This window comes from Homo sapiens, chromosome X, assembly GCF_000001405.40.
Source record: "Homo sapiens chromosome X, GRCh38.p14 Primary Assembly".
Lineage (NCBI taxonomy): Eukaryota > Metazoa > Chordata > Mammalia > Primates > Hominidae > Homo > Homo sapiens.
Window position 1 is genome coordinate 109521589 of NC_000023.11, and position 72089 is coordinate 109593677.

Here is a 72089-nt window from a genome sequence, read left to right on the forward strand (position 1 = left end):
TGAAGGAAGCACTAAACATGGAAAGGAATAACCGGTACCAGCCACTGCAAAATCATGCCAAATTGTAAAGACCATTGAGGCTAGGAAGAAACTGCATCAACTAACGAGCAAAATAACCAGCTAACATCATAATGACAGGATCAAATTCACACATAACAATACTAACTTTAAATGTAAATGGACTAAATGCTCAAATTAAAAGACACAGACTGGCAAATTGGATAAAGAGTCAAGACCCATCAGTGTGCTGTATTCAGGAAATCCATCTCACATGCAGAGACACACATAGGCTCAAAATAAAAGGATGGAGGAAGATCTACCAAGCAAATGGAAAACAAAAAAGGCAGGGGTTGCAATCCTGGTCTCTGATAAAACAGACTTTAAACCAACAAAGATCAAAAGAGACAAAGAAGGCCATTACATAATGGTAAAGGGATCAATTCAACAAGAAGAGCTAACTATCCTAAATATATATGCACTCAATACAGGAGCACCCAGATTCATAAAGCAAGTCCTGAGTGACCTACAAAGAGACTTAGACTCCCACACAATAATAATGGGAGACTTTAACACCCAACTGTCAACATTAGACAGATCAACGAGACAGGAAGTTAACAAGGATATCCAGGAATTGAACTCAGCTCTGCACCAAGCGGACCTAATAGACATCTACAGAACTCTCCACCCCAAATCAACAGAATATACATTTTTTTCAGCACCACATCACACCTATTCCAAAATTGACCACATATTTGGAAGTAAAGCTCTCCTCAGCAAATGTAAAAGATCAGAAATTATAACAAACTGTCTCTCAGACCACAGTGCAATCAAACTAGAACTCAGGATTAAGAAACTCACTCAAAACTGCACAACTACATGGAAACTGAACAACCTGCTCCTGAATGACTACTGGGTACATAAAGAAATGAAGGCAGAAATAAAGATGTTCTTTGAAACCAACAAGAACAAAGACACAACATACCAGAATCTCTGGGACACATTCAAAGCAGTGTGTAGAGGGAAATTTATAGCACTAAATGCCCACAAGAGAAAGCAGGAAAGATCCAAAATTGACACCCTAACATCAGAATTAAAAGAACTAGAAAAGCAAGAGCAAACACATTCAAAAGCTAGCAGAAGGCAGGAAATAACTAAAATCAGAGCAGAACTGAAGGAAATAGAGACACAAAAAACCCTTCAAAAAATTAATGAATCCAGGAGCTGGTTTTTTGAAAGGATCAACAAAATTGATAGACCTCTAGCAAGACTAATAAAGAAGAAAAGAGAGAAGAATCAAATAGACACAATAAAAAATGATAAAGGGGATATCACCACCAATCCCACAGAAATACAAAGTACCATCAGAGAATACTACAAACACCTGTACACAAATAAACTAGAAAATCTAGAAGAAATGGATAAATTCCTCGACACATACACCCTCCCAAGACTAAACCAGGAAGAAGTTGACTCTCTGAATAGACGAATAACAGGCTCTGAAATTGTGGCAATAATCAATAGCTTATCAACCAAAAAGAGTCCAGGACCAGATGGATTCACAACTGAATTCTACCAGAGGTACAAGGAGGAACTGGCACCATTCCTTCTGAAACTATTCCAATCAATAGAAAAAGAGGGAATCCTTCCTAACTCATTTTATGAGGCCAGCATCATCCTGATACAAAAGCCAGGCAGAGACACAACCAAAACAGAGAATTTTAGACCAATATCCTTGATGAATATTGATGCAAAAATCCTCAATAAAATACTGGCAAACCAAATCCAGCAGCACATCAAAAAGCTTATCCACCATGATCAAGTGGGCTTCATCCCTGGGATGCAAGGCTGGTTCAATATATGCAAATCAATAAATGTAATCCAGCATATAAACAGAACCAATGAGAAAAACCACATGATTATCTCAATAGATGCAGAAAAGGTCTTTGACAAAATTCAACAGCCCTTCATGCTAAAAACTCTCAATAAATTAGGTATTGATGGGACATATCTCAAAATAATAAGAGCTATCTATGACAAACCCGCAGCCAATATCATACTGAATGGGCAAAAACTGGAAGCATTCCCTTTGAAAACTGGCACAAGACACGGATGCCCTCTCTCACCACTCCTATTCAACATAGTGTTGGAAGTTCTGGCCAGGGCAATTAGGCAGGAGAAGGAAATAAAGGGTATTCAATTAGGAAAAGAGGAAGTCAAATTGTCCCTGTTTGCAGATGACATAATTGTATATCTAGAAAACCCCATTGTCTCAGCCCAAAATCTTCTTAAGCTGGTAAGCAACTTCATCAAAGTCTCAGGATACAAAATCAATGTGCAAAAATCACAAGCATTCTTATACACCAATAACAGACAAACAGAGAGCCAAATCATGAGTGAACTCCCATTCACAAATGCTTCAAAGAGAATAAAATACCTAGGAATCCAACTTACAAGGGATGTGAAGGACCTCTTCAAGGAGAACTACAAACCACTGCTCAATGAAATAAAAGAGGATACAAACAAATGGAAGAACATTCCATGCTCATGGGTAGGAAGAATCAATATCATGAAAATGGCCGTACTGCCCAAGGTAATTTACGGATTCAATGCCATCCCCATCAAGCTACCAATGACTTTCTTCACAGAATTGGAAAAAACTACTTTAAAGTTCATATGGAACCAAAAAAGAGCCCGCATCGCCAAGTCAACCCTAAGCCAAAAGAACAAAGCTGGAGGCATCACGCTACCTGACTTCAAACTATCCTACAAGGCTACAGTAACCAAAACAGCATGGTACTGGTACCAAAACAGAGTTATAGATCAATGGAACAAAACAAAGCCCTCAGAAATAAGACCGCATATCTACAACTATCTGATCTTTGACAAACCTGACAAAAACAAGCAATGCGGAAAGGATTCCCTATTTAATAAATGGTGCTGGGAAAACTGGCTAGCCATATGTAGAAAGCTGAAACTGGATCCCTTCCTTACACCTTATACAAAAATTAATTCAAGATGGATTAAAGACTTAAATGTTAGACCTAAAACCATAAAACCCCTAGAAGAAAACCTAGGCAATAGCATTCAGGACATAGGCATGGGCAAGGACTTCATGTCTAAAACACCAAAAGCAATGGCAACAAAAGCCAAAATTGACAAATGGGATCTAATTAAACTAAAGAGCTTCTGCACAGCAAAAGAAACTACCATCAGAGTGAACAGGCAACATACAAAATGGGAGAAAATTTTCGCAACCTACTCATCTGACAAAGGGCTAATATCCAGAATCTACAATGAACTCAAACAAATTTACAAGAAAAATCAAACAACCCCATCAAAAAGTGGGCGAAGGACATGAACAGACACTTCTCAAAAGAAGACATTTATGCAGCCAAAAAACACATGAAAAAATGCTCACCATCACTGGCCATCAGAAAAATGCAAATCAAAACCACAATGAGATACCATCTCACACCAGTTAGAATGGCAATCATTAAAAAGTCAGGAAACAACAGGTGCTGGAGAGGATGTGGAGAAATAGGAACGCTTTTACACTGTTGGTGGGACTGTAAACTAGTTCAACCATTGTGGAAGTCAGTGTGGTGATTCCTCAGGGATCTAGAACTAGAAATACCATTTGACCCAGCCATCCCATTACTGGGTATATACCCAAAGGACTATAAATCATGCTGCTATAAAGACACATGCACACGTATGTTTATTGCAGCACTATTCACAATAGCAACGACTTGGAACTAACCCAAATGTCCAACAATGATAGACTGGATTAAGAAAATGTGGCACATATACACCATGGAATACTATGCAGCCATAAAAAATGATGAGTTCATGTCCTTTGTAGGGACATGGATGAATTTGGAAATCATCATTCTCAGTAAACTATTGCAAGAACAAAAAACCAAACACCGCATATTCTCACTCATAGGTGGGAATTGAACAATGAGAACACATGGACACAGGAAAGGGAACATCACACTCTGGGGACTGTTGTGGGGTGAGGGGAGGGGGTATAGCTTTAGGAGATATACCTAATGCTAAATGACGAGTTAATGGGTGCAGCACACCAGCATGGCACATGTATACATATGTAACTAACCTGCGCATTGTGCACGTGTACCCTAAAACTTAAAGTATAATAATAATAAAATAAAATAAAATAAAATAACAATATATTTTCAGAAAAACAAAAGTTAGTTTTTGTTACTAGCAGATGCACACTACAAGAAATATGAAAGAAGAGACTTTGTGCTCAGGGAAGATTATTACACATAGAAGCCTGAAACTGCAGGAAGGAACAAAGAGCACTAACTGTTTAAAACAATGATAATAATAATTTCCTATGTTTTTATTGTAGTAAAATATACATAACATAAAATTTACCTCCTATAGGGTTTTAAACATAAATAAAATAAAAGACATAACAACAATTGTACAAAAGTTGAGTGGTCAGTAAGGAGTGAAACTGTTATATACTACATGTTCAGGAAACGGTAAAAATACTAATTTAAGATAGACTGGAATAAGTCATGGATGCCTTTCATAATCCCTAAGATAACCAAGAAAAAGAATTACAAAATAACGTATAATTAAAAAGCAATAGAGAAGAAAATAGTGGAATAGAAATACTTGAATAATAAAGCAGAAGTCAAGAAAGGAAAAATAAAGGACAGGACAAATAGAGAACATATAGCAAAATGATAGCTATAAAACCAAGTATATTTACAAATTACATGCAAATGGACTAAACACTCCAGTTAAAATACTACAATCGTCAGACTGCTTCTTTTATAAAAAAAAAAAAAATACAACTACATGCTGCTTAAAAGAGACTCCAAGTAAACAAAAGGATACAGAAAAGTCAAAAGTAAAAAGGGTGGGAATATATGTTATGCAAACACTAGAAAAGAAAGCTGACCCAGCTATATTTGATGAGACCAACGGAACCCTGAAACCAAAATCTAATGAGAATATAGCAAGAAAGGAAAATGTCAGGCCAATATCTATTATGAACATAGATGCAAAAATCTTGAACAAAATATTAGCTACATTAATCCAGTAATATATAAAACAAATGATGACTAACTGAGATTTAGACCAGTAATGGAACCTTGGTTTAACATTTGTAAATCAACCAATGTATTTTATTATATTCGATGAATAAAGGGGAAAGCCACCAATAGATGCAGAAATGGCACATGATAAAATTCAACATCTGTTTTTGATTTTTTTAAAAAAAGCATACCAAAGTAGGAATAGAAAGGAAATGTTCTAATCTAATAAGGGTTGTTTTTAAAAATCAGACATCATACTTTATGGTGAAATATTGAACTCTTCCCCTGAGAAGAGAATCAAAACAAAAGTGACCACTATTTCCATTTCTCAAAATTGTACTGGAAACCTTAATCAGTTTGATACATCAAGAAAGTTAATTTTAAGATATAAAGATTGTAAAGAAAGAAGTAAACTCTATTTTGGATAACATGATTTTGTATATAAAATATCCAAAAGAATATACAAATTGTTATAAATGTTTAAATAGGTTGGGCACTTTGGCTAATACCTGTAATCCCAATACTTTGAAAGGCCAAGGCAGGAGGAGCACTTGAGGTCAGGAACTTGAGATCAGTCTGGGAAATATATTGAGACATTCATCTCTACAACAAAATTTAAAAATAAAAAATTAGCCAGGCATTGTGGTGCACATTTGCAGTGCTAGCTACTCAAGAGGCTGAGGTGGAAGGATCACTTGAGCCCAGGGATTCAAGGCTGCAGTGAGCTATGATCATGCCACTGCACTTCAGCCTGGGTGACAGAACAATACCCTGTCTCAAGAAAAAAAAATATTTAAGTAAATTTAACAAAGTCTCTAGATAAAGTTTAACACATAAGAATGAGTCATATGTCTAGCAGGTAAGATGCCATTGCTAATGCCTGAAATCCCAACACTATAGGAATCCAAGGGGGAGGATTGCTTAAGCCCAGGAGTTCGAGATCAGCCTGGGCAACATAGAGAGACCCCCGTCTCTACAAATAATTTTTTTAAATTCAGCCGGGCTTGGTGGTTCATGCCTGGTCCCAGCTACTCAGGAGGCTGAAGTGGGAGGATTACTTGAGCCCAAAAGGTTGAGGCTGCAGTGAGCCATGATCGCACCACTGAACTCCTGCCTGGATGACAAAACGAGACCCCCGCTAAAATAAACAAATAATGGCAAACAATGGGAAAATGTTTTAAAAGACAATATCATTTGCAATAGTATAAAAAATGAGCTATCCAGGAATTAATCTAGTGAACGATGTTGAAGACCTCTCCTATGAAGCATTGCTGAAAGAAATCAAAGAAGACCTAGATAAATGGAGAGATATATCATGTGCATGGATTTGGAAAGTGAATATTGTTAAGATCTCAATTCTCTGCAAATTGGTCTAAGATTCAATGCACTCCAAATCAAAAGCACAGAAGGATATCTTTGTGTAGAAATTGAAAAGTTACATATAAAAGTTATATGGAAATGCAAAAGATCTAAAATAGGTACAGACAAATTTTGGGGAAAAGAGGAACAAAGTTGGCAGACTACACATCCTCAAGTTTTCAAGGCCTATTTTAAAACTCCAATATTTGAATGTGATAGGGATGCAAACACTGACAAAGAAATCCATGGAACAGATTAGGAAGTCAAGTAATTTATAAACCATTACCTGAATTACAGCAAAGCATCCATTGCAATTTAGTGAGTGAAAGAATGGCCTTTTCAGTAAATTGTTCTGGATCACCAGATCTATGCTTCATACTACACACAAAAATTTATTTAAGAAGGATTAGATATTATGTGAAATATAAATTAATAAAACATGGGATAATATCTTAAGGACCTTCAGGCAAGCAAAAATCCTTCATTAGGACACAGAAAACATAAACTTAAAAGGAGAAATTGACAGATTGTACTTCATAAAAATTAAAAGCTTCTGTTCATCAAAAGGCATCCAGACAGTAAAAAGGCAAGCCACAGATTTAGAGAAGACATTCACTATATATATAGTATATATATATATATATATATACTTAATGAATATATATATACATACACTATATATATGTATATATATTCACTATATATATACACATATATATGACAAAAGACTTGTATCTAGAACGAAGAAAAACCCTACAAATTAATTTTTTTAAAAGACAGGCTACCTATCTTTTAAAAAAACGGGTAAAAACAGACTACCTATCTTTTCAAAAAATGGGTAAAACACTCAGACCTTTCACTATAGAGGACAAACAAATGGCCAGTAGGCCTATTACAAGGAGTTCAACTTATTACCTATCAGGACATGCACATCAAAATCATGCTGAGATACCAGTACACATCCATCAAAATAGTTAAAAATAAAAGGACTGACAATACCAAGTGTTGGCGAAAATATGAAGTAACTGAGATTTTCATAGGTTGCTGGTGAAGGTGTCAATTGGAAATCCATGTGCCAGAATCTACTAAAGCAGATCATATGTGTACCGTATAATGTAGCAGTGCCACTCCTATGTATATGCCCAAAAGAAATGAGTGCTCTTGTCCAATTTTAAGGCACATGCAAGAATATTCACAGCCTTGGGGATATTTAAGATATACCCAAGAGGCAAGAGGATTGCTCGAGTCCAGGAGTTTGAGACCATCCTGGGAAATATATCAAGATTCTGTCTGTTAAAAAAAAATATTTAGCCAAGAATTGTGGCATGCACCTGTATTCCCTAGTGACCTGGGAGGATGACGGTGAAGAATTGCTTGAGCCCAGGAGTCTGAGGTTGTAGTGAACCATGATTGCCCTGCTGCACTGGAGTGAGATCCTGTCTCAAAAAAGAAAAAAAAAGCCCCAAACCAAAAATAACACAAAGGTCAGTCAATGGGAGAATAGACAAACTGTGATATATTCATACAAATACTTCACAGCAATGAAAAAGAATGAACTACAAGGAAAAAACATGGATAAATCTCACATTAATGTTGAGTTTAAAAAGCCAGATATTTTTCAAAGTCTATTGCACGACAAGGTGACCACAGTTAATAATGTATATTTCAAAATTGCTAAAAGAATAGATTTCTTTTTTGAGATGGAGTCTTACTCTGTCACCCAGGCTGGAGTGTAGCAGCGTGATCTCGGCTCACTGCAACCTCCGTCTCCTGGGTTCAAGCAATTCTCCTGCCTCAGCCTCCCTAGTAGCTGGAATTACAGGCGTGCGCCACCACACGTAGCTAATTTTTTTTTTTTGTATTTTTTGTATTTTTAGTAGAGACAGGGTTTCACCATGTTGGCCAGGCTGGTCTCAAACTCCTTACCTCAAATGATCCGCCTGCCTCAGCCTCCCAAAATGCTGGGATTACAGGCATGAGCCACCACACCCAGCCCCAAGAATAGATTTTTAAATATTCTCTACAAAAAAGTAAGTATGTGAGGTGATGCATATGTTAATTAGCTTCATATAATCATTCCACAATGTATACATATTTCAAAACAACACATTATATCTCATAAACATACATAATTATTATTTGTCTAGTAAAAATTAAAATTTAAATTAAAAAAGAAGCCAGATGCTAAAGAATATGTATTATATGATACCATTTATATGAAGTTCAATAACTGACAAAAGCTATTTATAATCATAATGGTCACTATAGTGGTTACCTTTGGGGAGTGTTGACTGGGAGTGGACAGGAAGGAGCTTTCTGGGACAATGGAAATATTCTGTTTTAATGGAGTTAGTAGTTATGTGAGGGTATACTTCTGTAAAATCAATCCAGTAGTACACTTAAACTTTATGAACATTACTTCATGCAAATTATACATCATGTTCTTAAAAAAATGGATCGTCAGGCCAAAAAAATAAAATCCAGCTATATGCAATGTACAAAAGACACATCAACATAAGGATTCAAAAAGGTTGAAAGTAAAATGATGAGAAAATGTTGTATCAGGCAAATACTAAAATAATTTAGTAGATCTATTTTAATATCAGAAGAAAATATACTTAAAGGTAATAGAGAAGAACTGAGTTACTACATTAAGCCTCTAACATTTTATGTCTTTTTTGCGGGGAAGAGTCACTTTTTGTTTTCTCTATTTGTTGTTTCATTTTTACTGAGTTCAAGGGAGGGGGAAGAAGTTTGGGGCTAAATGGTAGGGAGAAAGTAAGAAAGAAACAGGTGATTAGTATGAAGAATACTTCTCAGGTAGAGCCAAATAAGATAAGGAAACAGATTTTAGTTCATCTTGTTAATTAAATGTATGTCTCTGCCTGAACCTTTCATTATGATATCCTGACAATTATAAATTACATTTTTCTAAGAAATTTGCAGACTGGGTAAGCCAGAGTCTTAGAGGGACTTCCCAAAACCTGAGAGCTCAACCAATACGAAAGCCTTATTATTCGTTTTGCTTCTGCAAATAATTACTTGAAGAAAAATAAGTTTCCAGCAGGGAGTTGAAAGAATTGTTCTCCTTTGAAGATAAGACTTGTGAATATCCCATAGAGGAAGCAATTGGAAAGTAATGAGGCGAAAATGGATTATACTCTCACTTCTATGCCACAGGAGGAAAACGTTTCCTTTATAGGAAATTAATTCACACCTTCACTTCCTTCAGAATGGATTCAGAATGGGGATAGAGACAAGCTAAAAGGAGAAGGAAATTTTATTTGGTCACTCAATTTTAACCACCTACTTTGTGTAAGAGTTTTTCTCAGTGCCAGTGGTTTGGGTAAGTGTTTAATATATGAAAAATATATAGTTATCACCGGGAACTTAAAATATAGTAGGAATTTAAAATACAAATAATAAAAGACAGACTATAATGTCTTTTTAGAATGCATTTTATGGTATGTATCTAAGGTATACAAAATTATGTTATGAGATACATATATAATCAAATGGTTATCATAGTGAATCAAATGATCATATCTATCATTTCGCATAGTTACCCATTTTTCCCATGTGGCAAGAGCAGCTATAAACTACTTGTTTAGAAAAATTCCTGAACATAATACTCTACTATTAATTACAGTCCTGTTACATATTAGATGTTTAGATTTGTTCATCCTACATATCTGCTACTTTGTATCCTTTGACCTACATCTACTCATTTCCTCTCCCTACCTGCCCCAACACCCCTGTGACCACTATTTTATTCTCTATCTCCATATATTTGACTTTTTTGTCAGATTTCACATATGTGACATCATGCAATATTTTTTTGTGTGTCTAGCTTACTTTATTTAGTATAATGTCCTCCAATTCATCCATGTTGTGGCAAATGACAGGATTTCTTCCTTTTATAGGGCTCAATGATATTCAATTGTGTGTGTGTATATATATGTACACACACACACACACACACACACAATCACAGATTCTTTATCCATTCATCCATTGATGGACACTTGGGTTGTTTCCATATCTTGGATATTGTGAATAATACTGCTATGTACCCAAAGGAAATGAAATTATCACCTCATAAAGATATCTTCACTCTCATGTTCATTGCAGCATTATTTATAACAATTTATTTTGAAGGATGTGCAAAAGTACCATCTAGGCAGGACTACTGGAATGGCAGAGTGCACATCTCTATAAAACCACCACTCCATAAAAACAATGGAAACAGTGACAAAAATGGTCAAAATCATCTTTTGCAGAACTCTAGAAGTTAGGTAAATATCTGTGAGAATCTGAGGAGTATTTATTCAGAAACTGCTAAATATTTCTAAGGACACCAGGATTTGTAGAATTATAACTTGATACGCTCAACTACTCCCAGACCTCTCTCAACAACTCCACAATAGCAAAAATTAACCCACAAAATGAGACAAAATATTTGTACATCATATATCTGATCAGGGACTTGTAACTATATATATAACACAAAACTCAATAATAAAAAGCCAAATAACCCAATTTTAAAAGTAAACAAAAAAAATCTAAATAGACATTTCTTCAAAGAAGATATACAAATGGACAATAAGTTCATGAAAAGATGCTCAATATCATTAGGTATCAGGGAAATGCAAATCAAAACCACAATGCCCACTAAGATGGCTGTAATAAAAAATACAGACAATAACAAGTGTTGGTAAAGATGTCAAGAAATTGGAACCCTCATGCATTGCTGGCAGAAATGTAAAATGTTGTAACCACTGTGGAAAGCAGGTTGACAGTTCCTTAAAACATTAAACATAAATTACAATATGAATTAGCAATTCCACCCCTAGGTATCTAGGATACGTCAATACAAAAACTTGTACACGAATGTTCCTAGAAACGTTGTTTATAACAGCCAAAAAGTAGAAACCATCCAAATGTCCATCAATGGATGGATGAATAAATAAAATGTGTTATACTCATACCATGGAATATTATTCTGCAATTAAAAAGAATGAAATGTTCATACATGCTACAACACAGATGAATCTTGAAAATATTCTGCTAAGTGAAAGAAGCCAGACACAGAGGACCACATAATGTAGGATTACATTTATATGAAATGTCCAGAATAGGCAAATACATAGAGACAGGAAGTAGATTGGTGGTTGCTAGGAGCTGGGGTAAAAAGGGAAGTGGGAAAGAGGTTTCTCTTCGAGGTGTTAAAAATGTTTTAAAGTTGTGCAGTGATGCTTGAATAACTGTAAATATACTAAAAACCACTGAATTGGTTTTTAAATTAGTGAATTGTATATGTGAATTATATCTCAATTAAACTTTTTTTTAAAAGCACTATTTGATGTGAACACTATGGTTACCAATTAAGGAGCTCAGAGGAAGGAGTTGACTGCTCAGATCACTTCCCTGGTTGTTCTAGATTAGTTCTTCTCAAGTCTTGAGCAAGGCAAAGATTCAGATGGGGATGTTGGTAATTCCCAACAACATTAATTCCATTAGGTTTACACTTGATCAGAAGATCTGGCTGCACAGCACAGCCTCATTTAATCCTACCTGACACAATTTATTGCTCCTTACAGTCTGTTATCCCAGGGTCACCAGCCATCTCCTAAACTGTGCAGATAGATGCCTCTCAATACCTCATATGTTATCTAATCTGGACCCGCCTCATACTCTCAAATAAGTGGCTGCCTAATTTCCTCTGCCATGGGTAGGAAAATAATGCTCCTCAAGCAGGAACTATATGACAGGCACTGACTCATTTAATTCCTAAAGCAATGCTGTGAAATATGTACTAATATCATTTCCATTTTACAGATCGGGAGTATGAGTCATGGAATGGTAATTTTGCCAAGGTCACAAAACTAGTCAGTAGCATGATTAGGATTTGAGCCCAGACTGGTGCCAACAACAATGTGCTCAATCAAAATGCTATGCTGTGTTCCAAGAAAAGCTCTTTCACACCCTTCCTAGTCATTCTTCCCAAGTTTTATACATTTGCAGTTATCTAGTGAAGAGCAACTCCGTGTCTTATTCACTTTGTTTCCATTTGCATCCCTCCCCCTCCATCCAACATAGTTTTCATATCTTTAAATTCACTGCTCTGACAACCAGAGCCCATCATTGGTTTCTATATTATCAGTTTACCCAGTCTCCTACCTTTGTAGCACAATGTAGCAATTTCCACTTTGTAGCACAAAATTCTGTGCAAAAATTCAGTGCAAAACTGAGCTCCCCTCCACCTCTAACTCAGCTGTCCCTTTCCAGTACTTCAACCCTCCCATATTTTTCAACACTATTTCCCACACCAATAGCCATTCTCATAGCCATTAAAGAGCTCACAACAGTTGGGGTTCAGGGGACATGAAATGAGGGAAGACTTCATAGGGAAGATCGCACCTGTTCTGGTCCCTGAAGGGCAGGTAGAAATGGAGGGAACATTCCAAAATAAGAATATATAAGTAAATGCATGAATAGCCAAGTGTCTAAAAGCAGACTTTGGGATTTGAAAGTTTGGGACTGAAATCCCAGGTCCACTAGCTGTATCATCTTAACCAATTTACTTAACTTCTTTAAACTTAAGTTTAAATTTTTAAAAATCTAGATAATAATGTCTGCCTTTCTGGGGGTTGTGAGGATTGAATGAAATCATATAAAACACAATCTCTCAATCAAGAAAAACAATCACCAATGAAGTAGTAAACATCAGTCATTCTTGGCAAACAGTAGTAGTTAACTTTGCCAGTGTTGGTGAATTTGGGAGAATAGCCTGGGAAAATAAATTCAGATCAGACCAAGGTAGGTATTTAAAGATTATGAGAATTTGGAAGAAAATAGACAATAGAGTTATCAAAGTTTGTGTGGGAGGAGAGAATGAGAGGGGGAATGAGAGGGGGAAAGAGAGAGAAGTGGGGGTGAGAGAGGGAGGAGAGAATGAGATGGGGAAAGTGAGAGAAGTGTGGGGGAGAAAGGGAGGGAGAGAGCCAAGAAGAGCGAGGGAGAAAAACGAAGAGGGTTAGCCGGACGTGGTGGCTGGCGCCTGCAGTCCCAGCTACTCTCCTCGGGAGGCTGAGGCAAGGGAATTACTTGAACCCGGGCGGCGGAGGTTGGCAGCGAGCCAACATCATGCCACTGCACTCCAGCCTGGGCCACAGAGTGAGACTCTGTCTCTAAAAAAAAGAAGAAGAGGAGGAGGAGGAGGAGGAGGGGAGGGGAGGGGAAGAGGGAGAAGGGTTGCTATAGGGAATGGTCAGAACTAAGCAAGTTACTTAGTATTTCTTTGTAACTCAATGTTATGTTTATTGTCTAGCACTCTCATTACACTTTGAGCCTCACAAGGATTCGAAACATGCCTATTTTATTCACCACTCTATATACAGAGCCTTGCACAATCTTTGGCACATAGTGAATACTTGATAAATATTTATTGAATGAATTATGATGAGGAGGAGAGCGGAACCAAAAAAATAAAGATTCCGAGAATTCAAGATAGGTGACTGGGAGAATATAAAAGTTTGGAAGTGCGGAGGAAATAATGAGTTTAAATTTTGGACGTACAAGTTTGAGAAGCCTATAGTGCAGTCACGTTCATGTTTAGCAAAATTATTATGTGTAATTGGAGCTCAGATAAGGGGTGGGGGCTTGGGATAGGTTGTTGAGATTCATTAGCATACGAGTAGCAATTTAGATCACCCTGAAGAAGGGAGGCTTTAAAAGGGGGGATGCACCGGAAGTGACGCCAGTCAGAGGTTAACGGAAAACGGAAGCTGGCTGGCTGAGAAGAAGCTTCCGTTAGTCCTACCTTGAAGAGAAAAGAGCCAGATAAAGAGAAAGATTAAAAGTATGAGAAAATACAGAAGCCACTGGTCTCAGGGAGACAGAGAAGGATACCAAAGAAGAAGTAACTATTATGAGGGGCCACACACCAGCCACTCAAGGTAAAACTACGACATCTAATTAATTTGCCATTTAAATCAGAAGTCATTGGCGGCTTTGGGATGAGAGGTTTTTAAGGGGTGTTGGGGAGCAAAGCCACATTGCCATGACAGTTATATTGCTTGAGTTTGAATCTCAACTAGTTTGTGACCGTAGGCAGATTTTACAGTCTTAGCTGTAAAATGAAGATGATAAAATAATAGCAATTACCTCAGCATTGTTATAATAAGTGAATATATGTAAAACTGATTAGAAAAGCACCTTACATATAGTCAGCACTCGACATTTTAGTTATTGTTAGAATACCTTGCAGAATAAATAGCCCTTAAAAGATGGTGAATAGCACTGTAAACTTAATTTTTGTTGGTGTCCGTGAGACATTTTAAAATGCCAGAATGGAGAAACCAGATGAACTTTTCCTGTTCAATGTGGCTGGGTTAAAATGAAATAGTAATTTTAGGCATACTGCCAAAACGTAGTAATTCAGTGAGGATGATCCTTCCAGAACGTTCCAGAATGCTAAATTGTTCACTAGTCACGCACGCCTTTCCCCAAGCTCTGCCCACTTATCCTATAGGCTACGGAATAGTAGGTCTCCTCGCATTTCTAATTGGTCTTCAGAGGGCTTTGGCTCCGCCTCCTGGGGCAAAAAAGTCCCTGTAATTGAACACTTTCATTTTTGCTTGTCCCCAGGCTTGTCGTTAGAAAAGTAGGGGACTTTCCTGTTGAGTATCATGTTTACAAAAGCAAAGTGGCTTTTAAATTTTAAACTAAGTATCAAACAAGTAGATAAGGTGGATGGGAGGGATCTTCAGGAACTGAAGGGAAGTGGAACTTAAGGTTGGAACATCGGTGTGCTTTTAACGACGGACCGAGCTACTTCCGGGAGAGAATGGGAGGGTGGAAAATTTTGTGCGTTTGGCGGGTTTCGCTCTCTTCATAAGTATTGATCATTCCGCAGCCCTGCGGACCGGACACGTGAGGAGGTAGTGACGCCGACACTGCCAGAACACACTGCTACAAGGTCCCAGATGGCCACGTCTCTGGTGAGTGCCTGGGCCGTGGCAGGACGGCTGGGCGCCGGACTCCAGTGGCTGAGAGGAGGGATTCCGGGGCGGTCTGGCTGCTGCTCACGTGGATAGGTGACGAATCACGTCCCGGCTCTCTGCACTGCGGGGCGGGGCCCACGCTTTGCTGCCCGCCCTGCCGGCCCCACCCCCAGCCTGGTTAGCAGTCGCTTTCTGATCCCGGAAAGGACCCTGAGCTGGGAAATAGCGAGAGGCGGGGATGTTGGGGTTTGTTGTTTATGGCTTGCAGTTTCTTTCTCTCGATTATCTTCCTCTCTAAAAATCACTTTCAGTCACCTGACAAAGAAACTGGCGATTCATTGTTCTTAATTTAGTAATAGACTGGGCCCCGTACATGAATGAGAAGGAAGGTATTCCTTAATTCTCCGGCACGAACGCCAACAGCGTTGCTTTCTTCGGTGTCACAGTTCTTAGGCAAACAGCAGTGAATATTTACGCAATGTGGGAAAGTTTCCTAAGTGGAGCTGCCGGTTTTTCAAGTAGTTGAACTACTTTCGTGTGTGTGTGTGTGTGTGTGTGTGTGTGTTTCCCATTCATCAACTTTGGAGTTTGGCTCTAACACCTCACTTGAAAACAGAAAACAATTTCCTAGCTTATTCAGTGGCAGTTTTTGCCGCTCTCTCTCCTTTTCTAAGGTTCAGGTGGTGTCATTTTCATTGCCGTGAATGTTTGTAAAATATTGAAAGTCTAAAGTGCTTAGTTGCCAAGAAAAGATTATAAATTTATATGTGGAGACTGAAAAAGACTCAGATTCATTGAGAAGATTATGTCCTAAAGACATGCACTTAAAATTAGTGAAAAATTTTAAAATTGCAAACTTCAGAGTCCGGCCTTTAAAATGTCTGAATTTATATGAAAGAATGTGGACTGTATATAGAGCTACATAGTGGTTGAAATAAATCATCAGCTTCTGTCAGTGGTTTTGTGTTTGTGAGGGGTTGAAAAGGTTGGTAATCTATACTTCTGGAATTTTTCTTGTAGGATTTTAAAACTTATGTAGATCAGGCATGTAGAGCTGCTGAGGAGTTTGTCAATATTTACTATGAGACAATGGATAAAAGAAGACGGGTGAGTGTTATAGACTCTACTACTCTTTATAGACTACTACTCTTTATTAAATACCAGGTTGTGTCTGGAGCCAGCGTTTCATCTGACTTGCATAAGTGGTAACTGTGGATTTACTCTTTAAAAGCAAATTGCTCAGGGAAGGATTGGTATGGCATTAGTGGGAACATGGGCTCTGGAATCATATCCCAGGTTTACTTTTACCTAGTTCTTTGACCTGGAGCAAGTTGCCATTTTCCCTTAACCTCATTTTATTTTCAGGTTGGTAAGTATGAATTAATTAAAATACCGCACTTAACATTAGGCCCAGCATATTTTCTTAAATATGTTTCCTTTTCTTAGTTCCATCAATTAACCAATATGGTTAAGGTATTATTAGTGCTAATGAAGGGGTGGGTCATTACGGGGAATATTTCCTGATTCGCCCCTTTTATTTCATATATTTATAGATAATTTCTGATCATGGCTCAAAAGTATAGCTTACACCCACAAAAAGTATGCATGTAGCATGGATAATATTAAGTCCTCAACAGACCGAGATTTCATCAGCTTTTTCATTGCAACTTATCCCTGCACCATATCTTTTACGTAATTATGTCAGTATGTGGTCAAGTGAGTCTTGCCTAGGTCTCTTACCAGCATAGAACTGTGCTTTGGAGAACTACTTCTGTCCTGCAGCTGCAAAAGTTAATACCCTATCTCTAAAAACCTATTTTTTATATAAAACCCATTTATTAAGCATAGGATTTTATATATATATATACTTTAAGTTCTGGGATACATGTGCAGAATGTGCAGGTTTGTTACATAGGTATACACGTGCCAAGGTGGTTTGCTGCACCCATCAACCCGTCATCTACATTAGGTATTTCTCCTAATGCTATCCCTCCTCTAGCCCCCCACCCCCTGACAGGCCCAGGTGTGTGATGTTCCCTTCCCTGTGTCCATGTGTTCTCATTATTCAACTCCTACTTATGAGTGAAAACATAACTGTGTTTGGTTTTCTGTCCCTGTGTTAGTTTGCTGAGAATGATGGTTTCCAACTTCATCCATGTCCCTGCAAAGAACAGGAACTCATCCTTTTTTATGGCTGCATAGTATTCCATGGTGTATATGTGCCACATTTTCTTTATCCAGTCTAACATTGATGGGCATTTGGGTTGGTTCCAAGTCTTTGCTATTGTGAATAGTGCCACAATAAACATATGTGTGCATGTGTCTTTATAGTAGAATCATTTATAATACTTTGGGTATATACCCAGTAATGGGATTGCTGGGTCAAATGGTATTTCTGGTTCTAGTTCCTTGAAAAATGGCCACACTGTCTTCTATAATGGTTGAACTAATTTACATTCCCACCCACAGTGTAAAAGCATTCCTATTTCTCCACATCCTCTCCAGCATCTGTTGTTTCCTGACTTTTTAATGATTGCCATTCTGACTGGCGTGAGATGGTATCTCATTGTGGTTTTGATTTGCACTTCTCTAATGACCAGTGATGATGAGGATTTTTTCATATGTTTGCTGGCCACTTCTTCTTTTGAGAAGTGTCTGTTCATATCCTTTGCCCACTTTTTGATGGGGTTGTTTTTTCTTGTAAATTTGTTTAAGTTCCTGTAGATTTGGAAATTAATAGATTGCAAAAATTTTTTCCCATTCTGTAGGCTGCCTGTTCACTCTGATGATAGTTTCTTTTGCTGTGCAGAAGCTGTTTAGTTTAATTAGATCCCATTTGTCAATTTTGGTTTTTATTGCCATTGCTTTTGGTGTTTTAGTCATGAACTCTTTGCCCATGCCTGTGTCCTGAATGATATTGCCTAGGTTTATGGTTTTGGGTGTTACGTTTAAGTGTTTAATCCATCTTGAGTTAATTTTTGTATAAAGTGTAAGGAAGGGGTCCAGTTTCAGTTTTCTGCATATGACTAGCCAGTTTTCCCAGCACCATTTATTAAATAGGGAATCCTTTCCCCATTGCTTGTTTTTGTCAGGTGAAAACCAATTTTTTAAGGCAAAAGATAAAAGAAGTTTCTTGTACTGATATTTGATGTCAGGGAAAAGGGTTGTGACAATGGATGTTTATTGTGCCTTGCCTTGAATGTGTATTGTACCTTACTGCTTTCAAAAAATAAAGTAGAAAAAAAAAGACAACATTGTTTATTACCAGTGTCAATATATGTGTTGACCTTTTTTTTTATTTTTATTTATTTATTTTTTTTTGAGATGGTGTCTCACTCTGTCACCCAGGTTGGAGTGCAGTGGCGCGATCTTGGCTAACTGCAACCTCTGCCTCCCGGGTTCAAGCGATTCTCCTGCCTCAGCCTCCCAAGTAGCTGGGATTACAGGCAACTGCCACCACGCCCGGCTAATTTTTGTAGTTTTAGTAGAGATGGGGTTTCACCATCTTGACCAGGCTGGTCTTGAACTCCTTACCTCATGATCCACCCGCCTCAGCCTCCCAAAGTGCTGGTATTATAGGCGTGAGCCACCATGCCTGCCTGGCCTTTTAACCCAAGTTACATTATAGAATTAAGCTAATAGTGTGTCTTGTGACCCCAGAGTTTTAACTGTGGAATTTCTGCCTCATTTGGGCCTTAACTTATTTGACTTATCGAAGTCTCTGCTTTAGCAAGTACTCATGATTCTTTTGAACTAAGTACACTAATAGAGTAGTACTATAGCCGAGCATGGTATGACATGCCTGTAACCCCAGCTACTTGGGAGGCTGAGGCAAGAGGATTTCTTGACCCCAAGAGTTTGAGACCAGCCTGAGGCAACAGAGCAGGACCCTGTCTCAATTTTTTTAAAAAACAGAATAATTTTTAAGAAAACATAAACCTCTTCTCTAAAAAGTGGGAGTAGTGAACTAATTCTTTCTAACACATGCAAATATTAAATGTTTCATATATATATATAGCCACTAGCATTAAAGGGTACAGGTAGGGCTTGATCAAAAACTTTGTTAATTCTCATAATTACAAAAGGAAGACACACTAAAACTGGCTTGGGGCTGCATTTGCTTGGAATTTGTGATCATTTAATTCATTTGAATACAGAAAGCAGAACTTAATTGGGTGGAAGGTTTTATTGTGTCTAAAGTGAAATATGAAAAAATATATTTTACTGCCTAGTTTATAAAGAGTAAGGTGATATTTATTTAAGGCCAAGATTATAAGACAGACGTTTTGTTCACATGGGTTTCCAGTGGAGATGGAGCAAGGGGAGTGGAGATGAAGGTAGAACTACAAAAAATGTTTATATACCATCTGTAATATTTTAATCCATTTCTATAAAATGTTTATCTAGAAACAGAATTATTTCCCTTTTTTAAATTTGTCTTTCTTTTTAGGCACTAACCAGGCTGTATCTGGACAAGGCCACCTTAATATGGAATGGAAATGCTGTTTCAGGGCTGGATGCCCTAAATAATTTTTTTGACACATTGCCTTCTAGTGAGTTCCAGGTCAATATGTTAGATTGCCAACCAGTTCATGGTAAGATCATGATCTTTCAAGATGCTTCCTTTGTTTTCCTCTAGTAAGCACTGAGCTTTTACACCAAAAGCAGCGAGAAACTTTTAGTGGTAGAACTATTTACTTACTTGAGCAAGTTAAATATTATGAAAAATGTAACTGTCCAGTCAAACTTTGGTCTTCCTTCAGATTCTTTCCACTAGTAGCTTTTGATGGATTATGTGATTTTGGCTTATTAAAAGTTGTATGAAAAGTTGAGATTAATGTGATTTTTGTAAATGGCAGGGAAAGATTATCTGATTTCTCTAAATAGTTGCCTGCTGGACCCTGAAATGTCTCCAGAGTAAAATTATACCATATCTCTGATTAATGTGTTCAGTATCTTACAATCTACTAATATTTCACAGAAATTTACTCTGTTATGTGAAAGGATGACTTTTTACAAGAAAATTTGATTCCAGGTAGATTGATACAGTTTAATAAAACCTCTAGGTGGGGTCCTAAGTGTCTTAAATTGTAGTTCAGGGTGATTTTTTTCCTTTATAATTCCTGAAAAGAACAATAGTTTAAGAAGCAAAGCATGAATAAGCTCTGTTAGAAACCTGAAATATTAATTCTGAAATATTTATATATATATGAAGCAAATGGTCCTATGCTAGATATAAGCTCCTCATTTTGAAACTAGAGTATCCCAAAGTTTTCTGGACTGAAAATAATTTTAATATCTTTTACTAAGTACTTAGTTTTCTGGGTTTGAGTATGCATGCTTAAGATTATGCTCAAGGGACAGAAAGTGTATGAAAAAAATTTTAAGCATTAGTCCATAAACAATGTATTTTAAGCCTGAAAATCTGCTTATTTAGAGATAGAAAATGATGTGTTCTCTTTTTTTTTTAATGTGGATGAAGAGCAAGCAACTCAGTCCCAAACTACAGTTCTTGTTGTGACCAGTGGAACTGTGAAGTTTGATGGAAACAAACAACATTTCTTCAACCAGAACTTCCTGCTGACTGCTCAGTCCACTCCCAACAATACTGTGTGGAAGATTGCAAGTGATTGCTTCCGTTTTCAAGATTGGTCTAGTAGTTAAAGGGGCAAAAGTCCATTCTCATTTGGTCCATTAGTTCCAGCAATTGAAATTTATGTGAATTATTTTGATTGTAGAAGCACTATAATATGTGCTGAAACTAAATTTCTTTAATATTTTCTATTCCTGTCAGCACCTTTTCTAGCAGCTGCCAGTTTGGAGCATTGCCCTCTAAGAGCTTTAAAACTATTTTTTTACATGCCTTATATACATTCCACTAATGACATTCTTATAATAATATTAAACACATGATCTTGGTACTAACATACTCACTGTGAACCCAGCCTATTGCAAAAATAAAATCTTTTTATAATATTATCTATGGGATGTCAGCACAATATAACACTCTGGGAAGAAGTGGAGTTTTTTGGTTATTAGGTTAATTTTCTAGTAAAACACGTTGCCTGTTTTCAGTTAACACTGGTAATGCCATTTTAATATATGGCTTTTTCAAATCAGTTCAGTGAAAATAGTACAGATTTAGGTTTACATAACTACTCTGACATACTGGAATTGCATATAGAGATGTTCAGTGGTCGTTTTTCATTTTAAGTAATTTTTGTTTTGGCATTTTTTTGTGTGAAGTAAATTAATCAACTAGAGAGGTGCAAAACGTTCTCAGTTGATATCTGAGTATTGGGTGCATTTGGTGGCTTAAAAGCAAAGCTTCCTAAAAAGATTTTTCTTGGCAGCTCCAGGTCTATACATTTAGGTAATGAATGGTAGTAGAACTAATAGCTTTAACAGGAGAATAGGGAATGAGAAATAGAAATCCAAGGCTGAAGCCAAAAGTAAGGAGGGTGGCCAAATGGTAAACTATTGGTACTTGTTTTCTACCTCCTAAAAATGTAGCTTATTTTTAGGATTTAAATCACTAAGTAAATAAGTATCCTTGCCAAGTGATCATGAGTGTCATTTTTGTTCTAAGACTAATATTTTTAGATCTTTTTACTTCACCTCATACTTATCACCAATGTATATCTCCATTTATTCAATAACTTACTGGGGTAAAATAACAGCAATAAACCTAACCTTTTAACAGGGTCTAACATGAGAGTTGGAGTCAAAGCCATTGTTATCTTTTGGTGACACCCTTAAATTTTAAGTCTTCCAGTCTTCCATGTGAACTTTAGGCCCAAAGTTTCTTATGTATCACACATCCCCCAAATAAGTGATTTTTTCCCAGTGCTTTGTACTGTCAACTGCATTATCTTTAATTATTTAAAGGTAGAATTATTTAATTTTGTGATTTGTTCTTCCATATGACATTGAGCAAATAGATCTGTTTCAAAATATGTTCCCGCTATGTGGATAACTCTTCTTTTTAAAAAGAAAATAGAGAATAGCAAATCTTCATGATAATCCTCAAAAGAACAAAATGCTTAACTTTATCTCTTAATTTCTAAAGGTAAATAACCTAGGTTCAGCTTTTGCTTAAACATTAAATATCTTTTCCATTTTTTAATGTTTGTAAGCTAGATATGCCAGCTTTGTTTCTACATTGCAACCAAAAACTGTTTCTTTTCACTTAATTATAAAACCAGTAATTCATTTACTCTTGCCCAAAACTATACACTGTATTTCTGTTATAGTAACAAAATAGAGTTATGTAGAATTGTATGGAACTCAAATTTAAACCATGCTTTCTTGTAGTACTGATTGAAACTTACACGTTTTATTCTACTCATAGTGAGCTTATTCTTATTTTGGATTGATTTTCCAAAACCACAGCTTCAGCAGCAACAATCAGAATGTCCAAATGCTGTCCTTTCCCTTACAGAGAAGAACAATGGTAACTAAAAGCTGCATATAACTAGCAATAACTACATTGAACGGTGTGCATTGTTCATGATTGTTGTGTTTTAAGACTTGTATATAAACTGCTTTTTCCAAACTCTGTATAACTTTTAAATGGCTGGAACTACTCGTATAAGGACTAGACTGTATTTTTGACATGCTCCTATTTTTGTAACTTGAAAAAATAAAATTTTGCCTTGTGACAGATTTTCTCAAGATTGTTTTAAGGTCTTTTGATTTTTGTTCTTAGGTTTCAGAATGGTTACTTGTTTCTTTACAATATAAGGTTTTTTAAATTTAGAAAAAAATTACAGTAGTGTGTTGACAACAATGGTTAACAACTTGGATCTTCTTTTGGTTCTTTCTGTAACCTGCCACATCTGTCTCCTTTTCCTGCCAATTATTCACATTCCTGAGATCATCACTTGTTTGAGATACCTGTAGGTTTTTGGTGAGAAGTTGGAAATCTTAACCTTGAGAAACCAGCTAAAATGCTATATTCGATAGGCAGTGAAACCAAAATACAGTTGATTTCCAGAAAGAATGGTTCATTAAATTTAATTCTACATTAAAAATATGTCAACACTACTGGGTAAATAACGAAATGAAGGCAGAAATAAAGATGTTCTTTGAAACCAATGAGAACAAAGACACAACATACCAGAATCTCTGGGACACATTTGAAGCAGTGTGTAGAGGGAAATTTATAGCACTAAATGCCCACAAGAGAAAGCAGAAAAGATCGAAAATCGACACCCTAACATCACAATTAAAAAAACTAGAGAAGCAAGAGCAAACACATTCAAAAGCTAGCAGAAGGCAAGAAATAACTAACATCAGAGCAGAACTGAAGGAGATAGAGACACACACACACAAAAAAAAACCCTTCAAAAAATCAATGAATCCAGGAGCTGGTTTTTTGAAAAGATCAACAAAATAGATAGAGTACTAGTAAGACTAATAAAGAAGAAACCCCTGTGGGAGGCAATTAATTCAAAGAGAACTACAAACCACTGCTCAACGAAATAAAAGAGGACACAAACAAATGGAAGAACATTCCATGCTCATGGATAGGAAGAATCAATATTGTGAAAATGGCCATACTGCCCAAGGTAATTTATAGATTCAATGCCATCCCCATCAAGCTACCAAGAACTTTCTTCACAGAATTGGAAAACACTGCTTTAAAGTTCATATGGAGCTAAAAAAAGAGCCTGCATTGCCAAGACAATCCTAAGCAAAAAGAATAAAGCTGGAGGCATCATGCTACCTGACTTCAAACTATACTACAAGGCTACAGTAACCAAAACAGCATGGTACTGGTACCAAAACAGAGACATAGACCAATGGAACAGAATAGAGCCCTCAGAAATAATAACACACATCTACAACCATCTGATCTTTGACAAACCTGACAAAAACAAGAAATGGGGAAAGGATTCCCTACTGGTGCTGGGAAAACTGACTAGCCATATGTAGAAAGCTGAAACTGGATCCCTTCCTTACACTTTATACAAAAATTAATTCAAGATGGATTAAAGGCTTAAATGTTAGACCTAAAACCATAAAAACCCTAGAAGAAAACCTAGGCAGTATCATTCAGGACATAGGCATGGGCAAGGACTTCATGACTAAAACACCAAAAGCAGTGGCAACAAAAGCCAAAATACACAAATGGAATCTAATTAAACTAAAGAGCTTCTGCACAGTAAAAGAAACTACCATCAGAGTGAACAGGCAACCTACAGAATGGGAGAAAATTTTTGCAATCTACCCATCTGACAAAGGGCTAATATCCAGAATCGACAAAGGGCTAATATCCAGAATCTACAAAGAACTTAAACAAAATTACAAGAAAAAAATCCACCCATCAAAAAGTGGGCAAATGATATGAACAGACACTTCTTAAGACATTTATGCAGCCAACAGACACATGAAAAAATGCTCATCATCACTGGCCATCAGAGAAATGCAAATCAAAACCACAATGAGATACCATCTCACACCAGTTAGAATGGCGATCATTAAAAAGTCAGGAAACAACAGGTGCTGGAGAGGATGTGGAGAAATAGGAACGCTTTTACACTGTTGGTGGGATTGTAAACTAGTTCAACCATTGTGGAAGACAGTGTGGCGATTCCTCAAGGATCTAGAACCAGAAATACCATTTGACCCAGCCATCCCATTACTGGGTATATATCCAAAAGATTATAAATCATGCTGGTGTAAAGACACATGCACACATGTTTATTGTGGCACTATTCACAATAGCAAAGACTTGGAACAAACCCAAATGTCCATCAATGATAGACTGGATTAAGAAAATGTGGCACATATACAGCATGGACTAATATGCAGCCATAAAAAAGGATGAGTTCATGTCCTTTCTGGGGACATGGATGAAGCTGGAAACCATCATTCTGAGCAAGCTATGGCAAGGACAGAAAACCAAACACCGCATGTTTTCACTTACAGGTGGGAATTGAACAATGAGAACACATGGACACAGGGTGGGGAACATCACACACCGGGGCCTGTTGTGGGGTGGGGGGAGTGGGGAGGGATGGCATTAGGAGAAATACCTAATGTAAAGGATGAGTTGATGGGTGCAGCACACCAACATGGCACATGTATACATATGTAACAAACCTGCATGTTCTGCACATGTACCCTAAAACTTAAAGTATAATAAAAAAAGAAAATTAAAAAAATATATATGTCAGCAGACTTTTTTGGAGGGGAATGAGAAGAAGCAACAGCCAGCCAGGCATGGTGGCTTACGCCTGTAATCTTAACACTTTCTGAGGCTGAAGTGGGCAGATCACTTGAGCCCAGGAATTCGAGACCAGCCTGGGCAAAATAGCAAGACCACTGTCTCTACAAAAGTAAGTTAGCAGGGCAAAATGGCATATGCCCAGCTACTCAGGAAGCTAAGTTGGGAGCATCGCTTGAGCCCAGGAGCTCAAGGCTGCAATGAGCCATAACTGCACAACTGCACTCCAGCATGGGCAACAGCAAGACCTCATCTCTAATTTTAAAGCACAGTAATAGCTCTTAAAATTAAATATCATATTTTATCTCTTCAAAGATGCATGTATTTTTCACATTTTAACATCTCTGGAATTGGTACAGATCTTAAATTGATGCCATATTATAGTTGTGTCTCATTTCCCCTTTCTCAGTGGTAAAGTAATGGTGAGTCTTATAAACAATGGCATCTTAGGAGTTTTGCCTAGATAAAAATGGCTAGGAATCTACTTAGGTCTAAATTTGTAGGCGTTAGTGGAAGTAAAAGGCTGTAAGCTTACAAGACTAATAATTCATGACTCAAACAAATTCTGTCACCATGCCATTTGTATTTCTTGAGTAGCCCATATGGCTGTAAGAGCCACAGATTCCTCAGTGAATTTGAGTCATGGTAACATTTTCATACTTTTTGGAAATCACCTAGTAATGTATAGTGTATCTATAAAGATAGCCCCAGTAAGGTTCAAGGATAAGCACAGTGTTTGGAAAAGGAGCAGGAAGTCAAAAGCCAAGAAGGTACTGTGAATTCTTTTCTGAAATTTTGATGAATTCACTATTTGCCTGAAATTGGGCAGGAAATTTGGTAGAAGGGGATTCCATTTACTGATTTTTGTTATAAGCCTGTGTTGTCCTTCCTGTCCTATGTGTGCTTTAACATAACCACACATATTTAGGGGAAAATGGTAAGGCATTTTTGGCTTTTTGATTTTGTAGTTGGCTCTGTATAATAAAAGTATTTCATCGAAACACTTTTTTCCAAACTGCTGTATTCTATTAATAAATGCTTACCTTTTGCCAAATGCAGCTTTCTTTACAAAAGAGTTCTCAGTGACTCTCAGTCAGCTATGTAGGTCAGTCTAGCTTTCTAGGGAAGCAGTAAAAGGTAGAAAAATGTATTGTTGGAATAATGTGTCAGATGGAGGGGTCTTAGGACACAACATAAATCTGGGATTGTGGTATATGCATTCTTTAGAGAGAGAGCTTTCAAAATTTTCACTATGACCCACAGTGAGAAGTATATTTTACATCACAACCCGGTATACAGATGCACAAGTAAACCTATATATGTGGGTGTATGTGTGTGTGTGTGTGTGTGTGTGTGTGTGTGTATAATGTCCAAAATAAAACTCACGTTTACCACTTGCAGTGTGGTCCTTGCATTTTCTATTTCATTCTATTATTTTTTTTAAATGCTGGTCATAAGTTGCTCAACTGATTTTTTTACAACTTCCTAACGGGTTGTACCATCAGTTTGAAAAACACAAAAATAGATCAAGCATATTTTCACTATCACTTTTGAGTAGGGGTATAGGGCTGGCTTCCAATAGGTAGTGCCATATATCAATGATGTCACCCTGACTTAGAAGTGACCAAAAACTTCTTTCTCTTCTCAGGTTTTTCATATTTGTTGAGGGCCATGAAGGGCAGCAGTGTTTGCCTCCCGTTCTTTGGTTTGCACGAGAAGTTCAGAGCTAAGAAAGCAAATGTTTACATAGTCTTTAGGCAGAGTCTGGGAATAGAATGAGCGGCAATGAAAAGGAGTTGAAATGGAAGGAACTGTGCTATTTCAGGTGTCCAAGGAAAGAAGTGAGAAGGCTTTCTAGCAGGACCACTTTTGAACATGATCTGATATTATGTAAGCTGTATTTTGATAAATTTTAAATTTCATGTGTTTTTTTCCTTTTCCTCCCTCCTTGAACACCCCAAACATCTACATATCAACTCCCCTTGTTTGACAAAGGCTGTGGTGGTCTCTAAGGTGTAATCCTGGTCCCAGACCCAAAGAAGACCTGTGTTCTAAGGCTGTTCTGCCCCTAATGTGTTTTGTGACTTTGCACAATTCACTTACTCTGGGCCTCTCTCTTCAGCTATTGAATGGAAATACTATTTGTCCTATCTGGCCCACCAAGTGGTTGTGAGAATCAAATAAGGCAACAAACGAAAATATTTAAGTGCCACGTGCTACACAAATACAATGGTTATAGTTTTTGGCTTGATGATTGGTTTCCTCCCTTCCAAAAATTCTGGTTTTCTTTAAGGGTAAAATCAATTGAGAGTGACTGTTTCCCGCAGCCAGACACTCATTCTAAACCTTGCCCCTGACTTTACCAGGTAGTTGTTAAACCAGCTCCGCAAAAAAAGTCTAAGATTAGATTTATAGAGATGGTTATTTTACTGTTAAAAAAAAAAAAAAGGATTCAGGGCCCTAAAGGAAACGATAGTAATTTTGCAAATGTATTTTCAAGTAGTCTTTCTGTAACTAGAAAAACAAAATTGACTGTAACATTATTCATTCCAATTCTCTTGCTCAACGGCAAGAAATTGGCAGTAGATGCCTGCAACACTTAACCAAGCCCAGGTACCACGGTCTGACTTGGAAACCTGAGCTGCCTGAGGTAGCCAATAAGCACTTTGTTTTCCTGACTCTTTTTTTTTTTTGAGAGGGGTCTCGCTCTGTCACCCAGGCTGGAGTGCAGTGGCCTGATCTCAGCTCACTGCAAGGTCCACCTCCCAGGTTCGCACCATTCTCCTGCCTCAGCCTCCCGAGTAGCTGGGTCTACAGGCGCCCGCCACTGCGCCCGGCTAATTTTTTGTATTTTTAGTAGAGACAGCGTTTCACCGTGTTAGCCAGGATGGTCTTGATCTACTGACCTCGTGATCTGCCCGCCTCGGCCTCCCAAAGTGCTGGGATTACAGGTGTGAGCCACCGGGCCCGGCCGTTTTCCTGACTCTTTTTTGTTGTTTCTGAAAGAGCCTCTGGAAATGATTTTTCTAAGGTACTAATCCGTCCATCTGTGGCATCCAGGATTCCCAATGGTCTGGGCTCAATCTCAGACCTAATAATTCACTGGCTTTGGATGTTGCTGAGGAGAAAAGACAAGCCTGGGAGAAGGGATGGAAGGAGTAATTAGCTGGGGGAAGGTGAGGGAGAATGGTAGGTAGGGACAGTTGGGAAGATACTGCTTTCCAAACAACTGAAAATAAAAGGAGAGGAAGACGGGAGAGAGAAACTAGGAAAAACAGCCTCCCCAGACAGGTAATTTATAATAACTGGGAGGAAAATGAGAACTGCAGCTAAAAATATGTATACACTCACAAATCCCTGGAAGGCCAGTGGCAAAACTAGGAACTAGGAGACTTCCTACCTCCATGCCCCTTTCTCCCATCCTTCTCAGGCCCTATATTGCTATGCTTCCTAAGGCCCACACTGTGGTAGACTCTAGACCTAGCCTGCCCTCTTTTCAAATCCCTCAGGCCTCACCCTCTCCTTTCGAGCTAAATCTGTTAACTCATTACTTTGGAGGCAATAGGCTTTTATCTTGGGGTTGTTGCATTTTGGCTGGCAGTATCTGGAACAATACCATAACTGAAAGGAATATTTCATTAGTCTTGGTGTCAGAAGCGTTTGAACCATAGCAACTCCATCTTGAGCAGTGGCTGGGTAAAATGAGGCTGAAACCTGCTGGGCTGCATTCCCAGGAGATTAAAGCATTCTAAGTCACAGGATGAGATAGGATGTCAGCACAAGATGTAGGTCATAAAGACCTTGCTGATAAAACAGGTAGCACTAACAAAGGCGGCCAAAACCCACCAAAACCAATATGGTGACAAGAGGAGTAACCTCTGGTCATCCTCATTGCTACACTCCCACTAGCACCATGACAGTTTGCAAATGCCATGGCAACGTCAGGAAGTTACCCTATATAGTCTAAAAAGGGAAAGCATGAATAATCCACTCCTTGTTTAGCATATAATTTTTTTAAACATAAAAATAGGCAACCAGCAGCCCTTGGGGCTGCTCTGCCTATGCAGTAGCCATTCTTTTTATTTCTTTACTTTCTTAATAAACATGCTTTCACTTTACTCTGTGGACTCCCCTCAAAATCTTTCTTGCTCAAGATGCAAGAACCCTCTCTTGGGGTCTGGATCGGGAGCCCTTTCTGGTAACATTTTTCTGGTGAACCCCAAGGGATGATACTGAAGAAACTCGTGACCAAAAGGAAAATCATCTGTGCACACCAATTGGCCGACTTTGGGTAAGTGAGGTGCATATACCTGGGTAAAGGATGGGATTGGGTTAGAGGCCCAACTTAGGGGAGTTAGAGTCTCTCCTAAGACAGAGAGGGTTAAAGGGCCCTCTCAATAAAAGGCAACAACGCTTGACCAAACTTGGGTTGGAGGCCCAATTGAGGAAGGTTAGAGTCCTTCCTAAGATTTAGGAGGTTAGAGGACCCTCTCAGTAAAGGTACTCTCAGCTACGAACAGGTTTGGCACTATGGGATGTTAACGGCTATTCTCTTTGAATTAATCTACCTTGCAGTCTGCTGATGGCTGTGGGTGACAGGATGAGGCATGTATGGGACCATGGGACATGGGGAGCTTTTTTCTCCCTAAAAGGGGAAACTTGAGAGCTAATGGGACTGCTGGAAAAGATCCCTTTGCAACCGACAAGCAGCTGCCTGAACTTTTCAATCACGCTGGGATGGGTGGATCTTTCTTGGGCCTCTGTGAGATGCTCGCCTTCCCCACCCTGCCGCAAGCAATGCTTCTCTCTCTCTCTTTCTCTTTCCTGTCTTTTCTATTACTCAGGGCGACCATCTTGCCCAGAGACCACATGTTGAAAAATGTCCTTGGCAGATTAACCTTGTAACCACATGGCAGTACTTTCTCTTGGTCTCTGCCATCACAATAGCAGCCTGGGTTCAATTCCCAGCTTAGGGAATGAGTACTTTCTGGTTTAATATCTGTGTGACCTTTGCCATTTGTTGGTTCTCTTTCCCTCCACTAACTGTCTTGAGTTTTACTTTCTCAGTGCAACTATTAGGTTACTTTTGGTAAAGTTCAAAAGCCAAAAATATCGGCCGATTGGCTTGGCTAAAAGTTGGGTAATACATTTTAATTTTAAAATTTTAAATTTTAAAAGGACTCTTTTTTTTAGAGTGCTGTGGTTAAAAGTCAGCTTAATTAAAAGCAGATATTCTAGCTCTAATAGGTGGGGACTCAGGAAAAGCAGAGGAGGCACCACAGACCCTGCTTGGGGAAAAACCTCTGTCTTCCTCATGAAACCCCAGGAATTAAAAGTGGATAGATCCCTCTCAAAATCTAAGGCTTTGTTCTGTTTTGCATTGCATTATCTGACATTTTTAACTTTTGGGGGTATCAGAAATTACTTTGCATTATGAGAGACTTTTAGTGTGTAATAACTAGGTAGGAAGTATAGTTTTGGGAGATGGGCTGATTCCCCCTTTTTGGGGATCCAGGATCTGGTATAAAAATGGGACCCTTAATTTGAGGGGATCTGTTTTGCCTTCCAGCTGTGCCTGCTTATTATGCCCTAAAAACTGCATGCTTTCCTGTTTCCTGGCCCTGTTCCTCCAAGGGCTCCATCCTAAGCCAGTAATCCATTTAAGAAACTGGCAAAAGAAAAATCTTACAAGTACTGGATCTTCTTCTGTCTGTGTATTTATATGTGTTATGTCTGTGATATTTATATATGAAAGAGCTTTAATTAATTGGCTTAAAAATAATAAGTTCTTATTTTATCAGAAAAGTAAAAACTGTAATGCCTTTTAGTTCATGTGACCTAAGTAATCTTTGGGCAATAAAAACAGTTTTACATGCAAGGTGTGTAAGGAAAGTGAAATGTGTTTTTGGTAAAAGATTATAAGAAGTCATAGGAATGTGGATTTCTTGCCTAAGTTTAGAGGGCTAAAGGATTGTTTTAAGTTGGGATAAAACTGCAAGTTTGAGCAAGTTGTGGAAGATTTGCAAAAAATTAATTGTAAAAAAAATTCTGTGTGTGAACATATTTCCTAAAATTTAAAAAGGTATTCAATTTTTCCGTAAATTGAACATTGGAATAAGAGCACAACAGGTTTTTCTTAGAGCACTGAACTGCTCTTTCACAAAAATTGTAAAGGGTTATAAAAGGTTTATGATCCACTTTGCTGAGGAGGTGAGGAAAAAAAGTTTGTAGGAATCTTATGTTCAAACTGATTAAGATGGAATAAATTTGTCTACAAGGTTTTATTAAGAATTGGGGTTGACATTAATAGTACACTAGTGCAACAGTGAAATTTGTCTTATTTGGTATAAAAATCCTGCAGGAAGCATTGTCAAATATAAAATGATGTTTGGCTTTCTTTGGGCTGTATTTGTGTAAATATGTTATTGGTATGTGTTCCAAAATTATGAGAAACTCCTATAATTCTAATATGACTTAGTGTATGTTATTAATAATCATCATTGTTATGTAAAATAGTTGTATGCCACAGAAATAACCAAAATTTCCTTGTCAATTGTGGTTTTAATCGTGGCTGTCCTAACTAATAAGACTTTTTGTCATCTACAGACTACTGTCTTGTTTTGGTCCTCTGTAGAAGGTGGTTTTATAATCAACTATAGAACTCTAACAGGTGGTCTTAAATGAAGGTTTCTAATAACTTTGGAGATTGTGACATTAGAATAGCAGAAAAAACTTTCAGGACTCTTATGGAGAGCTGAAATGTTAATGGATATCAAGCAAAACAGGACTTAACTGCATGGACTGAACTAATAGAAGACTGAAGTAATCTTTTTAACTTTTTGCTTAAAACGTTGCTGATCCTTTGTTTTGTTTTTCACAGTCAAGGAAATTTTTCTTTTGAGCTATTAACAGCTTTCAACAATTGAGTAAAATATACTCCTGTGAACAAAATTTGGAGGATATTTGTTTTGCTCTATCTAATTTCTCCAGAATTTGGAAACTAAGTTGTGGGTATTCTTAACTTATGGCAATATACTTATTTGCATAAGTGCAATAAGCATCTGTTTTCATTTACAACAAGACACAATTGGAGATACTGGTTATTTTAGGAAGGCTTTGACTTGAATGATGTGCTTTCCATTAAGGAATCACACTTGACTTATAGAGCCAATCAGGGCCCCTTGGGAAAACTGGCCTCATACCTTGTCTACACAGTCCCTGTGCAGGGTTCCTGACCTGTGGTAAGTTCCTAACCTGTGGTAAGAATGTCACTTTCTGACAGGCCCAGGAGCCCCAAGTTATCTTGGGACCTCAAGAGGAGAGAAATTTACCCAAGTCACAGGTATTTGACAGTACAACCCCATGGCTGGGCTCAGCTTAAAAAAAAAGTCTGATTTGAGATTCCTTCTATGGAACAGAGTTCCATCAAAGCCAATTTTAAAAGCCTATGTGAAAAATAATTATTCTTGCTGCACTTTATACAAATAATCAGGCCAAGTATAATAAAGCAAATCAGTCATACCATGATTTGTCTTTAGTAAAAAATGAGAAACTGGAGAGAGAAAAATTATGTTTCAACAACTGTGGTACACCTGTTTTTAGATTCTAGTCTCATCAGTTGTTTTTAAGGTTTTTTTTCCTGCAATTTAGACTAACCTGCTTATTCCTGTGAACCAACCAGTGATCTCTGGCTGCTGCTCAGAAGAAACAAGAGGGATGGGTAATGTAAAAATCTAGATCAATATTCTAATTCTGGGCACACTGGAATAAGCTAGTGATCCCATATCAGCTTGGTTCCAACAGTTGCTCCGCTCATGGAAAGCCTTCTAATTTAGTTTACTTGGATAATTTTATTTATTTTGCTTTACTGTTGTGCAATACAATGCTGTTATACTCTTTGTGTAGGAATGCAGGATAAGCTTACTCAATATTTTCTTAAGCACTTATTAATCTTCCAGATATCACTTTTGTTGGAACTCAAGAATTATGAATGACCCTCACCATACCAAGGCTTTCTGACTGAGCTCCTTTCTACCCTGAATACAAGAGACCCAGTAGTTAGGTAGGAATAACATTGCCTCTGTTCAGCATGAAGAAGTTACAGAAGATGGATCTTTGTCCCTCTACAACCCTTAGGATTAAGGGTTCGCTTGTAAAAGGGAGGGGGGAAATATGTCAGAGGCATTTGAATCAGAGCAACTCCATCATGAGTAGGGGCTGGGTAAAATGAGGCTGAAACCTTCTTGGCTGCATTCCCAGGAGGTTAAGGCATTCTAAGTCACAGGATGAGATAGGAGGTCAGCACAAGATACAGGTCATAAAGACCTTACTGATAAAACAGTTTGCAGTAAAGAAGCCAGCCAAAACCCACCAAAATCAAGATGGCAACAAGAATGAACTCTGGTCCTCCTCACTGCTACACTCGCGCCATGATAGTTTACAAATTCCATGGCAATGTCAGGAAGTTACCTTATATGGTCGAAAAAGGGGAGGCATGAATAATCTACCCCTTGTTTAGCATATAATTTAAAAATAACCATAAAAATCGGCAATCAGCAGCCCTCAGGGCTGCTCTGCCTATGGAATAGCCATACTTCTATTCCTTTACTTTCCTAATAAACTTGCTTTCACTCTATGGGCTCTTCTTGAATTCTTTATTGCGTGAGATCCAAGAACCCTCTTTTGGGGTCTGGATCTGGACCCCCTGTCTGGTAACATTGGCACTTCAGGCATATACTTTGTGTTTTAGGAGCAGAAGGAGTTTGATTTGAGGATCAGAGGGACCTTTGGTGCCTTTCAAACTATACCTTGCAGAAAGCAAACTTCTATATAACATTTGTCATGAAAATATACATTAGCCCAACATGTAGCCACCCAAATATCTCACCAGTTATGCATTATTTTGACTTTTGTTCGCTGGAATAAATGGCTTGCATCCCACTGCTGCTCTCTCACCTAGTCGCTAGTGATCTGAGAACACCTCTAAACCCTGTTTCTGCCTCTTGCTTCCTGTTAGCCTGCAGAGCCCCTTCAGCAGCAGCCTAGGAAAACTAGGAAGTATTGTGGTGTGGGATAATGGGTCTGTGCTCTGGAGTCAGACCTGGAGGTGAAATTCAGACCTGCCAGTTGCAGGCTGTGTGATCCTTTAACAAGTTGTTAATCTACCAGGGCCTCTGTTTCCTCATCTATAAAAGGGAGATGACCTCACAATAACCTTAGGAAATAGGTACTCTTATGATTACCATTTTTCAAACGAGGAAATCGAGACTCAGAGAAATAGTCATTTGTCCAAGGTCACTAACTGGCAAAATCAGGATTCAAAACTAGACCTTTTTGATTCTTAACCACTTGATATTAGAAGTACAGGCAGTTCAGAAATGGTAGTGATTATTAAAATTGTTGTGTTGTACATGCTTAGTGCCAAAATCGAAGGAGACTTAGTTGCCCATACACCCAGTGTGTATATATATATATATGTATATATACACGTATATATACGTGTATATATATATATACGTATATATACGCGTATATATACGTATATATACGCGTATATATACGTATATATGTATATATACACGTATATATATATACACGTATATATATGTATATATACGTATATATATATATACACACACACACATATATATATATATGTTTACTCATCATATGTCTTGACAGCATCTTATTTCCTTATCCCCCTGACTGGGTAAACATGGAGTAGAAGCATATTCAAATATATGTGCGTGTATGCATCTATATATAGTAACTGAAGGTGAAGCTTGGGCTAATATCTGGAGGAAAAAATACAACAGCACAGGTGAGAGCTTCTCTCACCCCTACTCCTTGTGGGGCAGAATGAACTAGCCCAAGTTGCACTCCCTGTCGTAGAGGTGTCACAAGGTGACACCTTGCATTCATGCTGATCTGCTTATATACACCCATGCTGGCCTTTTGCTGGTGGTTAGAAAGAGTTAGACGTTGTGGCAGCTATGGACACTGCTCAATTCTCCCTTCAAGCAGGAACATACCTTTCATCTGTGAGCAGGGAAGTTAACTGAGAACTTCTAGCTGTAGCACCTGCAAGATTTGCACTATATTTGAACCAATGCCATGGTCTTCCAGGGCAGCCTGTAGTCAATGACTGAGCACACTAAATGTACTCAAGTCTGGCCATTTCAGTCCAGTGTGGGGCTTTTCTCATGGGACATCTTTGTTGCACAGCTCTCTCTTGGATATGGTGAGACTTTGTCAGAGCCACATCACAGCCTGCCTAATTCTGCTTTTGTCCTTCTTTCCTTTCACAAGTGTCAGATGTACATCAAGGTCTGAATGCTTTCCTGCCCAACAGTGCCTCCTTTTCGATCTTTCACAGATATTAACTATCCCCCAATAAAGCTCTTTGACTCCTAACTCTATCACAATATATGCTTACTACTAGAGAACAAGAACTGACCCGTGGGTTTCTGTTGCCTGTCCTTTGCTGAATTGAAGCACTGATCAATATTGAGAGTGAGCGGAGAGTGAGAGCCTGGTGGCTTCTCAGGCAGCTATCCTACTAGCCTGCTTGACTGTTACCACGGAAACATACACAGGGAAGGAAAACAAAAAAACAAAAAACAGGAGACAGGGACTCATGGCAAAACACCACTGCCAGGCTGTGGGAGAGGCTTCCCAGCCACTTGGGCAGAAGGCTTGGTTTCACAGCCAATTGCATTTGGCCTTGTAAGGGCTGGAGTTGAAGAGGGAATGGAGAGATACTTAAGCTGCCCAGGCCTGAGATACGGCGGCAGGGAATAGAGGATAGAGGGGAATGCTGGGTAATAGGAGTGTATGGCCCACATTGCACTATTAGTATTCACTAAGGGACCCCAGCTTCCTAGAGTCTTCACATCCTGGCAGCAAAATCCGCACTTAACCAATACTTTCCAAACAGAAGCTGACCTGCTAAAGATTTCTGTATACCCTGGCCTTCTGGCCCACCCTACCTCCCACTCTTGCCTTTGTGTGTCCTTGAATCATTGCTCCAGAACAGAGATTCTGAATCTGGACTTGGGTCTATAGAACTGCTGGAACTTCCAGAGGGTGGTCTGTGATTCCCTCAAGGAAATTTTACAAATACTTATCTGGGAACAAGGGCCATAGCTTTCATTGGAGATTAGGAACTTTGGGTTCAGGGAAAGTGAGTCCATTTTTATGGATTAAGTAGGCAGTACTGGCACATAGTAGGTGCCCAAAAAATTATTACATAAATGAATGCATGACTAGAAAGAAGAAAATCAAGGTAGAAAAAATTAATTTAAGTGAGATAAGACATAAAACACTTAACACAGTACCTGACTCATGGTACCTGACACATGGTCAGTCTTTTCAACAAAAATCTAATACTCCAGGCTGAGTAAACAATAAGGTACTTAACCATTTCTGTCATTGGATATACCAATTTTTCTCCATTTTTTCTTACACACTGAGACATTGAACATCTTTGTACACATATTTTTGCACACATGTGAGAACATACCTAGAGGATAAAGTTCTAGAAGTGCAATTGCTGGATTAAAGGATAAGCACATTTTAAATCTTGATTAAAACCATGAAATTTCCCTCCAAAAAGGCTCTACCATTTCATACTCCCACAAAATGTATATGAGTGCTCATTTACCCACACTGTACTTATTAATTTTTAGGAAGTTGCCAAACTCATGAATGAAAAAACAGTATTGTGTTTTAGTTTATATTTCTTTAATTTTTAGAAAATATAACTCCTAAATGTATGCTTCAGTTATGACCTCCAAACTTATACTGTAAATCAACTGCCTACTCAAACGCCTGACAACTCTAATTTAATTTAATCAAAATCCTAAATTTTTTAAAGGTAGAACTAAAATATGGACAACCATAATATTTAAGATAGGAGAGCGTTAACATGTCCAAGCTGAACTGATCTTATCCTCAAATCTGCTCAACCTATGCACTATCCAATCTCTGAAAATGGCAACTCCATTCTTCCAATTGCTCAGGCCAAAAACATGGAACCATCCTGGATTCCACCCTTTCTGTCACACCCACAGATTCAGACACTTCTCACTACCTCCACCAATACCAGCCTGGTTTAAACCACTATCATCTTTTGACTGCATTATTGTTCAAGCTTCCTACATGATCTTCCTGATCCCATTCTAACTGTTCCCAACCCCAGTCTATTCCAAGTATAACAGCAAGAGTGTTTCTTTAAAAAACACGATTCAGATCACGTCAGTCCTCTGCTCAAAAACCCCCAAAGCTTTTCCATCTCATTTTAAATGAAAGGTAAAGTATTTTCAGTGGCTTACAAGGTCCCCACTGTCTGGCCCCTGCTGACTCTCTGGACCTCATCTTTCTCATGCTCACTCAACTCCAGCTGCTTGTCCTTTTTGCTGAATGTGGACCACTCTAGGAAAGACACCTACTTATGGTCTTTGCCCCTACTCACAAGGCTGTTCCACCAGATATCTTCCTTCATGCCTCATCCTCACACTTCAGTCCTTTTCTGCTAAAATGTAATATAATAAGAGATCCTCTCTACCTATCCTTTCTAAGATAGCACATCCTTCAGCACTTTCTATCCCCCTACTTTGCTTATTTATTTTGTTATAAAGCACTTTTCACCACTAATATGTATCTTAATTTTTGCTATTTGTCTAAACCCACCAGAAAGTAAATTCCAAGAAGGTGAGGATTTTGTATATATCATTTATGACAGAATCCTGAGCACCTATTACAGTGCTTGGCATGTAGTAGCTGCTCATTAAATACTTGTTGAATAAATAAATGACCAAGATTAAGCATTAGTGAGGATGACCATTTGTGGTGCTTCATCTGTGAACTGCCATTTCATGTCCTTTGCCTGTTTTTCCATTGAAGTTCTTTTTTATTTCTTATTGATTTTTGTAGGAGACCTTTAGAGAAAGTGCATATTAATGCTTTGTCACCTGTTATAAATATTTTCTCCTTTTTGTCACTTGCCTTTTTATTTTGTTTATACTTTTGTCTATTGTAATGATTAATTTTCTATGTCAATGCGACTAGGTTAAGGGATACCCAGATAGCTGGTAAAACATTGATCCTGGGTGTGTCTTTGAGGGTGTTTCTAGAAGACAGTAGCATTTGAGTCAGTAGATTCAGTAAAGAAGATGCACCCTCACCCTCATCATCCAATCCATCGAGGGTCCAGAGAGAACAAACAAGTGGAGTAAGGGAAAATTCACTCTATCTTCTTCTGCTGGAAGATCCATCTTCTCCTGCCCTTGGACATCGGAGCTTCTGGTTCTCAGGACTTTGGATTCAGCCTGAGTCACACCACCGTCTCTCCTGTTCCTCCAGCTTGCAGATGGCAGATCATGGAACTTCTCGGCTTCCATAATCATGTGAGCCAATTCCCGTAATAAATTCCCTCTTATCTATTTATCTATATCTATCTATCTATCTATCTATCTATCATCTATCTATATCTCTATCAATCATCTATCTCTATCTATCGATCATCTATCTCTATCTATCTATCTAGCTATCTATTTATATCCTATTGGTCCTGTTTCTCTGGAGAACCCTAATACAGCTGTGCAGCTATTTTATGATTTTTATCTGTTCCAGCTTGGCATTTTTTTTTGTTTATAACTTCTGATGTTCATGGAAAGCTTAACACAGTATTCCCTACCCCAAAATTACAAATATATGCTCTCATATTTTCAAGTACTTACATAGGTTTGGAGATATTTGTTTTCCTTAAGCTTTCATAAGGTTTAGATTCATCTTAGATTTTTTTTCATTAGATATATGCTGTCAGGCAGAGGTCTAACTTTATTTTGCACTTCTATCTTCTACATCTGTATGCCTGTGACCCTTAGAAAAATGTATGTGGGACCCACAGACATAACTTGGCAGCAAGCACTGAGTTCATCACTCCTATAATGGACCTTCCTATCAATCGGTGTGGTGGGAAAAAGTAAAATACCTTTGCCCACCACCACCCACTTCTGCAGCCAGATGAGAAACCAAGGGATTAGGGAGCAAAGGTACCATTAGTTCCTTCATTCTCAGTCAATGTTGAAAAGCTTTTCTGGACAGAGGAGGGGCAAATACATTCTTAGCATAACATATACTTGCAATAGTTTGGATGTGGTGTGTCCCTGCCAAAACTCATATTGAAATTTGATCTCCAATGTGTTAGGAGGTGGGGCCTGGTGGGAGGTGTCGGGGTCATGAAGGTGAATCCCTTATGAAGAGATTAAGGCCCTCCTGTGGAGGTGAGTTCTTCCTCTCACAGGAATGAATTAGTTCCTGTGAAAGTGGGTAGCTAATGTGAAATGTGATATACAAATTGTATCACTCTGCTTCAGAGCTCTAAAATGGAGTTGGGAAGCCATTCTCAGAAGGACTACCTATACAACATGTGAACTTGCAAAACAGGAACTTGCCTTGAACTTTGAACTGGGCTAAACCACCACAACAACAGCATCCTGGAAAACAGCTGAATTTTGCCAGTGCTGCAACCCCTGAACAGTGACAACTAATGAACTATAGGCTCATTTACAAAGCCAGCCACCTCCACCAATGATACTTTCAAAACAACTTCTGTAATCACCCTCAGCATCCTTTTAAAAATTGCTACTCTGCTTCCTCCCTTTGGCAGATAATTTGGCTTCTCGCTGAATCTGTGTCTCCCAAATTGCAATTCCTAAGGCCCTAATAAATGCTTGCTGCGTTGCACTCAGTTCTTTTGCCTCTTCTTGGTTGACGTTAAATGGTGTCAGAAGTGGGATATGATGTTACTCTCTTACTATGCATTCTGGTGCTGCCACAGATTTGAGCACTGTACCTGCAGGAACTCCTTGTGTTCCATCACCTCCCTGACAGCTCCATACTCTGTTAGTGAGTCCCCTCTTTTCCCTGACCCTCCTAACTTGGTTTGAGGTTCATATCTTTATTGGGTGTTCTTTGTTGCCAGCTGTCCACAAAGGAAATTTTCCCCTTGTGGTGAGTATTCATGAGGGCTTTTGCTTCTAAGAGTATAGGTGCTGAGTCACCCCTTTCTAGGAATCTCGGTTTCTTGGTGCAAAAATTACAATGCTTCATCTTGTGAATGTCTTTCTTGATGGACAAATATAACTGAAAGTGATTTGGAATTACAATGGCCAACCTGGTGATCTTTTGAATTTCCACAATGCATTTTCTTCCACAGTTAGAAGGGCTAAAAGAAAAGACCAAATAGCCTAAATAGGATGTCTGCTTTAATTTGGTATCTTAAGGCATCTAAAAGACTCTAGGAATCTAAACTAGTGTCTCTAAAAGATAACAATGCCAAATTAATTCAAAGACTAAATTAGAAAAAACCCAGAAGCTTCTAAAAATGAAACAAATCTGGAAACAAGCACTTCTCTATTTGTCTTTGTCTTGTGTCTCCTCCCCCTCCTAGCCCTAGCTATTCCATTTCACTGCCATTCTTGGCACCCTCTTTGCTTATATGGTAAAAACTTATTCTAAACCTGAGCAATTCCTCCTGGGCTTTCCATAAAGAGGGTTATTGGATTGAGTCGCTATTGGAATAATTATACCATTGGAAATTCTAATCATCAGTGGCCAAAAGATGGATCCTTTTAGAGATCTCTCATTCTAAACAATTACCTTATTTGTATATAGGGGAGGATCAAATTTCTTTTAAAGGACATATAATAGTGTCATGCCTAGCCTTAGAAATTTTCTTGACTAAATTAAAGGGCAATCCTAAATCAAAGTTAAAATATTTTGTATGCTCAAACTGTCTGCTTTGGAGCCCATGCAGGATTTACCTCCCCCCACCCACCCCCCAAAAAAAAACACTTTACCCTATGGTCTAGGGCTGGGATTTGATGCTCTCACTGCCAGGGCCCAGGTTCGATTCCCAGTCAAGGAATCAGTCTCTGCTGATGTAAGCCCTTAAACGCAGGAAAAGAAACATTTATTGAAAAATTGGTTTGATATTTATGTGACTTAACTTTTTGGGGTATTCATTTGTTATTGATCCTCTCCCCTCCCATGAACATCTTTTGAGTTCCTGTCTTACCAACTTTCTCTTTTAATCCTTCATCTGTGGGTACATGGGATGGTCAGCTTTTGTGTGTAGACAGTCAGCTAAGAAGCTGAGATGTTAGAGAATATTGCTGGACACAAATGTGGGTTGTATCCCATTTGTGGCTAGCAAAACTGTCCTTTCTTTGAGCTGTCTTTGGGATGGTTCTGGGTCTTGTGAGGAATACTTTGCATTTGGAAATACCTCATGTGTCCTTGGTTAGGTCATATGCTTGGTTAAAGCTTTTCGGGTTTGGTGAGTCATTTGAAAGTCACCTTTGGGGGAAAAAAGTTCAAAAGCCAGTAATATTGACTGTTTTTCCTGGATGAAATCTGATAAGATATTTGAAAAGACACCCTTTTTATAGGAACACTATAGTCAGAAATCGGCTTAATTAAAAGTGGATTTTCAGGCTCTAATATTTTTAAAGGCCTTTCTGCTTTTTCTAGTTTAGATTCTGTTTTGGGGAATTTTTTCAGTCAACTGAAATCTCCTTTTCAATGATATGTTTGGTCCTTCTGTTTGCTCCCTTTCTTGTTGGCATGATTTTTGCTGAGAAAAAATGTAAAGCTTCATTGGTCTTTCTGGGAAACTTAAAATTGGCTCCCCAAATTGGCTCCACTAAGACTTGTTCCGTTTCCTTCCACTTCTCCTCCTCCTTCCTTTTTGTCATCTTCAATTCCATATAACAAAATCTAAAGGAGACTTCTAGCCTCCCTAAAACCCCATTAAAAGGTGCACAGAGAAAGGTGCCACACAACTCCTTTTTAAGATCTTCTGTTTTCCTTGTGGAGCCCCAAGAGTCATGGACAGGTTCCTTTCAGATCTCAAGCTCTGGTCTCTTTTGCATTGAGTTCCCTGGTCTCTCTGGCTTTTGGGGGTACCAAGGATTAGTTTATGCTGTGAGAGAAAACTTGACCTATGTGTGTTTGATGACTGGTGGGTCACTAGCAAGGGCTGCAGTTTTGAAGGTGGCTGACAGTGGTTATTTAGAGTGAATGGTTATTACTGCACAGGCTACTCATTTTTTTTTTTTGCATGTTTAAATTTTTAAAAAAATGTGGTTTGCACATTTGCAGGCCATGAGAACATTTGCCACTGAGGGATGACTCCTGTGGTGAATGGGCTGATCACAGAGTGGGCTAATGAGTATTGGGTCTCCCACCACCTTCTGGAAATGTCTTTGCAGCGAAGTACACTGTGGAAGCCTTGCGCAGCCCAGTCCTGTAGTGTTTCTCTCTTTTGGAGGACAAGGGATTCAGTGTAAAGATGGGATCCTTGATTTGGGGGGATCTGGATGCTCTGCCTTCCAGCTGCTCCTGCTTTTCACATACATAAGTGTTAGGTCATGGAAAGTGCAAATGATTTGTTGGCCCTATTCTTTAATGGGCTCTGCCCTGAGCTCAGTGGTCCAGTTGAAAAACAGAGACTAAATTAGAAGCCACCTATCTAAAAATATTAGTCTTCAAAATATGGCTTTCTAGCATTTGGTTATTTTGAAAAGCTTTCTGAATTTTCCTAGGCTCATCTGTATAATCCTATGGTTAATTCCTATTTATTTTGCGTTACATTGGTATCCATTTTTAATCTTTCTCTCACTAACACACCCAAACTCTTTCTTGAAAATGCTTAAATTCTCTTCCTGTGCTTTGAGATGTAAATTTTCTACCCTCTTTTCTCTAAAACTCAGTAAAAGCTTTGGCCATGTGGGACAGATAAACTTCAACTTGTTCCATTTACAGAGGCACAATTTAATCCAACTTTCTTTTTAAACTAGTGAATTTCACCTGTCGCATGACTAATATTTTACAATCAAAGCTATACATTCTTTGTATTTTATGTATACATGTGTACATGTCGGTTTGTACATTGAATAAATGATACTAAATTTACTTATAAATAAATGAGTACTTATAAATTAAATAACTAGGCCATATGCTTTTTGAATTCACGTGACTTCAGTAATTTTTAGTAAATAAAGCTAGTTTAAAAATTGTTGGTAAAATAAAATAGAAATGTCTTCAGAATTTTAGATATAGTCACCTGAGTCTACCACTCAAACAAATGTATGCCATCTCTACTAGATGTTTTAAGGTCATAAAAGTCTTGCTTCTGTGATCATTTTGAGGCTTGCTTGATGTGTCTGTGAGCTAAAGCTGTAATGGGAGGGTGATGGACCTCCCTAAAACCTTGTACACATCTTTCTGTGAACTTAAAGTCTTTTATTTTCAGCCTTTAAATACTGGGGTGTAGACAGGTGGCCATGGTGAAGCTGGAAGACATAGGTATGTCCACAGTGCCTAGGCCACAAGCTGCAGAGCAGAGCCAAGCCCAATATGGCCTCATCCTCTCTGGCCCAGCTGTGTCCCTGGCCATACTGGGAAGGGTCGGATCCTTCAGGCATTGTCTTCACAGCTCTGTCCCCTGTCCTGGGCTCTGCACCTGATATATATAACATTAAAATTACTTAACTCATATGTTTTACTCTAGAAATTTGGGTTACTGAAAGTTAAAATTATAGTTAATATATGTAATTAAAATTACTGGATATAAGAGAAACAATTCTGTACACAGACTGCATAAGAAAAGTAGGATGTTTTTGGTAAGAAAGTTTATAAGAAAGACAAGTGAATGTGTTTTTTCTTCAAAGAAAAGTAATCTTTGTCTAGTTTAAAGGTGATTTAAAGGTTGCTTTTGTTAAAGGAATAAAAAAGAATTATAGATATACCTGAATGGATATAGAAAGTTGAGGAAAGAGAGAGAATGAAAAAAACTTGTAAGAGTTTATAAAAGAGTTGTGGAAATCTTATCTTATGTGGTCAGTCTAAGAATGGATAAATTTGTTTATAGAATTTTAGTAAAATTAGCTTTGTATTAATAATAGACCAATGCAAAGGTAGAATTTGATTTTCTCTTTTGAACAATATTTTTGTTTAGTAATAATAAGAAACAGTAAAAGACTAGGTTCAACTTTTAAGTAAATTGCAAAAAAGAGAGGAGTTTGCCTCATGCTGTCTTTATTAGGTCATTTGATTATTTAGAAAACTGTTTTCTGTCAAAGAGTAAAAGTTTTTAGCTTTGTGAAGCCTTTTTATTATCACTTTGGCTAAATGAATGACCATTATTTTACAGTGACCTGTGATCCTATTCTGATATCAAGTGTTTTAAATCTTTGATATTTGACAAACTTCCCAAAATGAAATTTAAAATTCTAAATTAAGTCTTTTTGACTTTAAACAAACTTTTAGACATTTTTAAAAGATCCTCTGAGAAGGAGTTTGATACCAGCCTGGCCAATATGGTTAAACCCTGTCTCTACTAAAAAATACAAAAATTAGCTTGGCATGGTGGCATGCGCCTGTAGTCCCAGCTACTCAGGAGGCTGAGGCAGGAGGCTCTCTGGAACCTGGGAGGCGGAGGTTGCAGTGAGTGAGATCGTGCCACTTCACTCCAGCCTGAGCAGCAGAGCAAGACTCCATCTCAAAAAAAAAAAAAAAAAGATCCTCTGAGAGTTCAAGAAAACATATTAGGCTTATTTTGTATGTTAAAATCAAATGGAAATCATGGTCCAGTAAGAAATGGTGTTTAACTTTGAATTATGTTCATAGGGATGTTATTAATATGTGTTCCAAAATTGTGTGAGATTCAAAAAATCTGATATGTCCTAGTAAATTGCTGTATTCTGATGCTCTTTTTCTAAAAGGTCTTCGTAAATCTTAAAGTGTTGTGTCTTCAAGGAGGTTCATGGAAGAGGGTCTGACAGATACTCTGAAATACAGAACTCTGCTTATGACATTCAAATTATTCAACTGTACTGGGTAAAATTTTTTTTAAAACTCTAATTTAAAAAGCTGTATTCATAAAATTGGTAACCCAACATTAAGCAGAATAAGAATTAATTACATGAGACTAACTTGATGAAGGACTGAAATGATTTTTATGACTTTTTGCTAGAACCATTGCTAATTCTTTTTATGGTTTTGTTTTCCAGAGTTAAGAATTTTTTTCCCTCTTAAGCTGTTTTTACCTTATATCAATGGGTAATGTATACTTTTGTTAACAAAACTGAGACGTTTACCTTTCTCTTTACCCGATTTATCTAGAATCCACAAATTATTCATGAGTATTCTTATTTTATGGCAATATAGTTGTCTGCCTAAGTTCAATAAGAATCTGTTTTCTTCTGTGACAGGATACAATTGAGACACTGGTTATTTTACCAAGGCTTTGACTGGAATATCATATTTTTGAATGTGACCAGACTGCTTTGAGAAATTGAGATTGACTTTAAAGCCAATAGATGTGGAAAAAGACTGGCCTGGTACCTTGTCTACATGTTCCCCTACAGGGTTCCTGACCTTTCAGTATTTAAAGAATGTCACTTTCTGATAGGTCCAGAAACCTCAAGGTATTTTGACAACTCTAACAAGAGAAGAATTCAGCTGGGTCTGGTGGCTCATGCCTGTAATCCCAGCACTTTGGGAGGCTAAGGTCGGTGGATTGCTTGAGCCCAGGAGTTTGAGACCAGCCTAGGCAACATGGCAAAACCCTGTTTCTACAAAAAATAAAAATTAGTTAGGTGTGGTGGCATGCACCTGTGAACCCAGCTACTCTGGAGGCTGAGGTGGGAGAATCACCTGAGCCAGGGAGGTCAAAGCTGCAGTGAGCTGTGATCTTGCCACTGCACTCCAGCCTGGGTGACAGAGTGAGACCCTGTCTCAAAAAAATATTAAAAAAAGAGAATTCAACCAATTCATACAAGAATTACAAGCACAAGTCTGACGGTGAATCCTTAGCTTGGCTTCCTACACTTAAGAAGCTTTTAAAAATCAAATCTGGTATTTCCTATTTTAAAAAGTTTCAGGAGTAGGAAGGAAGAGCCTCCTGGGAAGGTGATGACTCAACTGTCCTACTGAGAATGAGAAATAGGTATAGCTTTGGATGTGAAAAGGGTCCAAAAGCCCATTTCTTGCAGAAAGCCATAAATAGAAAGGGGGAGAGAGACCACAGTGTGTTTGGAGAACTCAAGTAGTTAAATTTAAGGTGCTACGAAACCACTGAGCAAAAGAAGAGGGTAGAGACTTTGTAAGCAAAAGCCAGATTGTAAAGGACCTTATATTAATATATCATAGCCAAGCAGTGGGAAGAGCTCTGTTAACAATGCAATGTTGTGGGATAAAGTTCTCACTAGTGGGATTGGCCATATAACCAACTGCTTCCTAAGTGTTGAAGGAACCGATGGAGATAAATCCTATCTTATGACAGAAGGATCAGATGAAAAAAGAGTGTAAAGACAATTAATCAACTGGCCCATGCCCTTCACATGGACAAAAACTTGAAAGCTGGCTGTCTTGTACATGTGTTTTGGCCAAAAGCAAAATGTGCCCTCTTGAGAGATTACCTGGTGTTAGTAGACAGTCCAGGCACAGATGTTACTACAGAGCTGGATAGCTGGATTGATAAGTTTTGCCTAGATGCTGATGTCTTTGTTTTGGTTGCAAACTCTGAATCAACACTAACGAATACGGAAAAACATGTTTTCACAACATGAATGAGTGGCTTTCCAAGCCTAATATTTTCATTCTCAATAATCGTTGGGATGCCTCTGCATCAGAGCCAGAATATATGGAAGATGTGGGCCACCTGCTGAAGGATTTCAGGCAAGATTACAGGAATTTCAGAATTTTGAACAAATCTTTGAGGAGTGTATCTCACAGTCAGCAGTGAAAACAAAGTTTGAACAGCACACTATCAGAGCTAAACAGATACTAGCTACTGTGAAAAAACAATGGATTCAATAAACATGGCAGCTGAACAGAAAAGGCATTATGCAGTGGAAGAGAAGGAAGACCAAATTGATAGACTGGACTTTATCTGAAACCAGATGAACCTTTTAACACTGGATGTTAACAAAAAAACCAGGGAGGTTACTGGGGAGGTGGCAAACAAAGTGTCATGTGCAATGACAGATGAAATTTGTCAACTGTCTGTTTTGGTTGATGAATTTTGTTCAGTTTCATCCTACTCCAGATGTATTAAAAATATATAAAAGTGAATTAAATAAGCATATAGAGGATGGTATGGGAAGAAATTTGGCTGATTGATGCACCAATGAAGTAAACACCTTAGTGCTTCAGTTCCAGCAAGAAATTGTTGAAAATTTGAAGCCATTACTTCCAGCTGGTATATAGGATAAACTACATACACTGATCCCTTGCAAGAAATTTGATCTTAGTTATAATCTAAATTACCACAAGTTATGTTCAGATTTTCAAGAAGATATTGTGTTTCATTTTTCCCTGGGCTGGTCTTCCCTCGTACCTCAATTTTTGGGCCCTAGAAATGCTCAAATGGTGCTCCTAGGATTATCAGAGCCTATCTTTCAGCTCCCTAGATCTTTAGCTTCTACTCCCACTGCTCCTACCAGTCCAGCAATGCCAGATAATGCATCACAGGCAGAACTCATGATTACATTAGTAACAGGATTGGCTTCTCTTACATCTAGAACTTCTATGGGCATCGATAATGTTGGAGGAATGATTTGGAAAACTATAGGCTGGAAACTCATATCTGTTTCATTAACTATGTATGGAGCTTTGTATCTTTATGAAAGACTGTCCTGGACCACCCATGCCAAGGAGAGAGCCTTTAAACAGCAGTTTGTAAACTATGCAACTGGAAAACTGAAGATGATTGCTAGCTCCACAAGTGCAAACTGCAGCCACCAAGTAAAACAACAAATGGCTACCACTTTTGCTCGCCTGTGCCAACAAGCTGATATTACTCAAAGACAACTGGAAGAAGAAATTGCTAGATTACCCAAAGAAATAGATCAGTGGGAGAAAATACAAAACAATTTAAAGCTCTTAAGAAATAAAGCTGTTCAACTTGAATATGAGCTGGAGAATTTTACTAAGCAGTTTCTACCTTCACGCGATGAAGAATCCTAGCAATAGAGATTGCTTTGGTGACAATGATAGGAGGAAATGAAACTTGTAAGATCAGGACAATTGTTATTTTTATGAAATGACTTTAAATATGAATTTTACTAACTGTACCTAAATAGCAAAGCCTTATGTAGATTCTGTTAGTGATGTATCTCAGGGTATTGGTATTTTTGAAGAGTATTGTGTCCTTAGTTTTAATTTTGGGTAAAGAAAAAACTAAAATCTGGAATTAGTTACAAGCAACAGCACCAACTTATGTGACCCTTGAGGGGTGGGGCTGTGAGCTCTTAATTTGTTTTTGATTCTGAAAATCTCTGCTTCCTGGCATCCAGGAGTTAGAGATTGAGCCTTTCATCTTCTTTCTCAAAACTAGTTTTTGATGCTTTCTTTCCTGGGAATAGTCACTTTTTAATTTTATTTAATAAACTGCATTGCTGGAACCACACACACAAAAAGTTTCAGCAAAGCCAACTTAAAAGGAGCATATATGACCAATCATTATTTTTGCTACACTTTATGCAAATAATCAGGCCAATTATGGTAAGACCAAAAGTTATTTTGCAAATAAATTGGCCCTACTATGATTCATCTTTGGTAAAAGTGGGAAACTGAAGACAGAAAAAATGTGTTTCAGAAGAAAACTATAGAACATCTGTTATTAGATTCTAACCCTGACCATTATTTTTTTGAGTTTTTATTACTTGCCTACAATTTAGACTGAATCTTGAATTCTTTCCTGGCTACAAGTCTCCAAACTAACAGTTCCACATATTTCTTCCATTTTTCCAACTGAAATTGCTACTAGGTTTGTTTTTAGGACCTGCAAACTGAAGCTCATGTATAAATGACCTTGACATACAAACTACAGACCAGAAAATCCTTTCATATTGCCACTGCCTATTTCCACTTTAATTGAGGGTTTTTCAAGTCTAACATCTAGACACCTCAACTGACTGCTCTCTAGACTCCAAGGAAACTGGTTTATAGACTATTCCAAACAATAGCTGTTTTTTGTTTGTTTGTTTGTTTGTTTGTTTGAGACGGAGTCTCGCTCTTTCGCCCAGGCTGGACTGCAGTGGCGCCATCTTGGCTCACTGCAAGCTCCGCCTCCCGGGTTCACGCCATTCTCCTGCCTCAGCCTCCGAGTAGCTGGAACTATAGGCGCCCGCCACCACGCCGGTCTAATTTTTTCTATTTTTAGTAGAGACAGGGTTTCACTGTGTTAGCCAGGATGGTCTCGATCTCCCGACCTCGTGATCCGCCTGCCTCAGCCTCCCAAAGTGCTGGGATTACAGGCGTGAGCCACCGCGCCCGGCCTAGCTGTTGTTTTTCTTCTGTTGAGAGCCGGCTTGCAATGCCATCTCCTGAAATATGACACAACTGTTTAATTGGACTGGCCTCTTCCAAGAAATAGGGGACTAGTTTAATGGGATCCTTTGTCATTCAGCTATTGACTCAATTTTTTTCTCCACAGACACCAACTCAGATTTTAGTGTGTGAAAGTCTTGGGGAAGTATCAGATAGGGGAATACTGGAGTGCAGAAAATGATCCCCCATAATATGGCACGTTGGCATGCTGAGTGTTTTTGAAAATTGAAAAGCCCAAGAAATTAGCCTCATAATCAAAGTCGTTTTAACCTTGTCTTATTCTTCCCATCGAAGGGCCAGGAAGGACTCTCTGAATTTCCTTATCTGACCAAGAAAGTTCCTTTCCAAAAGAAACACAATTGCCTTCTATGCCCACCCTGAAATCTCATCTATTTCGGAAAAGAAGAATGAGGAATAACATTTAGACATGGTTAATTAAATGAATGCCTCTCCTGATATACAGCTAATTACTATAGACTAATGTGGGCCTCCTCACTTAAATAGCTCCCTTGTTACTCAAATTGATCAGTCTCTAAAGCCTTGGATACACACTGACTTTCAACAACCCCACTCCATGGAACATAACACTCTAGAAACAAATGCTTCCAGATCTGAGGGAAACTAATAACAAATCTGTAGCTTACCAATCAATAATTGATCAGTGATGCTGCCTCACATCAGATCTTAATCGAAACGGGAATGTGAAATGTGATCTACAAAATGATGTCATTCTGGTTCAGAGATGTATAATGCAGTTGGGAAGTCACTCGAAAAAGTACTACCTGCACAACCTGCAACCTTGTAAAACAGGAACTTTCTTGAACTTTTTTTTTTTTTTTTGAGACGGAGTCTCGCGCTTGTCACCCAGGCTGGAGTGCAATGGTGCGATCTCACCTCACTGCAACCTCCACCTTCCGAGTTCAAGCTATTCTCCTGCCTCAGCCTCCCAAGTAGCTGGGATAACAGGCACCCACCACCACACCCGACTAATTTTTGTATTTTTAGTAGAGACAGGGTTTCACCATGTTAGCCAGGTTGGTCTCGAATTCCTGGCCTCCAGTGATCCTCCCGCCTCAGCCTCCCAAAGTGCTGGGATGACAGGTGTGAGCCACTGCACCCGGCCGCCTGAACTTTGAACTGGACTAAACCACCACAACCACAGTATCTTGGAAAACAGCTGAATTATCCCAGTGCTGCAACTCTTGATCAGAAACAACCAATGAACTACTCAGGCAGCCACCTCCACAAATGATAATTCTTTTGAAACAACTTGGGTAATCATCCTCATCATCCTTTTGGAAACCCCTACTTCCCTTCCTCCCTTTGGAAAACATTTTGGCTTCTAACTGAACCTGTGTCTCCTGAATTGCAATTCCTATGACCCCAATAAATGCCTTATCTTACTGCTTTGCAGTCTAGTCTTTCTTGGTTGTGTTAAAGTTGCAGATACCAGGATGAAATCACTTTTGTCCAATCCAGACAAAATAATACCAGGAAGGACCAAAGGAGGGGAGGCACATGCTTACATGTCTGAGATAAGAACCATTTTCAAGGACTTTCTAAAAACCCTTTACATATCTCCTACTTTGATGAGGCTTATCACTACACATTCTTTAGGACTGCAGTCATTCCAATAAGATGTTCTCAGAAGAACAGTTCTCCAGTAATTGCATCTCCACCAATAAACTGACAACTCTAGTACTGAACCTGGGGAACCAATGAACTCTTTTTCTATGCAGCTTATGTAAATCTTTTTTTGCTCATAAAAGCTCCCCTTCCCCTTCCCTCCCTGAAAGTACTGGTGACTTGTGATTCCATGCATTCTGGATTATGATCCCTATTTCTTTTTTTTTTCCTATTCCTATTTCTGAGTAAACCCAACATAGAGGTAATTTTCTCTAGTGTTATTTTTTTAGATTAACAATTGACATTGAAAAGAGTCTAGCTTCCTCTGTTCTTCTTTCTTGCTTCCTTTCTCACCATGTGATCTCTTAGCACATGCCCACTTCCCTTCCATTTTCTGCCATGAGTAGAAGCAGCCTGAGGCCCTAACCAGATACAGCTGCTCAATCTGGAAGCATCCAGCCACCAGAATTATGAGCCAAATAAGCCTCTTTTCTTTATAATTTACTCAGCCTCTGGTATTCTGTTATAGCAAAACTAAATGGACTAAGAGAGAAAGTTGGTGCCAAGGAGTAGGGTGTTCTTATAAATACACCTGAAAATGGGTAAGTGGCTTTGGAACTGGGCAATGGGCAGAAGTTGAGTTTGAAGGTACAAGCTAGAAAAAGAAAATATTACAGTGAAAAGAGCATTAAAGACAGTCTTGGTGGGGGCTTAGAAAATGAGCTAGAACTTATTAGGGATTGGTTAGGTGGTTGTAACCAAAATGCTTACGGAAATATGAACAGTCAAGGCCAGTAAGATGAGGTCTTGGATGGACATGAGGAATATTTATTTGGAAACTGTAACAAAGGTCATCATTTTATATAGTTGCAAAGAACTTGACTGCATTGTGTTTATGCCCTAGGGTTTTGTGGAAGGCTGAATTTAAGATTGATATAATAGCATATCTTGTGGAAGAAATTTCTAAGCAGCAAAGTGTTCAGGCTGCTGCCATGGTTACTTCTAAGTGTTTATGGTGATTTGCTGGAGAATTTGGAAACAGAACAGAAGGATTTGGAAAACTCACAACCTGGATGTGTAATAGAGAACTTTCAAAAGAGCACTTTCAAAACAGTACTTTCAAAAGAGGAATCCAAGGGAATGGCAGACTTGCTAAAGAGATTAGCATGTCTAAAAGAGTGCCAGGTGTTAACTCAAGACAATGGGTGAATAACCTGAAGACATTTTAGAACTTTAAGGCTGCCTTTCCCATCACAGGCCCAGAGACCTAGAATGATAGAATTGTATTGGAGGAGAGACTTGGAGGGCTGCTGCTCTGGTGACCTCGGGACACTGGTCTGTGCATCCTGACCACTCTGGCTGGAGCAGCCATAGCACAAGTGGCGCCACATGCAGCTCATGCCCCTGCTCCAGAAAGCACAACTGGGAAGCCTTGGCAGCATTCATGTCTACGTGGTACTCATTTTGCATGCATGCAGAATATGAGAGTAATGGAAGCATGGTGGCTTCCACCTAAATTTCAGAGTATGCATCAGAAAGCCTGGGAGCCAAGGCAGAAAGTTGTTGTAGTGCAGAGCCACTACAACAGTAGAGAGAGCCTGTACTAAGGCAATGCTAACCAGAAATGTGGAGTAGGAAATACCACAGAAGGTCCCCATGAGGGTAATGAACAATGGAGCTGCAGGGTAGGACTACAACCTGGACCCCAGAATTGTAGAGCCACCGGCAGCATGCAACCTCAGCATAGAAAAGCCGCAGTCATTTGACTCCAACCTGTGAGAGTAGCTACGTGGGCCATGTCCAGCAAAACCATGAAGGCAAGGCTGCCTGATGTCTTAGGAGTCCCCCCCTCATACCAGTCTGCCCAAGATGTAGGACATGGGGTCAAAGGAGATTATTCTGGAGTGTTAAGTTTTAATATCTGTTCCACTGGGTTGTACTTGTATGAGGCTTATCATTTCTTTCTTTTGGCCTATTTCTCGTTTGTGAAATGGGACTGTTTACCAAGTGTTTGTCCTACTGTTGTATCTTAGATGCAAATAGTTTCTTTTTACTTTCGTTTGTTTATCTGTTTATTTTTTAGAGATGGGTTCTTGCCGTGTTGCCCAGGCTGGTCTCAAACTCCTGGGCTCAAGCAATCCACCTACCTTGACCTCCGAAAGTGCTAGGATTACAGATGTGAACCACCATGCCCAGCCTACTTGTTTTTGATTTTACAAACTCATAGCTGGACTTTGGACCTTTGAGTTGGTGCTGGAACAAGTTAATACTTTTGGGACAATTGAGATAGAATGATTGTATTTTGCATGTGAGAAAGACATGCATTTTGGTGGGGCCACGGGTGGAATGCTATGATTTGGATGGGGCAGCTCCATCAGAACTTCTGTTGAAATTTGATCCCCAATGTGGTGGTACTGGAAGTGGGGCCTAGTAAGAGGTGTTTGGGTCATGGGGTTGAATCCCTCATGAATACATTCATTCCCTCCCACAGGGGTTAGTAAGTTCTCCCTCTTGCAGAAATAGATCAGTTCCCATGATATCAGCTTGTTAAAATGTCTGACTTCCTTGGTTTCTCTTTCTTGCTTCCTCTCTCACCATGTGATATCTTGGCATGAGTGGAAGCAATCTGAGGCCCTCACCAGATCCAGTTGTTCAATCTTGAACTGTCCAGCCACCAGAATCAAGAACCAAATAAATCCCTTTTCTTTGTAAATTACCCAGCCTCTGGGATTCTGTTATAGCAACACTAAATGGACTAACAATACTGCCCACTGTCAGGCCTCTGAGCCCAAGCTAAGCCATCATATCCCCTGTGACCTGCAAGTATACATCCAGATGGCCTGAAGCAACTGAAGATCCACAAAAGAAGTGAAAATAGCCAATTCCTGCCTTAACTGATGACATTCCACCATTGTGATTTGTTCCTGCCCCACCCTAACTGATCAGTTGACTTTGTGACAATACACCTTCCCCGCCCTTGCGATAATGTACTTTGTGACATTCCCCCGCCCTTGTGAATGTACTTTGTATGATACACCCTCCCCACCCTTGAGAAGGTACTTTGTAATATTCTCTCCCGCCCTTAAGAAGGTACTTTGTAATATTCTCCTCACCCTTGAGAATGTACTCTGTAAGATCCACCCCCTGCCAGCAAAAAATTGCTCCTAACTCCACTGCCTATCCCAAACCTATAAGAACTAATGATAATCCCACCACCCTTTGCTGACTCCTTTTTCAGACTCAGCCCACCTGCACCCAGGTGAAATAAACAGCCTTGTTGCTCACACAAAATCTGTTGGTGGACTCTCTTCACACGGACACACGTGACACCCACTCCCAAATGTCTGTCTTTCCCTTAAATCTCTTCTCTGAGCTCAAGTCTCATATATCCAACTGTTTGATTGCCATCTCTTCTTGGATGGATAATCGCCGTATCTAACTTAAAATGCTCAGAATTAAACCTACCATCTCCCCTTCAAACCTGCCCCTCCCCAATGTGTGGCATCACTGTTGCTCATTCAGAAACCTGGGAATCCACCTTAACACTTTCCCTTCCCTCATTTTCCACATCCAATCCATTATGAACTCCTGTCAGTTTATATCTCTACAATACATCTCAAAAATTTCTACAGGTGATCTTCCCTATTCACAGATTCTATATCTATGAATTCACCTACTTGCTAAAATTTATTTGTAAGCCCAAAATTAATTTTTCCAGCATTTTCAAGATCATTCCCAGACTAGTGCAGGGAGGTGAAAAACGTGAGTCAACTGACATTCACATTCCCAGCTGAGATGAAAAAGGGCAATGCTCTGCCTTCTTGTTTCAGCTTTCATATTGTAAAGAAGGATCTCTTCTGGAGTCTATTTAGTGCCACTTTTTTTCACATTTTTGTGCTTTGGTTAATGACTTCACCGTTTTAAATTATCCTGAAGCATAGTACTGAAGTGCCTTCTAATATTGCTAACTAAGCAAAAGAAGGCCATGATGATAGAAAACACATGTATTAGACAAGCTTCATTCAGGTGTGAGTTATAGTTATCTTGGCTATGAGTCCAATGTGGATTAATCAACAGTATATGCTAAAGCAGATATTTTAAAACAGAAACACACATAAAACAAAGTTATATATTTATCAGTTGAAAAAAAATTTGTGATCAGACGCTGGTAGAAACCTGTTTCCCAAATGGTTTGGTATTCATTAATGCCATATTCACAGCCACTTTGTAGAACATAACTACCACAAATAATGATAATCAACTATGCTTCACTCAATTTCCACAGCCTCTACCCTAGACCAAGCCACATGCAATCATCATCTCTTGTCTAAATTGCTGCAATGTCTTCTAGAATGAAATCTTTGATTCTACTCTTGTACTACTAGTGTCCATTCTCCACACATTAGCCAGAGTGCCCTTCTGAAATATTAAATCATTTTATGTTACAATACTTCCCTCACTAAACCACTGGGGGAAAGTATCCAGTTGTGCTTAGAGTGAAATACAAATTCCTTACTGTATTAGGGTTCTCCAGAGAAACAAAACCAGTAGGATAGATATGTACAAAGGGATTTATTATGGGAATTGGTCTACATGATTATGGAAGCCAAGAAGTCCCACAATTTGCTTTCTGCAAGTGGGGAACCAGGAAATCCAGTGGTGTAATTTGGTTAAGTATCAAGGCCTGAGAACCTGGGGTGGGGAGAGAGTCACTGGTATAAGTTCTGGAGTCCAAATACCCGAGAACAAGGAGCTCCTATGTCCAAGGGCAGGAGGACACAGATGTTCCAGCCCAAGAAGAGAGTGAATTTGCCCTTTTTCCACCTATTTGTTCTCTCCGGACCCTTAATGGAATAGATGATGTCCGCTTACAGTGGTGAGGGTGGATCCACTTTAGTCAGTTTACTGATTCAAATGCTAATCTCTTCCAGAAACACCCTCAAAGACACTCCCAGAACCAATGTTTTATCAGCTATCTGGATATTTCTTAACCCAGTCAAGTTGACACATAAAATTAACCATCACACTTACCATGGCCTACAAGGCCCTGCGTAATGTGGCCCCTGCTTGTCTCTGCATCATAATCTTTCTCTCTTACTCTGCTTTAGCCACACTGGGCTTACTGCTCTTTTTTTAATATACTGAGCCCAGTTGCTCCTCAGGGTCTTTGCATTTGCTCCAACCTCTGCCTAAACGTTTTGACCAGCTCCTTGAATGGCTGACTTCTCGACTTTGAGAGCTTAGCTAAAATTTCTATGTCCTCAGAGAAACCTTCTCTGACCACTCTGGCTAAAGTAACCTATCAAGTATTCATGGTTACAGCACCCTGTTTCTTTCTTCAGAAGAAGTATCACAATTCATAATTACATATTTGTTTATTAGTGTAACCCAGCAGTTGCATGCACATCAGACTCCTTCCAGATTATGTAGGCTCAGTTCACAACTTTGAAAATTTTGCTCTTACTCAGAGCCTTGAATACTCTCATATTTAGAGGATGATGGGAAATTTTGCTTGGCTGTTTCCATTAAGGAGTCTTTTAGCCAGCACCATGTCCATAGCACATGCACTCCTAGAAGTCCCCCTTTTTACCTCCCTCTTGTCTTCCTTTTTAACCCCTTTCCCCTCATTTCATCATGCAATTATATCCTGTGCTTGAAATAGTCCCATTTTTACTCCCTCTTCAACTTCTGTGAAAAGATAACAGTTTTGAGATAGGAAGTTATAGTTTTATTTTTTCCTCATTTCCCCTATTTCCCTTCTCTGTTTATTTAAGCAAGTAGTCAACCTTATGCCCCTATGTTTCAGGGAAAAAATGGGTCAGAGTGCTTTTCCTGACTCCCATTATTATGTCAGGCTGCCAGGGAAATCTTCAACTTAGAATTCGCCTTTCAATTTAGCCAACTGCAGCTGAGGCTGTCATCCCACATTGAGCTGCTTCCAACACAAGGCAGTTTAGGCTTCCCTCTGAATGTCAAGAAATAATGAGTAAAGCTAGTGGCATCCTCTTGCCAGTGTGAGGTGACAGAATTCCACCAGTGTATTACATAGGATCCTTGGGATCTCTTCCAAAAAGTCTTCTTCATGGAAAATATTTTCCAGTGAATGCATCCAGTCCATTTGAAAATTTTTTTCTTGAATATCCTTGATTATTTAGAGCCAAACAGCAACCAGTTAACTAGTTCTAGCATTTGCTCTATTCCCCAAAGCACTGCCCTTAGCACTCTGGAACTTTATTTCTTAGGCTATAATATCTGCTGCTATACTATATCTAAGGGACACCATAGTATCCTACAAATGGACTGTTCATTAGTGATAGTTTTTGCCATTCCCATGAGAACTTTCTTATGCCAGTAGAGTAAGTTCACATATTCTTTACCACCAACAAGGCTACTTCTTTCCTTCCCACTACTGAATACAACTCAAATATTATCCACTGAGCTTTGCACTAATTCTCTATCCTCATTTGGTGAAATAGTGGTCAGTTTAGGATTAAAGATTTCATGGCTGAAACTTTTAGCAAAGCCTTTCAAGATAGTATCTGTGTGTAGTATAAAGGCCATATTTGAATCCTCAAAAGGCTAAAATGTCCATTGACTAGTTGGTCTGTCGGCATCATGCAGTCTGCCCACACCTAGAATTTTTACACCTGTACAAATCAATTGTACACAGGAACTGGGGCAATGTGGCAGAAACTGATAGTTACCACCCTCACTCCCACCCCACCTTCTGAATATATCCACTCTTCACTTCTTTCTTTAAATATAGAAACCTTAAGTTTTACTTGTCTTCTCAGATGAAGACTACATTTCCCAACCTCCCTTGCACCTAGGTTAAGGTCATGTTACTGGAATGAAGGCAGAGGTGATGTATTCAAACTTCTGAAAAGCAGCTTTAAGAGGAAGAGATATATGGATATGACGGTAAGAGCTGGAGAAGCCATCTTAGATCACAGGAGGGAAACTGTGTCTTAGAACACTTTATCTCCATTTCCCCTCATTTTGACTTTTGTTTCTGTCATCATGCACTGTTAATTTGACATATACTTGGAATCTCACAAGATATTATTTTTATGGTTTTATAAGTTGATATTAATTTGGATTTATCATTTTCATTACTATTTATCCTTCCTGCATTTCTGTTTCCATTTAGGAAAATTTTCCTTCTATCAAAGAATAGCCTTTACTATTTTTGTTGTTGCTATTGTTGAGATAGAGTCTCACTCTGTCGCCCAAGCTGGAGTGTAGTGATCTCGGCTCGCTGCAACCTCCTCCTCCCAGGTTCAAGTGATCCTCCCGCCTCAGCCTCCCTAGTAGCTGAGACTACAGGCACGTGCCACCATGCCTGGCTAACTTTTGTATTTTTAGTAGAGACAGGGTTTCACCATGTTGGCCAGGCTGGTCTCTAACTCCTGACCTCAGGTGATCCACCTGCCTTGGCCTCCCAAAGTGCTGGGATTACAGGCATGAGCCAATGCACCCGGCCCTAGTATTTCTTTTAGCCTGGATCTGCTAGTGACAAATTCCCTCGGGTTTTGTTTGTTTGGAGAAGTCTTTATTTTACCTTCCTTTTTAAAGAGTATTTGACTATATATATTATAGAATTCAAGGTTGGCAGTTATTTTTCAGTACTAAAGGTAGCACTTTGTCTTCTGGCTTCCATTATTTCTTTTGAGAAGTCAGCCAATATCTTATTATTGCTCCTTTGAATGTAATGTGTCTTTTTTCCTCTAGATGCTTTAAAATTTTTTTTTAGTTTTCAGAAATTTGAATATGATGTACCTAGGTTTGATCCAGATTCTCACCCTTTTGCTGTACAGCAAGAGTTAGCAAATGCCTTAAGAGTTAAAGCAGTGGGTCAGGTTTCTGTGGTCGCCTTTTCTCTAACTTCTTGGATTCTCAAAACCTGACTATTTTGACAGCTTTTGATGCCTCCATATAGATTGCTTTTCTAGTAGTTCCAGTTGACTCACTCATTTAAATCAGACGTGCTGGATCTGAACACATCTGTGCCCACTACCTCAATGACGCCCGCTGTCACTTTCAAGAACTTCAGGCTGAATCACCTTCTGCCAGATATGGAAGACTCTATACTCACCGCAATGTTCAATCTTGTCTGCTCCTCTAAGGGACTGTCGGCTCACACGATAACCAAAACATAATAGTTATTGGAGACTCACTCTATGGCTCATCTTGGCACAAACCTTCCACCGTTCCACCACACCAGTGGTTCTCAACCCTGGCTGTACATTAGAATCATCTGGAAAGCTGTTTAAACATATCAATGGTGGACTCCTTTCAAAGACTCTGAATTAATTGGTCTAGGCTGAATATCCTCACCTGTGGTCCCACTGGCCTCAGGGAGAAAGACCGCAGTTGTGGGGAAGAAGTTGGACTGCACCTGAGGAATTGTACCCATTATTTCTTTTTTCATTTTTCTTCTTTTTTTGAGACAAGGTCTTACTCTGTTGTTGAGGCTGGAGTGCAGTGGCATGATCATGGGTCACTGTGGCCTGTATAAAATAATAAAACAAATGTCTCATTTTGGTTTTATAAAAAGAAGCAAATTGCAAATCAGGAGACTGTGATCAATTAAAGTGTTCTAAGGTCTTTCTGTTGATTGGGATGGGGTGAAAATATTACCTAATTTTAGCCTTTTTTGAGGTAAATATGCCTGGTAAAATTTTGGAACTAACCACTAAAAGAACAGAAATTGAATATAAATTCCAAACCAATAGAGGAAAAAATAATTTTAAATGAACAATAATAGCAATAAAATCAATCCCTCTGAACAAGGTGAGAGGAGAAAAGGAAGGATGAACATAAAAAATTACAGCTCAAATACTTGGATAACCACAATAAATACAAATGGACTTAATTCACTAGGTAAAAGAGATTGTCAAACTGAATTTAATTTTTTAAATGCAGTTATGTGCTATTTGCAAAAGACCCATCTGAACTAAAATAACACGGAAAAGTTGAAGATTAAACAGCTAGGAAAATATATACCAAACAAATACTAACAAAAAGAAAACTGGAATTGCTATGTTAATATTCAAAAAACTAGACACTAGGACAAGAAGCAGTATTAGGGATACAGGGGACCACTACATAATTATAAAAGATTAAATTCACTAGGAAGATATAGCAATCCGAAACCTATTCATATATCAAATTAAGTAGTTTTGAAATATATGAAACAAAATTGATAAAATTACAGGAAGAAATGGACAAATCCACCATCAAAGTGGAAAATTTCGTGCTACCTCTCTCAATTATTAATTCAAAAAGACAAAGAATCAGTAAAGATATAAGATTTGAAGAACACAATTAACAAGGTTAATATCATAAACATATATTAAACACATGAATTTTTTAAAAATTATGTACAAGACATTTTCAACAACCCCCAAAATAAGTATCATACAGATCACATTCTTTGACCATCAAACTATTCATTTAGAAATCAATAACAATAGAAAAACATCTCCCATTAATTTGGAAAATGTTTTTATTCTAGATAATTCATAGATCAAAGAACAAACGTCTTTAGATTTTAGAGAAATATACATCAAAGCCACAATGAGATGCCACTTCATACCCATTAGTATGACTATAATAAAGAAAAGACACAATAACAAGTGATAGTGAAAATGTGGAGAAATTAGAAGCCTCATACATTGCTATTTCTGCAGGAAGTTTGGAAAAGGGTTTGGCAATTTCTCCAAGTGTCATGATAGAGTTACCATATGACTCAGTAATACCAATCTTAGGTGTATGCGTAGGAGAATTGAAAACATGTCCACAAAAATACTTACACACAAATGTTCATAGCAGCATTATTCATTTAACAGCATAAGGTTCAAAATAACCCAAATGTCTATCAACTAATGAATAAATAAATTAAATATTGTATATCCATATATTGGGATATTATTTAGCCATAAAAAGAAATTAAATCATGGCTCTAAGTCTTATTTTGGACCACAGCATCTTATCGGTACCAATATGTAAGTGCTGCCTATAACCAGTGAAGGACCCTTGATATATCTTATCAAGCTCAGCCCGTGTGTGTGTGCGTGTATGTGTGTGTGTTTATGTATAAACACACACACATGTATCTCACAGCTAATTGGAGGAGAGAGGGGTAGAGCCAGTATGCTTACTAAATCATATTAATATTTAGGATCAACACATTCAGATTCAGTAACTATTCAAACCCTGAGCTTTCACAGATCAATGATGCTTGCTCCCGCAGCAGGGATATTTGAGTCCTTCCACTTTCCTTAACACTGCAAGATTGATGATCTGGACAGAAACTCTTGACTTCATTATAAAGATAGCCCTCATAGCAGATCCAATCCATAGTGAAGGGCTATGACATCACTGAGGAAAGAGAGAGAGCACATTACGCCCACAAACGGACTGAGGTAATGTGACTTTCTACTCTTATCCTAAAGAATGTGTTTGTGTGGTATGTGAATTCATATAAAGTTTTACTTTAGGTAGACTAGGTAATTTTATATTGGACAACATTTTGTTACATTGAATAATAGTATAATAATTATAATTTGAAAGACTATCTCTAATTGGTTTAACTTAATTACATCAAAATGTTGAGTGAATGTAGTAGGTAATAGACCTACCTACTTAAGGTATTAGACCCCATAACTTTGAATGCTGAGTATACAGGTGTCTTCAGTTTGTAAAAATTCATGGCGCCATATCCTTATGGTTTGTGTACTTTTGTATCTATGTTCTACTTTAACAAAAATTGTATGTGTGTGTATATATATACATATACACACACATATATATACACACACATATACGTATATATGTATATATACACATGTATATATATACCAACGCACATAGATTTGGAAATATATATAGGTATATGTATTTATGTGTGCGCATATTATATCCTTTTCCCAAACTAAGCAAAAAGCCTAGATGATTTTAAACGTTCGTTCTATCAAACTTTGAAGAAACAGGCTATCTAACTTTATACAAAGTCTTCCAGAGAATAGAAAAAGGGGAGAATCTACTCCAACTCATTCTATGAGGTAGGTATAACTTTGATGTCAAAACCAAATTAAGGCTGAATGAGAAGGACAATTATAAGTCATTCTTCCTCATGAGTATAAAGGCAAACATTGTAAACATAGATATTAGCAAACTGAGTGTAGCAGTTGATAAAAAAGATAATATACCATAAGCAAATTGAGTTATCCCAGCAATTCAAGAGTAGTTTAATGATAGGAAATCTATAAAATGTTATTCATGCTAAAAACTGACTGAAAGAAAAATAAATCATGATGAATTCAATAAGAGCAGGAAGAAATGTTTCATAAAGTTCAGTACATACTCATGATAAAAAGTCTTAGCAAACTGGAAAAAATAACTTTCTTAATGTGGTAAAGATTATCTACTAAAGACAAAAACAAAACAAGACCAACAGCAAAGTTTATTCTTCATAGGGAAATGGTGGAAGCATTTTGTTCAAATCGGAAACATGACATGGATGCCTTCAGTCACTGTTTCTATTCAACATTATACTGGAGGATCAAGTCAGTAAAGTAAAATAAGAAAAAGAAATTAACTGTATGGCCCGGGTTGGTGGCTCATGCCTGTAATCCCAGCACTTTGGGAGGCTGAGGTGGGTGGATCACTTGAGGTCAGGAGTTCAAGACCAGCCTGGCCAACATGGTGAAACCCTGTCTCTACTAAAAATAAAAAAAAATAGCCAGGTATTGTAGCATGCACCTGTAATCCCAGCTACTCAGGAGGCTGAGGCAGAAGAATAGCTTGAACCTGGGAGGCAGAGGCTGCAGTGAGCAGAGATCATGCCACTGCACTCCAGCCTGGGTGACAAAGCAAGACTCTGAAAAAAAGAAAGAAGAAAGAAAGAAGGAGAGAAAGAAAGAGAAAGAAAGAAGAAATTAACTGTATGCATTAGATAGGAATAAACTAAGACATAATTATTTGTGGATAGCACAACCATCTTCATTAAAGCAACCCTAAACAAGTTGCAAGTGAGTATAAATTATAAGAGATTGAGCAAGATGACCTGCTATAAAAGCAATATTCAAAAATCATTTGCATCTCTATGTCAGCACCAAAGAATTAGAAAATTAGTATTTTAAAAAACACCATTTGCAATAGCAATGAAAACTACAAGGTACCTATGTCACAGGATCCTTGGGGTGTCACTTTGCCAGCTGGAAACCTCTGTGGCCAGTGGCACCTTCTGCCTGAGTATTATTCATGCCCACTGGGCTTGTTCCCCCCACTTTGCCCAGCAGACTGGACTGGACTTGTGCTACCGGCCTGGATCCCACACCTGTCAAGGGCAAGCCAGGCACGGAGCAGTGAGGGGTGTGTGGGCCAGCAAGCGCTGGGTCTGGCCACTGTACACAGCCAGGCATTCTGGCTGCTACAGCGCGATGGGTAGCTCCAGGTGCCTGCACAGGTGCTGGCTCCACATGAGGCTGCAGATGGACCAGATGTACTGCATGCGGCTTCCGCTGTGACCATCTGCATCTAGATGAGGGGAATGCAGTGACACTATGAAGCTTGGAGATGCCAGGAACTGCACAGCCCCAACAGAGGTGTCACAGCACTGGTTTGGGGAGTCCCTAGGTCTAGGCTCCTCAAAGATGCTGCAGCTCTTCTCTCCCTCTCATTGCCTGCAACATGGTAAGTGGGGGGGTGCAGTGTTTCAGCCCTGTCGGTGTTACAGCTCTTTCAGTCCTGCCATTAGGTGGGTCCCAAGTTCTTGTTCCACATCCAGGAAGAATTGAGGTACATGGAAAACTGGAGGGTGAGCAAGGCAGAGAGGCGTTTCATTGAGCAACAGAACAGCTCTCAGGAAACTCACAGTGGGTAGCTCCTTTATGAAAGCAAGTCATCCTGATGTCTGTTCAAGTCTGGCTGAGTCTGGGGGTTTGTATGGGCTTGGAAGGGAGGAAGTGCAGGCTGATTGGTCCATGGGCAGCCATGGGTGGCCAGGAAAAAGTACCATAAGTTCTCACTGTGGTCTGCAGACTCCACCAGGAACTGACAGCCCAGCCCCCATGCTTCATGCCCTCCCTGGCTTGAAGGTGGGGCTTCACTGAGGACCCACACTGTTCCGCCCGGGACACTGTCTGCCTCCTGACACCATCCACATGCCATCCGCAGTGCCCAGGCTGTTCATGGCAAGGGGCACTTGCAGGCCTGTGCTAAGCTGCCCTCAACAGCGCCCCACCCACCTCCCTCCTGTTCTCATTGGCACCCAAAGTCCAAAGGGGGCTGAGGTGGCAGGGGGCTGGCATGTCAGCACTGCCCCAAGTGCACACACACCCAGCCAGGTCGCAATAGTGCTGGGGCTTGGCCACAACTTTGCCCAGAGCAAGCACTGGGAGTGGGCAGAGGCCAGACAGCAGGAGCAGGCACTTCCGAGCCTGCAGGGGCAGGGGCTTCCTGGACCCTAGAGAGTACAGGGATGCCTGGGTCCAAAGCCACGGCTGGGAGGCTGCAGATGTGCCTGGGAATGCGGGGCTCCCACTCAGACAACTTGGTAGGGAGCAGTACTCCTGCCTGTTCCTGGATCTCACCAGCCCCACAGAACAGGTAACCCCACCCGTGCCTCCCCTGCTGCAGCCAGCATCTTCGCAGCAGCCACTGCACATGGGCTGCTGCTGCCATCACCTAGGACTAAATTTAACAAAAGAGTGTAAGATTCAATCAAGAAGAGTAAATAACTTTATAAAAAGACATTAATAAGCTCTAAATAAATGTGACAATGTATCATGTTCATAATTAGGCACACTCAATACCAATTCTTCTCAAATTAATCTCTAGAGTCAATGAAATTTCAATTCAAATTTCAACAGGGCTTTTCATTGAATTTGGCAACAAATTTTAAAATTTATATAGGAGAACAGAGTGCCAAGAATAGTGAAGACTATTCCTGAAAGAAAAAGAATCAAGTAGGGAGATTTGCCTGAACAAATATTGAGACTTAATATAAAGCCATAGGGGCATATGTTCTCAGGACCTCCGTCATGGAAAAAAAAAAAAGCTACAGTAAATAAGACAATATGCTATTGAGGCAGGGGTTTACCAATGGACTAATGGAACAAAATGGGGGCTCAGAAATAGATCCATAAATATATGGAACTGTGACATATCAGAGATCACTGCAGATCATTGAGGAAGGAGTGACTATTCAATAACTGGTTCTGGGACAGGTGATTATCCATATGCCAAAAACAATTAGATCCCTATTATACACCATACATAAAATAAAGTCCAGATGGACTGAAGACTTAAATGTGAAAAGCAAAATTTTTAAACTTTTAGAAGAAAACATAAGAGAATATCTTGTTGACTTTAATGTAGTAAAGGATTTTTTGAACAAGGCTGAAAAAGCACTAACCATAAAAATAAAGACTGACTAATTAGACTACATTAACATTTTGAATTTCTGTTTGACAAAAGGCATCATAAAGAAAATGGAGAGACAAGCTACAAACGTGGAGGAGGTATTTACAACATAACCAAAAAAAGATTCCTATCCAAAAATATAAATATAAATAATTCCTACAGATTTTTTTAAATGTAAAAATGGGCATAGGCCATGAACATTCATTTTACAGAAGAAACACAAATGGTCAATAAGCATATGAAAAGATGCCAAACTTCATGAATAATCAGGAAAATGCAAATTAAGACCACAAGGAGACAATACTTTATGCCCATGGAAAAAATGAACATGTCTGATAATACCAAATGTTGATGAGGATGTGGATCAATAGGAACTCATACATTGCAGGTGTGATTGTCAATGGGTACAACCACTTTGGGAAACAATTTGCCTTTATATTTGCATACCCTACAATCCAGTAATTTTACTCCTTGGACTGTTCTCTTGCACATGTGCACCAGGAGTCAAAAACAAGAATATTCATAGAAGTACTGTTCATAATAGCAAATATTTGGTGGCAAACAAATGCTCATAAACAAGAAAATGGATTAATATATTATGAAATATCATATGGTAGTAAAAATATAATACAGTTACATTAAGCAACATGGATGGTGTGGATAAATCCTAGAAACATTATGTTCCGGACAAAAGAAATCCAAGAAGACCATATGCAGTAGAATATCATTTTTATAAACCTCTTAAATATTATATAGACATTCACATTTATGTAATAAAGCTATTCCTTAAGGCAAGGGTACAATAAACGCAAAATTCAGGATACTAGTTACCTCTGGGTTTAGGGAAAGAGTAGGATGGGATAGGCATCGAATTATTAATAGTGTTTGAAATGGTTTGGCTGTGTTCCCACCCAAATCTCATCTTGAATTGTACTCCTGTACTTCCCACATGTTGTGGAAGGGACCCAGTGGGAGATAATTTAGACCATGGGGGCAGTTTCTCCCATACTGTTCTCATAGTAGTGAATAAGTCTCATGAGATTTGATGGTTTTATCAGGGGGTTCTGCTTTTGCATCTTCCTCAATTTACCTTGCCACAGCCATTGAAGAAGTGCCTTTTGCCTCCCGCCATGATTCTGAGGCCTCCCCAGACATGTGGAACTGTAAGTCCAATTATACCTCTTTCTATTCCCAGTCTCAGGTATGTCCTTATCAACAGCGTGAAAACGGACTAATACAGTGTTCTATTTCATGAATGGCATTGTGAATTCATTGATACTCATTATATTATTACACAATTTAATACATATATGTGTTACACAGTTTTACATATCAAGTAATATATTTAAAGAGATAAAAATTAAAAGTGTGACGAATAAAGTAATTCATATTTCAATATGTATATAGGTGGTTATGATTACACTAAAGAAATATTGAAGTATTGAGTTATTTATGCCCTTATGTCAAAGAAAACATGAATGTAGCAGCCACAGATGCAGACTGATAAAGATTTGTGGTATTGTCAACTCAAATAAGATGACTAATCAGTGTTGTGTTTTTCCAAAATGGTAAATAATTCTTGGCAAAATTGCAAACAAAACACAACACGATTTTCTCTCATTTTACATGGTAGTTATATTATTGGAAAATTCAGTATATATTGAAACCTCTTAAAAGCTACTTCGTGTTTGTGTTTAACACAGAGTTAGGTTCTGGACTCAGATAATTATAATCAGGTTTCACACCCTGCAAGGTGCAGGTGGAAAACTCCCAGCTTTTCTGTGACTTGGGCTCTTATTTGAATGAGCTCATAAGAGAAGCTTCCAGATCTGACCACTGAAGATTATGTGAAAAGAGAGGGGGAGAAAGAAAGAGTTTTGGTTTGGGAAGACAAAGTGGGCAGGGGCCAGAGGCAGAAGAATGTAGAAAGAAGAAAGAAGTCTAAATGCCAGGCCCCCTAAACTGGGAAAATTAGTCAAGAAAACGTCCTGTGAATCTCAGTTCAATGTTGTACAACTACTCCATGAGAGGCCTACTTATCAGGACCACTGTAAGATCCAAGGGGACCTTGGGACACCTAATGGGGTGGAGGGGAAGAATCTGTACCTGTGCTTGTAGTGGTGGAGAATTGGACCCCGAATATAACAGTACTCCAATCTGGGTCAGTGGGAAATTGACCTCACAGTCACATAACTTTATTAAACATGTGGGAATGTTGCACCCTGAGCAAAAGGGGCAGTGAAGTTAGCATGTGCCTTTTCTGGCAATGCCCACAAATGTCACCAGGAAGGACTCCACAAGCTTGATTCCCCCTTTATAGATATTTGCACAGGATCGGCAGCTGTCCACTGACCTCGGCTTAGGAGTTGGGAGCAGGGCAAAGAAGGAAACAGGCTTAACAGATATGCAACTGAGCCAAAGGAAAAAGTAGCCCAGAATAACCTAGGAAGACAAAAAAAGCACTTGATACACAGGTACGGTGCCAGGAGTCAAGGACCGGAGATTGGGTCCAATTGCGGAAACTGGGCATCCTACATCTGCCTAAGATAGCTGAGCCTTGGAAGGGCATGCTGTATGTAGTAGAAAACAACAAGGATCACTATCAACATATAAAGTCCAGCCTCAGGGCAGCCAGGAATAGGGTGGAAGCAGCTGTCAAGGTGATATATTGTAGCAATCATCTGCCCATCAGGCAGCTGGAGGAGAGAGGTCAGGTGAGTGCTGCTTAGAACAAGAAACAAGTTCTAAGCTATGTAAAAAAGGAGAAATACGAATGTCTCTTGCAAACCAGACTGGAGGGTGTCCAGAAGGAAATTAATCCTGTAGAATTCACAGTCTAGAGTGGAAGGCTTCTTCCTCACCCACTGTAGTTACTTCAATCTCACCACTCAAAAGAATCAAAAGACAATGGGTTTATATGTTGTTTGGAGGGGCAAGTTGCTGAGTAATGCATAGGATATAATCTAATTTAAGTATTTTATCTACCGTAAGGGAAACAAGCACAATCACACATACACATTGGTAAGGGTATAGAGAAAGGTGTGAAAGGATACACACTAAACTGTTAACATTGGTTACTTAGGAGGTGGAATTAGATATGAGGGTAAAGAAGTCTATAGTTTTCTTTAGACCTCTATATCACTTGAGTTGTTCAACTACCATGTGAACATTCCTAAAAAGTTAAATCTGATAGAAAGATTGAGCTCACCCCTCCCCTCTGCATATTCAGCAGAAATTGGGCAGGAGAGGGAAATCTTTGACATTCAGCAGACACCGGAAGCAGCAGAGACATGGCAGAGACATGGGGCATGATCACCTCTTTTTTTTTCCTGTTTTTTTTTTTTTGGAGTTCAGCAGACTTCAGAAGGCTTTATTTCTGTTGGGAGGGGTAAGGCACACATTCCCAGAAAAGAGGAGGCAGGGACATGGGAGAAGGAAAGGGTAAAAAGGAAAGGACTTAAGGAAGATAAAGGACCAAATCAGGGAAGGATGGCCAACCTCTGGAGGCTTGGGGAGCTTTTATATGTGATGCCCCCAAGAACCAAGGCACTGAGACCTCGTGCCTTTGTAAGGGAATGAGGTAGCTCAGCTAAGGCTACAATGCCTGCCCTCATTCTCAACTTGGTGTGGCTTTGGACCAATCACCTGATCTCTGAAAAATGCTTAAGGGTTTGTTAGGGTCCAAGGTATATGGTATACTTTAGAGAAGGCAAATGTGGCAGCAGAACAGGGAGCAAGAGAAGGAAATAGCTGCCTTGCTCTCTCCATGGACATTGACAGCACCCTCATTATAGACTATGGGGTAGCAAGAATTGCCTACCTGCAAACAACTGTGGGCGTCAGGGTTACAACGATTATCTACTCATGGATGGCAATCCAGCTGGAGAGACAGTAAGGTCCATTTCCCCTGCTCCCCCCATCAGTGGTAGCTAGAGATTCACCTCGAGTCAAAAATAGAAGGCACAACATCTACATGTAGCTGTATATGTAGGATCTGAAACAGGCCAGATCCCTAAGTGCCTTCTGCATCACCAAGGACAGAATTATCTGTTTTGCTATGGTTCCATTGTTGTTTTAACTTAGTTTTTAAAAATTATTAATGTCATGTATCAGCTCAGTAATTATCCCCAAGTGAAGGGTATTTGAAATCATCTGAAGGTGGGGGAAGTACTTTGGAAAACCAGATATACTGGTCCCTAGCCCTAGGTGAGTATCCCTGTTTTGGTGAACAATTGCTATGAATAGAAGTGTATCATAGCACTCAGATATGTTGGGATAGAAATGAACAACAACAAAAAAGTGAGAACAACTCTTTTAGGCCAGTAGTTCTCAAGAGAGTGATTCCTAGAGAAGCAGCTTTGGCATCATCTGGAAATTTGGTAGAAATGCAAATTATTGGGTACCACCCCAGATCTTATTGAATTCTAAACTCTGAGGGTGGAGCCTGACAATCTGTTTTAACAAATTATCCAGAGGATTCTGACACACACTCAAGTTTGAAAATCACTCGTCTAGCCAAATCCAAAGCCTTTAAAATTATCACCCTCCTTGGCAGACCACCAACCCCACCCCATTATAGTTGAACTCTTTAACCACCTCCTTTTTTTGATTAAATGTCTCATCCCTGAATTTCTCTAATTTCTCTTGTCTTTTATTTCTCTTTCAGTGTCACCTTTGCCTCTTCCTTTTTGCAAAATATGAATGCTTGCCCAGTGCTCAATAAGCTGCTCCTGCAACCCTCCTTCTCCATTCTTCTCCTTTCATCTACTCTCATGGTTTAAATGGCCATTTGTATGTTGATGCAGCTTGACATCTAAAGCCAAAACAGCAGCCTTCTATGACCATATACCCGTAGGCTAAAATCAAATAGTGTTTTCCACCAAGTGAATGTCTAGTCATTGCTTCAAATTCAACTTACCTAACCTTCCCAACTCTGCATTGTAGACTCTCCAAACTAAGAAAACAAAAAAACTCATGTTTAACTTTGATGATTCCTTCTCTCTTTTCACCTAGCCCACCCAAACATCCTATTGAATGTTCCTTCACAATGTCTCCTGGATGTGTCACTTTCTGTTCCTTTCCAATAACCAAGTCTAAATTCTCCACATCTCACACCCGAACCTCCTAAATGATCTTCAAGGTCATTTCCAGTCTCCCTTCCTTTGATGCCTTCCAAACTGCTAAATATCTGTTCACAAAAACATTGTATACATCATATCACCTTCCTGCTCAAAAATCCATTGATAACTTCCTATCATTCACTCTTTCAAATCTAAATTACTCAGCCTGACATTCAAGACCCAGAAAAACCTGGCCTTTTTCTTCCCATCCCCCATTCCTCACTTAGTGAGCATGTCCACATACCACATTATAGCAGGTACCTAAAAGTTAGCAATGACTGTGGCAAGCAATCTCCCTGGCCTATTCCTGGATTCTCTTAATCTGCTGCTGCTCGCTCATCCTCCTGGACCTCCAATCCCTGATTCTTGCTCTTGATATCTTCTTTTAACCTCTTAGTTTTGATGAATTGGTCCAAATCTCCTTTCTGATTGATTGGACTCAACTCTTTACTTAACCCTTGATTCTGAATACCGCTCTGACTTCAACATTGCCCTACGGTTTAGGGAAAAACATTTGTTCCACCAGCATTAATCCTGAAGAACCTTTCCAGCCATACATCTCATCCTCTATCTCCCACTCTTTCCCCATTAGAGGAGCTTCTTGGACATTGCCTCTATATTAAACCTTCCATTCCAATAAAGCTAACTCCTTACTGAGAGCATTCCCCCACACATACACACATCACTCTTATCCCCATGGTGAGCTCTTTGCTCTTTCTGTTCCTCTCATATCCTGTCCATTGTTAAAGACCCATCACATTAAACCTGTTGGAATTTTCCCACACTCATGGAGTAGACTGGCTTGTGTACTAGCTGGCAGACCAAAGTCTGAGGCTGGGTTACA

General features: G+C 38.8%; 1 protein-coding gene and 1 pseudogene across 5 annotated transcripts, besides 4 other annotated features; both read left to right on the forward strand.

Moving 5' to 3' along the window:
* Positions 14236 to 23110, forward strand: NXT2 (nuclear transport factor 2 like export factor 2). Of its 5 annotated transcripts, NM_018698.5 has the most exons (5): positions 14236 to 14389; positions 15349 to 15433; positions 16457 to 16543; positions 19887 to 20031; positions 20919 to 23110. In NM_018698.5, the coding sequence occupies exons 1-5, from the start codon at positions 14295 to 14297 to the stop codon at positions 21098 to 21100; spliced, it is 594 nt and encodes a 197-aa protein (NP_061168.2). In that variant the 5' UTR covers positions 14236 to 14294; the 3' UTR covers positions 21101 to 23110. The 5 variants fall into 5 exon arrangements, with proteins under 5 accessions (NP_061168.2, NP_001229546.1, XP_011529291.1 ...); NM_001242617.2 differs by lacking the exon at positions 14236 to 14389 and having other exon boundaries at positions 15256 to 15433; XM_011530989.3 differs by lacking the exons at positions 14236 to 14389; positions 15349 to 15433 and adding an exon at positions 15617 to 15825.
* Positions 15237 to 15436: an enhancer, noted in NCBI's record as "active region_29843". NCBI's record gives its function as "activates an Ori minimal core promoter by ATAC-STARR-seq in GM12878 lymphoblastoid cells {active_cell/tissue: GM12878}" and the evidence as "EXISTENCE:reporter gene assay evidence [ECO:0000049][PMID:35858748]".
* Positions 15567 to 15616: a silencer, noted in NCBI's record as "silent region_20935". NCBI's record gives its function as "represses an Ori minimal core promoter by ATAC-STARR-seq in GM12878 lymphoblastoid cells {active_cell/tissue: GM12878}" and the evidence as "EXISTENCE:reporter gene assay evidence [ECO:0000049][PMID:35858748]".
* Positions 15727 to 15786: an enhancer, noted in NCBI's record as "active region_29844". NCBI's record gives its function as "activates an Ori minimal core promoter by ATAC-STARR-seq in GM12878 lymphoblastoid cells {active_cell/tissue: GM12878}" and the evidence as "EXISTENCE:reporter gene assay evidence [ECO:0000049][PMID:35858748]".
* On the forward strand, positions 46888 to 48899 carry MFN1P1 (MFN1 pseudogene 1; annotated as a pseudogene).
* Positions 64596 to 65565: an enhancer, noted in NCBI's record as "H3K4me1 hESC enhancer chrX:108829413-108830382 (GRCh37/hg19 assembly coordinates)". NCBI's record gives its function as "activates a minimal SCP1, AML or CMV promoter by ChIP-STARR-seq in naive H9 embryonic stem cells {active_cell/tissue: H9 hESC(naive)}" and the evidence as "EXISTENCE:reporter gene assay evidence [ECO:0000049][PMID:30033119]".

What these genes read in the sequence shown, in the direction of transcription:
- NXT2 (NM_018698.5), top strand. Translation starts at nt 14,295, where the DNA reads ATGAGAAAATACAGAAGCCACTGGTCTCAGGGAGACAGAGAAGGATAC. An exon ending in CCACACACCAGCCACTCAAG is followed by an intron (nt 14,390 to 15,348) that starts GTAAAACTACGA and finishes ATCATTCCGCAG; the next exon opens with CCCTGCGGACCGGACACGTG. An exon ending in CCCAGATGGCCACGTCTCTG is followed by an intron (nt 15,434 to 16,456) that starts GTGAGTGCCTGG and finishes TTTTTCTTGTAG; the next exon opens with GATTTTAAAACTTATGTAGA.